At 41.0% G+C, this 72089-nt stretch overlaps 2 protein-coding genes across 4 annotated transcripts; both read right to left on the minus strand.

The window, feature by feature from the left end:
* Window positions 1-2703: 2703 nt before the first annotated feature.
* LOC146635069 (uncharacterized) lies at window positions 2704-41707 on the minus strand. Of its 3 annotated transcripts, none has more exons than XM_085344442.1 (4): window positions 41464-41707; window positions 23559-23664; window positions 20925-23117; window positions 2704-2746 (listed from the first exon to the last, which is right to left on the minus strand). In XM_085344442.1, exons 2-3 carry the CDS (start codon window positions 23574-23576, stop codon window positions 20949-20951), a joined length of 2187 nt encoding a protein of 728 aa, XP_085200568.1. In that variant the 5' UTR covers window positions 23577-23664; window positions 41464-41707; the 3' UTR covers window positions 2704-2746; window positions 20925-20948. The 3 variants fall into 3 exon arrangements, with proteins under 3 accessions (XP_085200568.1, XP_085200577.1, XP_085200560.1); XM_085344451.1 differs by lacking the exon at window positions 2704-2746 and adding an exon at window positions 18622-18657; XM_085344434.1 differs by lacking the exon at window positions 2704-2746 and adding an exon at window positions 18641-18660.
* Window positions 41708-62810: 21103 nt separating this feature from the next.
* Window positions 62811-65451, minus strand: LOC146635070 (uncharacterized). Its single transcript, XM_085344462.1, has 2 exons — window positions 65434-65451; window positions 62811-64979 (listed from the first exon to the last, which is right to left on the minus strand). The coding sequence occupies exons 1-2, from the start codon at window positions 65449-65451 to the stop codon at window positions 62811-62813; spliced, it is 2187 nt and encodes a 728-aa protein (XP_085200588.1).
* Window positions 65452-72089: the final 6638 nt, after the last annotated feature.

The following is a 72089-nucleotide window of genomic DNA, read 5'->3' on the forward strand; positions in this document are numbered from 1 at the left end:
CAGAAAAACAATAAGACACGATCAAAACAGAAATGAGCATGTCGAAGATAAAGAATAAAAATATAATAAAACATTACTAAAAAAAACAGCTATGAGTTCATTAGTGACTATAGATGATGACAGACCTGTGGAATAGCCAAAAAGTGGTTAAAATCATTTTAACAGTGGTTGACAACTAACTAAAAAGTCATGGTTTAGGATGTATCTTATCTGACTTTGGTATGGACTGCCTTAAAAGGTCGGTGGATCAGTGTAATGAAGTCTTGACCATCACATCTGTATGCGTCCAAAGCATGAAAGTCTACCTCATCCCCAGGCTTGAATATCAACAGATCATCAGTCTCTCTGATGTGGTATGATTGAAGGTGTCTTATAAACTCCAGTGTTGTGAAAAGTCTTCCAACAAGAAACCAGTTGGCCCTGATATACACAATCAGGACTATTTTCACAAACAGTGGAATTTGCTCTGCATGCACAAGTTCCAAAATGAAGAAATCTCCAACTGCATATTTTACAGAGTTTAAAATGATGCATTTACTTGTCCAGAGTTTCTCATCCACAGTAACGGCTGTCTCCAAGTTTTGCAAACAAATCTGCAAGTTCACTGGAAGTTCTTGAAGTGATAAGTTATTAACGGCTGCTTGTGTATGATCGCTCCTGATGATCCGTTCAGGCTGCTACTCCCAGCATTGACGAAGCTGATTCCTCTTTGCCAAAGTCTGACAAATATTAATATAGTTATTGGTGATTCTTGCTACTGTCTTGAAATATTGATGTCTGGCTTCAAACCTCATGCACCAATGAGAGCGGAGTGACCCATAATCAAGGATGAGCCGAGGATAATGTAGCAGAAAATGCAGCTTGGGTGTAAACACACCAGGAAACAGATTCTTGAAATCTGTCAAAAAGTAAGTGATCAGTTCATGTAGATTACTAATCCAGTCAGTGCTGATGGTTGGACCAAGAATAATCTCTCCTATTTCTCGAACCAAAAGATAAAGCTGCCAAAACTTGTTACCCTTTTCAATCCTGGAGCCTATGAGGAAAGGCAGAGTCCTAAATAATGTCCATTTCTCAACAGCAGTTCCAGAGATATTTCCATCCAGTGCTACCTTCTCAGATATTAGAGCAGGTTTGGAGGTGCAGTCATTCTGTCCAAAACTAAAAGTCCTTATGCTGTCATTCACCTCTTGGATAGTAACGGTTTTGTCCTTGTGCAAGGCTTTTAAAACAGACTTCAAAACAAGAGGAATGACCCCCTCAAGAAAATCATGCATTACATCAGGTGGGAATGCATTTGTGGTATCAAAATATGACAGCTTGTTGAAGGCACATGGGCCAGTTACACCATACACTGACCTACAGTGGGGGTCATCTTCAACACATTGCAGATGGTATGCATGAACAGTCTTTGTTCTAAGAACACAATCTCCCTCACTAATGATCCTAGACAGGTCCTTGTAATGACACATACAAAACCTGCATATTCTACCATTACTGAATGAGCAGCTAAAACCTGCAAGTGTGTGAGAGGTTAGGTTGTCTGCAGATATTGTGGCCAGACCACCTTTGATGCAGTACTGTCTGTCTTCAAATTTTAATCGTAATCCACGTTCTTGCAAAACCTGTAGGTCACAAATTAATGGTTCTAATATTTTCTCAAATCCATATGTTTTCACCAATCTATGTTTGACAAGTATCAACAGATGAATATGTCTTAAAACAGATCTGTCGTTTGGTGGAATATTTCCCAAAGTAAAATAAAATGCAGACACTTTATGTAGACGTTTCTTTGATCCTAATGGATTAGCAACTTCAAATTCATCACTGTACAACTGAATTCTCAAATGTGGGTTGTCTGTGTTAAAAAAAATCACTTTCTTTGTAAATTTTCCCATCACTAAAATCTGTTAAGGTTTCAGGAGCACGGGACTCTGGCCTAAAAAATTTTCTTAAAATGTTAGGATCATTACATATTAATTCTAAGACTTTTAGAAGTGGAATATACTGAAAAGTGTCCTGTTTCCCAGTAAAAGGATCTATCCCCAGGATACATTCAACAGGTTCAATCAAGTTTAATTTCTCAACACAGTATCTGTCTAGTTGATATGTGTTGCTGACTGCAGTGAAGCAATGTTCTACCAAACTATTGTCATCAATATAATGAAAACTTGATATATCAAAATTAAGAGTCTGCAAACATTTAGAAAATGTCTCCCTATAGTTTTCAATAAAATACTTGAAAATTGACTCTACTTCACTAATAACAAATGTTTGAACTTTTCTATTTACAATACTTTTCTCTTGGAGATTCAAGGAAAACAATGCCAGTTGTTTTCTCACAGTCTCCGTAAAGTTCTCTACAAGTTCACTCAGAGTTCGTTCAGATGATTGGGGAAATTCAACAGTTTCCTGGATGACAGGGTCACAGTCTGGGGCAGACTCTAATCCTTGTTTCTGATATTTATGTTTCTTCCTTATGTGATTTTTCAAAGATTTCACAGACAAAAACTTTCTGGGACAGTCTTCTAGTCCGCAGACAATGAAGAATCCACATTCACTTTCATGGTATATCTGTTGATGTTTCAGCAGTTTTTCATATGTTGGTTTTCTTGTGGAGCACCGTGGACACTGATATAGCACATCCATAGAAATGCTCACCTACAAAGACCTGTTGATAATCTGCCAATTCATTTTCCCCAAGCCAAAGAGATACTTCTCCAACAGTCCACTGCTGAGCCATGATCTATTAAAACAAAACAAAATGCCATTACATTGTTTTATTCTGTGACATCAAAAACTTATTTATTTATTTTTTGTTCATTCATTTTCCAAGCCGCTTTATCATCATAAGGATCGGAGGAGTGCTGGAGCCTATCCCAGCTGTTTTTTTTAGGCGGGGTAGACCCTGGACAGGTTGCCAGTCCATGGCAGGGTCGTCATTCAGATATGTATGTTTGGATTGTGGGTGGAAACCCACAAAGAAACAGGGAGAACATGCAAACTCCACACAAAAAGGCACCATGTTGACCCCGGGAATTGAACAGAGTCTTTCTAGCTGTGAGGCAGCAGCGCTAACCACTGTACCACCGTTTATTCTAACTTTTAAGCCTTCTTCAGATAAATATTGAATATTTTATGCTTTGGATTATCTGGTCTTGTTAGTATAATGACCTCTTTTTTTGCCTAATATATGATGTTCAATAAATGAAATGTACATAATTTTTTTTTAACTATAATAAAAACGGACATTATCTTGGTAACATCAAATGACTGGAGCATAATTTGTCATATATATATATGTATATATATATACATTTATATTAGGGGTGCAACGATATTCGTATCGATATTGAACCGTTCGATACAGTGCTTTCGGTTCGGTACGCATATGTATCGAACAATACAACATTTGTAATTTATTTGATCAACTTTCCTTCTGACGATGCTGTCTGTGTTGAGCGCTCAGTGAATCGGCGTTCGACTACTCCGCCTAGGCTGCACTGTCGAGCGCAGATCCACTGAGCGCTCAACACAGACAGCATCATCAGAAGGAAGAGCGCTGGGAAAGCTAGCGAGACAGAAGTTAAGCTCTCCTTGTAACATGGACCTCCCCCACCTTCATTCAGATGTGGTGTTTGGAATTATTTTGGTTTTCATGTGACGTATGACCCTGAAGGTAAGCGAGTCATGGACTAAAGTAAAACAGTATGTTGGATGTGCCATGCAATGCTCAATTACATGGGTGGGAACTAGTGTGTTAGCGCAGTTAGCTCGTTAACGTGTTGGCCGTCTAGCCCCATGCACGGGGCGATCGGCGGTAGCTCGTTAATGGAGATTTGCCGTGTTGTGGCATTAAGGTCATTTCAACGAGATTAACCTGAAAGCACTAGTGGGAACACAACGAATATGACTGCACATTTACGCCGACATCATCCTAGTGCAAAGACAAAAACAACAAGCATGCTACTAACTTTAGCCGAGTCATTTAGACAGCTGTTAGCACATGATTCTCCTTATGCTGCTGAGAATATAGCCCAGAAGAAGCGGATAGTATAGCTTTTATTTTGGAAAGAGACATTTCTCTGTAATAAACTCTCTTCCCCAAAGATGAGTGATTCCTCAATCAGATACAGGGCTCGCAATATCGCTAGCCCGACGTCCTGGGGCTAGCGATTTTTTTCAGACGGGCTACCCTGCCCGTCGGGCTATTGTAGGAAGGAAAAATATATGTCAATGCTTTTGCATTCTTTCAGAAATGTAGCTGGGTAATTATGTCATTGGCATCGGTGAGCCACTGTCAATATGTGACATATTGAAATCGCGTTTGAATTTGCGCTTGTTTTTTTGCTTTCACTTTATAATCGTGCAACTGTGTATAGAGAGCGACAGCACTGATCTGTGAGTGATGATAATTTGTGCACCAATTCCTCTGACATCGTCTTATTAATCGTTAGCTTACTATCCAAACATGACAAGTGAAATCTCCCGCAGCAAGCTTAAACATGTGAGAGGTTGATCGCGCAGAGAATCGCTGAGCTTATGTGAGTGCGTGTGTAAAAGCAGCATGATATATATTTTAGTTCTGCTGAGCCAATTAAGACAGGTCAGGGTGAAGAAGTGACAGCCAAAGAAAAGCTTACCACAAAACGGAAAAGTTATGACAAATCAGACTATAAGGCAAAAAGAAAGTGCAGCTTTATGGTTTCATGGACAAAATAATTTCTGTGGCTGCAATATGACGAGCTAAATAACCAGGGCTGCACATAAGTGGTCCGCAGGTGCGCATTCGCTGTCAAAATAAAAAACGCGCACAAGGGTTAGGGTTAAATTTAAAAACTGTACTTTTGAGTTAAAATATATATTTATACTTTTAATAAATGACAAATTAAAAAGGCATGAACATTTTTTTGTATCGAAAAAATATCGAACCGTGACACCAAAGTATTGATTGATTGATTGATTGAATCTTTATTTTGAACATGTTGAAAAAGTATAAAAAAAAAATAGAATTAAAAGAGACAAATGAACAAAGCAAACAAAAGGAAAACGAGCAACCACAACTCCAAATAACGTCCATGTTCAAAAAGGAGCAGGAAGAAGCATAAGCTTATTTAATCCCACCCCTTTTCCACTATCTAGTATCAATAGACTACAGAAATACCTCCTTGTAATTACATTATATGTTATGTGTAATTTTTTTTTTTTAATATATACACATATATGTTTCTATCTATCCATACCTACGTATATACACACATACGCACATATACACATTTTCAATAACCCCATTAACACCTGAAGGATACACAACCTACAATTTTATATATATTTAATATATATATATATATATATATATATATATATATATATATATATATATATACATATATACACATATATACATATATACACATATATACATATATACATATATATACATATACATATATATATACATATACATATACATATATATACATATATATATATATATACATATACATATATATATATATACACATATACACATACATATATACCCATACCAACAAACCCGTGCATGCGCACACCCATGAAAATATTAGACAAGAACACCCTATCAAATCTCTACCTTTTCCCTGTACCCTGTAAAAACCATATCCTTAAACCGCTTTTTAAACTGCGCCATGCTTGGACATTGCTTCATATCTTTACTTAGTCTGTTCCACAGCTTCACTCCACACACAGAGATGCAAAAACTTTTTAATGTTGTACGGATACGAGGATGTTTTAAATTTAATTCCCCCCTCAAATTGTATCCCCGTTCCCTTTTAGAAAACATTTTTAGAATATTGTCAGGAAGCAGGTTATTTATTGCTTTATATATAATTTGTGCTGTGAGAAAATGAACCAGATCTGTGAATTTTAGAATTTTTGATTTTAAGAATAGTGGATTTGTATGATCTCTGTAACCAGTTTTATGGATTATCCTTATGGCCCTTTTTTGTAATATAAAGATTGATGATAGCGAACATTTGTAAGTATTGCCCCAAACCTCTGCACAGTAATTCAAATACGGTGCAATCAGGGAACAATAGAGAATGTGGAGTGATTTGTGGTCCAGAATGTGTTTTACTTTACTCAAGATTGAGACACTTCTTGAAATTTTGTTATGTATATGATTTATATGAGACTTCCAGTTTAATTTATCATCTATAATCACACCAAGAAACTTATGTTCAAGTACTCTTTCAATTTCCACACCATCTACATGAATCTGCACTTGTGCATTTCTAAGGGAATTCCCAAATAAGATAATTTTAGTTTTACTTAGATTTAGCGATAGTTTGTTCCTGTTAAACCATTTTTTAATTTTGCACATTTCTGAAGTAATTGTATCCAGCAGCTCCTTTAGATTCCCCCCAGAACAGAAAATATTTGTGTCATCTGCAAATAATACTAATTTTAATATATCAGATGCCTTACAAATATCATTTATATAAATAATAAATAATTTTGGACCCAGTACAGAGCCTTGTGGAACACCACAAGCAATGTCCAAGCATGATGAGGAATGGACACCCAGCTTCACAAATTGTTTCCGGTCACTTAAATAATTTTTCACCCATTGCAGTACAACCCCCCTAATCCCATACCGTTCCAGTTTATTAATTAATATGTCATGATTGATTGTGTCGAATGCTTTCTTGAGATCCAGAAATACTCCAGCTGCATACTGTTTCTGATCTATAGCATTCGTAATCTCCTCAATTGATTCGATTAATGCCAGAGATGTTGATCTTTTTGATCTGAATCCATATTGACTGTCAGAGAGTAATTTATATTTATCTAAGAATTTGTCTAATCGTTTATTAAACAGGTTTTCTAGGATTTTGGAGAATTGTGGTAGTAAAGAAACAGGCCTGTAATTTGTGAAGTGGCGTCTATCCCCGGTTTTATACAGCGGCACAACTTTAGCTATTTTCATTTTGTTTGGCACTTTTCCCGTCTGAAATGATAAGTTGCAAATATATGTTAGAGGTCCTACAATTCCTTCAATCACCTTCTTGACGATTTTCATGTCAATATCATTACAATCAGTGGATGTTTTATATTTACACATGTGTACAATGTCAATTATTTCTTTTTCCTCCACTGATGTGAGGAACATTGAGTTAGGGTTCCTATCAATCAGGTTTTCACTACATTCTACTGATGGCAGTGACTCAGGAATTTGTTCTGCCAGTTTTGGTCCAATATTTACAAAATAATGATTAAAGCTGTTGACCTTATCAGCAGTGTTTTCCATAATATTGCCATTATCGATAAAGTATTGTGGATAACTTTGTTGTCCAGAATTATTTTTAATGATACCGTTTAAAACATCCCATATTCCTTTCATATTATGTTTATTGTTGTTCAATATTTTACGATAATACTCCTTTCTACATACACGTATAATATTGGTCAACTTATTTTTGTATTTTTTATATTTATTTTCAGCTTCTTTTGTTCTTTGTTTTAGGTATTCCCTATAGAGTGTATTTTTCTTTTTACATGCATTTTGTAAACCCTTAGTGAGCCATGGTCTATCTGAATATTTGTGCTTTCTGTTGTATTTTATTGTTGGACAGTTTTTATCGTACAACTCCATGAATATTCTTAAAAATATTCCATATGCAATATCAATATCAGCTTCTTTGTACACCTTGTCCCGTCTGTATCTCAGTTGTTCTTCATGCTGATTTTTCTTATAATTAGTGTCATAAACTGCAAAAACTGGTAGGTGATCACTGATGTCATTAATTAATATTCCGCTCACAATGTTGTTTTCCATATTGTTAGTGAAAATATTGTCAAGTAAGGTGGCACAATGTGGTGTAATTCTGCTAGGCCTGGTTATTTTAGGATGTAAACTCAAACTGTACATAGTGTTTAGGAATTCGTCGGTCATTTTATGCTTTTTTGGATTCAACAGGTCAATATTAAAATCACCACAGATAAACATAACTTTTTGATTTGTTTTAGAGAATATTTCCTCTATGAAGTCATTAAATACTTGAATACTAGAGCCAGGTGTTCTATATATACAGCTAATTATTACATTTTTTTCTTTTTCCTTATAAATTTCAATTGTTATACATTCTAGTAAATTATCAATTACAGTTGTCATACTTTCTACCACCTTGTAGTTTAGGTTTTTATCCACATACACAGCTACTCCCCCTCCACTCTTGTTCCTTCTATTTACAAAATTCACTTCATATCCCTCCAGTCCAAAGTCCATTCCTTTCTCCGCATTGATCCATGTTTCAGAAATGGCAATAATTCCAAATGGATTTGTCAACTCATTTAGATATTCCTTTATATTGTTGAAGTTGGCATACAGACTTCTGCTATTAAAATGGATTATTGATCATTTATTTTCCGTGTTGATGGTGTGCTTAAACTGTTCATCAGTGAAGTAGCAGCAGTTACAGCTGATGTTGTAGAAGAAATTATTTTCCGGGTCTATATCCTTTTCTAAGTCTAGAACATTATGGTCTGTGTATCGAAATGTTCTCAGTTCCAGATTATCATAAAGAGAATTCCAATGAGTCATGTTGATATTGTTGCCGGATGCAGATGAAGCTCTTTTGGACTGTGCCATGTGTTGTGTTGTGTGTCACGTCACATGTGTATTCATACCTCCAGAGTAAGTTGACCTCAGTATTTGTCCAGCTCTTCCATATTTCTGATGACCAACACTTTGGCTTGTTCCGGTGTTCCATTGAGTTTAATGAATACTTTGCAGTTGGTGGTCCATGTATTTTGAATTTTTCCCTGTTTCTTCAAGTAACGTGCTTTCCTGGCAATGTCCGCATTTCTTTTTATCAGATGTTCGTTCATGAAGACATCGGATCCTTTCAGTTTCCTTCCTTGTTTTAACAGTGCTGTTTTCTGTTTTCTGTTTGCAAATCTCACAATGATGGCTGGTTTGTTACTGTCATTTTTTCGGGGTAGAGGGTGGCAAGCCTCAATGTTGTTATAATCCACTTCCACACCTTTGGACCGTAGAAAGGTAACCACTTGATGCTCCGTGGAGTTGGCATCTTCCTCTCCTGGCCCTCCTACATTATCAGTGGCGACCGCCCGGGCGTATGACCGGGGTTTGATGCGAAGCCCCGTGATGATAACATCGTTCATCCGGGTGTACTGCTCCAAATCCGCCACTCTGTTCTCCAGGTACGCCAGCCGCCGATCCTTCTCGGCGTTCTGGATGCGGAGAGCCTTAACTTCCTCGACCAGGTCCAGGATGGCTTTCTGCTGCAGTTTGACAGTAGAAATCTCCTCTGTCATAAACTCCAGCGACTTCTTAATATCGTCTCCTTCCTCGGCTGACAGAACTTTTTTCGGGCCCATGCTGAGAGACGCTCTCGTAGCTTTGCCGTGACGACCGGCTAGCTACTTCCCAGAATCCTTTCTTCCCAGAATGTGTGTATATATATATATATATATATATATATATATATATATATATATATGTATATATGTATATATATATATGTATATATGTATATATATATGTATATATATATATATATATATATATATATATATATATGTATATATGTATGTATGTATATATATATATATATATATATATATATATATATATATATATATATATATATATATAGAGAGAGAGAGAGAGAGAGAGAGAGAGAGAGAGCGAGCGAGAGATCTGATATAGATCAGTATCTGAATCTGTCTAATATCCCCCGAATGAATTGCTAATTTATAAATTCACCATATTCATAAACGGCTTAATAATAAATTCTATATTCTGTTACCACATTATTTGTGATCAGTGGGTTTGCAGGGTGGGTGTTGGGGGTCTTTAGGCTTTGGCCCCCACCCCTGCCACCAGAATATTTTTAAGCAAGTGTTTCTAACTTTAATTTGAATATTCAGTATCCCACCATCTGCCCCTCCCCCCCCTGCACACAAACAAAACACACAGTTTAATTCACTCCCTCATTAAAGTGAATATTATTTATGCCATTTTACACCAACAAACTCAGATAGCTAAGGATGAAGAACCTTTTGTTCTTTAAAGAACCATTTGTAATAGCTAAAGAACCATCTTCAAAATAAAAAGGTTCTTTGACGTATGATGGTTCTTTAAAGAACCATAGAGACATCAGAAGAACCATTTAAGAACCCAAATTTTTCTGAGAGTGGCTGCCAGTAAAAGTAGTCACCTGTGATCTTTAAAATGGCCCTGATGTGTGCTGCTGTTTTTAACTTTCAACAATTCTTTGCTGCCACTGTGAATATGAATGTGGTCTTTGCCTAATTAAATAAATGTTACACTGACTCACTGCTTCATCTTTTGGTACAAACTGGCATTACATGGAAGTACAGCCCAAAACCAGGTTAGCTTGAGTTTCTTTTTTCTGGACATAAAGTCATAGTAGGTGTTGTTTCAAAGCTGGTGGACAGATTTAGTTCATTTTGGAAGTTTTAAGAGCAACTGCTGTGAAAATATTTGCAGCTTTGGGAGAAAATGATTTAAGAGAAGATTTTACCTCAGCAAAAGATTAAATATGAATGAAGGATTGAAATTTAACTTAGGTAACACATAAAATGAATACAACTACTAAACACTACTGTGTCCTAAGGAAACAAAGACTATAATGTAACAGGGATAACATTTTAGAGAATTAAAATCTCTAAAAGGAAAAATAATAAACTTGATATAAACTTGATACATGCAGCTTCCTAAATGTAACATTCAGGATTATTCACTGCAGGTCCAGAAATCAGAGTACCTCATCAGATCCAAGTGTGACATCAGCTGACACTCTTTACAGGAGATTCCATCTGAACTCTGTGGAGCCTGATCTCAAGGTTTTTAAGTCTGAGCCTGAAACCAGAAGAGGATCTTTCTCTCTCTTCAGATTCATTGTGATCCAGTGTTAAGAAATATACTCTAAAACACTTCTTCAGTAAAGACTCAGAGAAGAGAAACACACAGAACTTCTTGCTAGCAAGGGCAGCTTCCAGCACTGAGGCTCGCACTGAGAAACTGCCCTGGTCTTTATTTATACTTCAGGGAGCGTTTGTTCCTTACATTGGAATGTGGAGGTGTGTGTGTGTGTGTGTGTGTGTGTGTGTGTGTGTGTGTGTGTGTGTGTGTGTGTGTGTGTGGTCGTCAGAGTGTGGCCCCATAAACTACTTCCCTTAACCTGCTGGTCTGGAAAATCCAACAGTTCATCTATATGTAAAAAAGCACTTAAATTAAAACTGACATAGCAACGTTAATCCTACCGTAAAACAATAAGACAAGGTACGACCTCTCTCGTGCTCCTAGGAGGTGGGGGTGAACACCCTAGAATGTTACAGACCTCCTAGGATGAGACATTCTTTCAATATGCCACCAACTATATACTTCTACACAAAAATGATTACATGCAGCATTCTACCATATGCAAACTTATATCATTGAAAGATTATACTGACTAGTAAGCACAATTTTCCTATTAACATCCAGTGATTTCAGTCCTGCATGATCAGACTGATGTTTGCACAGAGCAGATAATGAAGTGAATGTCTTTGCACATTGGTAACAGTGAAACAGTTTATTTACAGCTTGGGATCGTTTGTGTTTGGAGTATGAACTGAGATTCCTGAAGCTCTTGTCACACTGGTCACAGCTGAAGTTCACTTCCATGTGTGTACGTTCAAGTTTGTTACTATCACCTAGAGCTGGGCGATATAAGATTTTTTCATATCACGATATGTTTTTTTCATTTCAGGCGATAACGATATCTATCACGATATAAGCCAAATAACTATATTTGTAAGATTTAAATGTGCCGTTGCTCACAAGTAAAATGTGAAATAATCAGCAGCTTGTTTTTATTTAAATATTTATTTCCCATAATAAGTTCAACAGGGTAGATGTACTTAAGGAACATGAGACTTTTTCAGATAAATAAAGGCAAATATTGCAAACTACACAAAAGGCAGCCGCTAAAGCGTTTAAGTTTCAAAATAGAACAAACAAAACAGACTACTAAACTGTCAATTCCACTTAGAAACAAAATATTAATTCTAAAAATAGTTTCTTTTACAGAAGAACAGACAAAACTGACTAACTTTTGTCAATATCAAATAAACTGAGAACTAAAAGGAAATTCTCAATCTCTCCTTGTTGTATAGCTTAGCTTTTCAAACAGTTTTAACAGTTACTTTAGTATGACAAAAGCCGAATGACGAATTAGTGCTTCAAGTCAGAGACTGAGGCTACGTCCACACGTACACGGGTATTTTTGAAAACTGAGATTTTCCGTTTTCGGTTTAAAAAATAATCCCATCCACTCATAAAGGCAGAAATGAAGGAAAACGCTGCTATGAACATGTCAAAGCAGCAGGTGGAGCTAGATTCCTAACCGTGCAGAAATGTTGGCCAATCAGAAGTCTAGAAGCCTCGGTGGGAAAAAGTAAACAAAGCTGGGGCATAGAAGCAGAACCGAGTCGTATGTGTTGACGGACAGTAACTGTGTGCAAGCAATTAAACACTGCAGAGAGTAGAATTAACAGTATTGTAGAAATTCATTTCTTTTTTTTCTTCTTTTTTTTTTTTTTGGCCTGTCCCGTTTGGCTCTTTTGCCATCAGAATTGTTGTCTAAAGGCAAAGAAAGATGCCCAACGGATTTACTTTACCAAACTGACCATCCCAGCCTTGCCGTAATGGTCCATTTGATTCACCTTTTATTGTTTATTTTATTTTCACTTACTGAATACGGGACAGACTTGACTGGGGGAAAGAAGGGGAGAAAGAAAGAGGGAAAGAGAAACAGCTGAGAAGAGGGACGGGGGAGAAGGGCAAAAGACAAAAACCAACAGAACGGGCAGAGAAAAAAAAATACATATATCAATCACCTGGATCACCTGCTGAGAAAGAAAAAAGAAAGCAAGCAGAAGAGAACAAGAGTAATAGAATAAACAACATCACAATGATATATGGGAATATGACAGTAAATACTAAATGTTAAACATTATTGTGCAGCACATAAGATCAACAGAACACAGTGTGCTTTGAGGTAGGAGCCAAAAAGGGTGTAGTTTGTGGGTGTGATCACCCGTGTGTATACCTGTGAGCATGGACGCACTTGTTTTTTGTTTTTTAAAAGGTTCCTTCATGTAATAATCTGCTAGAGGGTGTGGGGGGGCCACAGCCCCGTTCTCCAGGGCGTGAAGCAGGTGTGGAGGAGATCAAAACTCCAGACATCCAGAGGCCCCCAGAACACAAGAGACCAAGGAAGACCAACAGAGGGGCAGCTGCGCCACTGTCCCGGAAAGAGCTGAGGAGAGTCCCAGATGAGGGCTCACTCAGCAGCCGCGGAGCAGAAGCCAGGGGGAGTTGCAGTGACGCGCCCGTGAGCTCCGCCGGCAGCCAGCTGCGCCTGAGTGACCGAGCCCCAGGCCGAGAGGCCGGGGGCACCCCACCTCCGAAGTGGCCCGAGCGAGCCCCAGGCTCCAGGCCCCGATAAGCGGCCGCCAAGGAGTGAGCCGGTGTGTACCCGGACGCCCATCCCCGGACACAAAGAACCACCAACGCACCGATGTCTGAGGGGGTCCGCCACTGGCAGGGGAAGTGGTGGTAGGGGGAGATAGGCCTCCAAACCTTGGAGGGCCTGAGATGTCCCCAGAGAGGTGGCGCCTGACACCCAACCTGACATATAGACACAGACATACAGGCACACACAGATACAAACATCCATTCCCACCCTCATGCTCTCATATGCACTTACTCCACACTCAACCAACGTGGAGACAGACATAAAGAGACGTTGTACACATGATCACACTCCCCAAGCGTACTCTACAAACCGGGTCTAGGTGCCCCCGCCCCTGGAGGGGGGAACTGCACCCAGACCCAGGTGGTGTTTCCCTTTTCCCTGCGGTGGGGGGAGGCAGACCGCCCCGACTCCGCAGCAGCAGGAAGGCTCCACACTCCAGACCGCAGTCGGACGGCCAACTCCTCCTCCTAGTCCTAGCCCCCCTGCTCCAGCAGGTCGCAGAGAACGGGGGTGAGAGAAGACTCCGAACCTCCCTCCACCCGCTCATTGTAATGTTGATGCATGTGTGTTCTAAGGTGCATTTAAAACCCAGGAGGGCTTGGAGCTACCTGCCAGAGAGCAGCAGGTAAGCGCATGGTCCCTCCTGCTAGCCCTCAATGTCTACGTGTATTTAAAATTGAGAGGTGGGCAACGATGCCAGGGGTGGGGTGTACACCCTGATGGTACTTTGGACTCCGTGTATCGTGCCCACCCCCAAGATCCTATATGTATGTGTAATGAGAGTGTGAGTAATGTGAATGTCTAAGTTGTGGGATAAAATTGAGGCAGAGGCAGCCAGAAGGGAACAGAGGGGGGGTAGCCTCCTCTGCACCCTGGTGACATACCCCTACTCCAAGGCCCTGCATGTGTGGGTGGTTGTGGTGGAGCGGGAAGAGGGAGGCAGCTGGAGATGGGGAGGGAAGGAAGGGAGGGGCAAGTGACCCCTCCCTGGGGCCAGCTCCCCCGCTGACCCCAGTAGGCACCCCCATACTCCGCGACCCGCCAGGGAAAGGGGGCCCAGGCCCATCCAGACCGGGCCCAGTGCAGCAGCGCCGCCCGGCCCCACAGAGCCCGGGACAGTCCACCCAACCCCACCACAGAGAAAACTGCACCCACCCCACCATCCACTCATCTTCCAGACTACATAAGACAATAAACACCCAGGCTGAGATCTTCCTCCACCTCTCCTGTATCTCCCCCTCCTGCAGAGGCAGCTCCTGAGGAGAGGAAAGCTCCTGCAAGATGTGACAATCTCCCCCACCAGTTGAAGAGCCCCCCAGGTGGCTCGACGCACCGGCGGCACCCTGCTCCAGGGCTGGGCCCCCATTCACCCACCCGCCCACAACCCCGGCAACACACCAACCAGGACCCAAGCCCCCGAGGCCCAGTCCGGGTCCCAGCCCAGAGACGGAGCGCCCCCAGAACCTCACGCCCATCCCGGACCCACCCAGGGGCAGCCAGGCTACCAGGTCAGTAACCCACGTCCGTCAGCACAGACCCTCCCCTAGCCCCGCTGCACGCAGCCGCGAGGAAACAGTCACCGGAGAGCCAACAGAGCCCCTAACCGGACATGACTGCTACCCCGGGTTGAGCCCCCCAAGGAAGATGCCTCCGGGGAACCCCCCAACGCCCTAAGCCTGTCCCTACCCCCACACCAATCACAACAGTGAAGGCGGGACCAAACTATGACCCCCCACCCCCACTAGGTGATGGAGCTGATCAAAGGAGCCCAGAGCAATTGATCTGATGTGGTGGCAGAGGCTGTATCAAGACTAATGTAATCTAATAGATAATTTCTATATTGGTTAGAATTAAGATTATTTTTATTTTTCCAGTTCATGAGGACTGTTTTCTTGGCTATGCATAGGGCAGTGAAAACCATATGGGCGATATTCTTTTCTGAAGTGACATTATCTAAGCTGCCCAACAAACACACTAAGGGGGAAGTTGGAATGTTACATTTCAGACACTTCGATAAGTCTTCACATATCTCGCGCCAAAACTTCTGAACTGGTGGACAGAACCAAAGAGCGTGGATATAATTGTCCGGTGAATTGGTTTGGCAGTGTGAGCAGTTGTTGGTAGACGTAAAGCCCATCTTGAACATCCGATGACCTGTATAGTGCACTCTATGTAATATTTTGTATTGAATTAATTGAAGACTGGGATTTCTAATTAGATGAAAGGTTTTTAAGCAAATCTGAGACCAGAAGTTTAGGTCTAAGTTAACTGATAAATCCGCTTCCCATTTTGCAATAGGAAGTGATATTGATTCATCTGCTTTAGAAAGCATTCTGTATATTTTGGATAGTAATTTGGGGGGTTTAAGAGTAAGAAATTGAACCACACTTGGTGGTGTTTGTAGTTCAACTTGACCCGGTTTAAATTTCTTTTTTACTATGGATTTAATTTGTTGATATTCTAAAAATCTTTTCTTGTTGATCCCATATTGTGTAACTAGTCCGTCAAATGAAATAAATTCTGTTCCTTCTAGTATATGTTCTAAATATTTGATTCCTTTATCACTCCAATCTGAAAAGTTTATCATATTATTGTTTTGTAATATGTCAGGGTTGTTCCAGACAGGTGTACGTTTGCATGGGATTAATGAAGACGCCGTCAATTTTAGAAACTCCCACCATGCTGTCAGAGAAGAGCTGATGTTGATGCTTTTAAAGCATTCATGTCGTTGGATGTTTGAGCTGATAAATGGTAGGTCTGAGATCTCTAGATTATTGCAGAGTGCTTGTTCTACATCTAGCCAAGGTTCATCTAAGAGGGTGTGTTTTAGCCATCCTGAGATAAACTGAAGACTGTTGGCTAAGAAGTAGTGCTGAAAGTTAGGCAGTTCTAGTCCTCCTTTATCCTTGGTCTTTTGTAGTGTTTTTAAGCTTATACGTGGGGGTTTATTTTTCCAAAGGAATTTGGACATACATGAATCTAGAGATCTGAACCAATCTTGTGGCGGTTTAGTTGGGATCATTGAGAATAAATAATTTATTTTTGGTAAGACCATCATTTTTATAGCGGCAACCCTTCCCATGAGTGATATGGGTAGACATTTCCATCTAGCCAGATCATCTTCTACCTTCTTTAAAAGTGGGATATGGTTTAATTTAGTTAGATCTGCAAGCTTGGGAGAAACATTTATACCTAAATATTTTATATTTCCCGATTGCAGTGGTGTAGAAGAGGAATTATGGAAGGAGCAATTAATCGGTAGGACTGTAGATTTTGACCAGTTAATTGAGTAATCTGATATTCTTGCAAAAGAGTTTATCAATTCAATCACCCCAGAGATATTGGTTTGTGAATTTTGGAGAAAGAGTAACACATCATCCGCATAAAGGCTGATTTTATGTTCCACGTTCTTGCATTTTATGCCCTTAATTACTGAATTCTGTCTAATTGCTGCTGCTAGTGGTTCAATAAAAATTGCAAATAGTGAAGGGGAGAGTGGGCATCCCTGCCTGGTGCCCCTCAAGAGACAGAAGCTGGAGGATGTCTGGTCATTTGTTCTAACACAAGCTGTTGGGGAATTATATAATATTTTTAACCAGTTTATGAAAGAGGATCCAAAACAACATTTTCAGGGATTTCTATAAAACGTTGTATTCACCACAAATAAACCCATCTAAAAAAGAAATTGATCAGTTTTTGGACAACATAACTCTTCCAAAATTATTGGACACTCAAGCAATGGCACTGGATTCACCACTGACACCAGGTGAACTCCAGGAAGCCCTGATAAGTATGCACAATAATAAGGCTCCAGGTCCAGATGGCTTTCCTGCAGAATTCTACAAAGAATTCTGGTCGATTCTAGCACCAGTTTTCTACAGAACGTTGTTGGAAATTAAAGAAAAGGGCAGACTTCCATCAAATATGAATTCTGCAAACATTAATCTCCTGCTAAAACCAGGCAAAGACCCTGTATATCCCTCAAGCTATCGTCCAATATCCCTTAAAATAATCTGCAAAGCTCTCTCAAAGAGACTGGAGAAAATAACCCCCCTCTTAATTCATCCTGACCAAACTGGTTTCATAAAAGGTAGGCACTCATCAACAAATACACGTAGATTACTTAATTTGATAGACTACTCATACAGTAAAAACCTAGAAACTACAATATTCTCTTTAGACGCAGAAAAAGCATTTGACAGAGTTAACTGGAAATTTCTATTTGCAACTTTACACAAATTTGGTAGAAATTCATTTCACCGAAACAATAACGTGGCGCACAGTGTGACGCATGCACCAGTTTATTGTATTTCCAGACTTGCTTTCGGCACAATTTACAGTGCACGCTACTCTGTTTTTTGTCAGACTTGAAATAGCCGAAATACCTTCATACTACGGAACTTCTATGGCTCTTCCGTTCGACAATCTCTCCGGCATTGGAACCATCATCTGTTTTCTCTTCGGTAACCTTCGGTCACGCTCGGTTGATTTTTCTAGTTGGCACACTCATTTCCTCCATTACCCGCTTGGCTTGGCACTTGTGCTGTACGTAACAAGTCACGCGACGTGACGCTGCGGCTGTGATTGGTTCGGCTCTGCGCTACTTAATTTGGATTGGCTGACCTTTTTTTTTTTTTTTAAGAGGACAAGAGCGGCGAGGTCTATCGCGATAGTTTAATTTCTCTATCGAGTAAAAGTTATATCGCGATACATATTGTTATCGTTCTATCGCCCAGCTCTACTATGACCTGATTGTGACCAGCTTTTGTCACAGTGTCTGCACTTGTATGGTGTCTCTCCCGTGTGGATTCCCTTATGCTTTTTCATTGAACTTATTTCCAGTGGTGAAGGATGACCCACACTGGTCACAGATGTGCTTTTTGACCACACTGTGGAAGAGTTCATGTATTTTTAATGTACTTGGTGTGTGGAAGCCTCTCCCACATTCTTTGCAGTAGTTCACTTTGTCTCCAGTGTGGCTACGTTGATGTGGATTTAGGTCCCGTTGATGATTGGAAGTTTTTCCACAAAGATCACAGAGAAACTCTTTCCCACCACCACAGTGACGACAGGGTTGAGAAATGGATCCATGTGCGTCGCTCCACTTCTAAACAAAGACGTTGTAAGTCGGGGAATTCCTTCAACAATTTTATCCTGAACGTTGCCTGAAATAAAGAGCATCTCTGCCAACGTCCAATTATATTTTAATGTTTACTGTTGAATTCTCCCAATTCTTTGAATCTTTGGGCTGAAGGAGGGACAATACTCGGTGTATAAATGCTCAATCAACAATCATTTATTTCCATACAATTCAACAGTCAGAGCATTACAACGTCCGGACGGGAGAGATGCTACCAGAGGGTCAGGCACATGTCTCAAAATGGTGACGGGTTGCTCAGCTTTTTATAGTCTCTAGTGGCCCCCAGCTAGTCGTAAAAGCCAAAATATCACATTTTTTCTCTGTTACAGCGCCTAAGTTATGACCTCGGCAGTTGTTTCTCTGCTTTCTGTAAGGTGGGGGTGTGGAATGTGGTCTGTCTATCTCCCCTGTCTTTAGACACAGAGTCTCCTGCTTACAACCTTCTCTTCATGATTCAACAATTAAGCATGTCAAGAAAACAGTGTAAAACATTCCCAGCAGATCAAGGATACAGAGTGATGCACATTTATCTAATGAACTAATATGTGAATATGTTCTGTTAACTCAAAAGTATAATGAGAACTAAACTACATACAGCTCACACACTCTATATTAAAGGGTATAATGTGATCTACAGCAGTATTCTAATTCAACTACTTTGATTACATATATAAGGTAACATATAATAACAGAATAATCTAATATTACATTACAACTAGAGCTGGGCGATATGAGATTTTTTCATATCACGATATGTTTTTTTCATTTCAGGCGATAACGATATCTATCACGATATAAGCCAAATAACTATATTTGTAAGATTTAAATGTGCTGTTGCTCACAAGTAAAATGTGAAATAATCAGCAGCTTGTTTTTATTTAAATATTTATTTCCCATAATAAGTTCAACAGGGTAGATGTACTTAAGGAACATGAGACTTTTTCAGATAAATAAAGGCAAATATTGCAAACTACACAAAAGGCAGCCGCTAAAGCGTTTAAGTTTCAAAACAGAACAAACGAAACAGACTACTAAATTGTCAATTCCACTTAGAAACAAAATATTAATTCTAAAAATAAATCTTAGTTTGTTTTACAGAAGAACAGACAAAACTAATTAACTTTTGTCAATATCAAATAAACTGAGAACTAAAAGGAAATTCTCAATCTCTCCTTGTTGTATAGCTGAGCTTTTCAAACAGTTTTAACAGTTACTTTAGTCTGACAAAAGCCGAATGACGAATTAGCGCTTCCAGTCAGAGACTGAGGCTACGTCCACACGTACACGGGTATTTTTGAAAACGGAGATTTTCCGTTTCCGTTTTAAAAAATAATCCCGTCCACACATAAAGGCAGAAATGAAGGAAAACGCTGCTATGAACATGCCAAAGCAGCAGGTGGCGCTAGATTCCTAACCGTGCAGAAATGTTGGCCAATCAGAAGTCTAGAAGCCTCGGTGGGAAAAAGTAAACAAAGCTGGGGCATAGAAGCAGAACCGAGTCGTATGTGTGGACTGACAGTAACTGTGTGTATATATGTAAGCATTTAAACACTGCAGAGAGTACAATTAACAGAAACAGTCTTGTAGAAATTCATTTCACCGAAACAATAACGTGGCGCACAGTGTGACGCATGCACCAGTTTATTGTATTTCCAGACTTGCTTTCGGCACAATTTACAGTGCATGCTACTCTGTTTTTTGTCAGACTTGAAATAGCCGAAATACCTTCACACTACGGAACTTCTATGGCTCTTCCGTTCGACAATCTCTCCGGCATTGGAACCATCATCTGTTTTCTCTTCGGTCACGCTCGGTTGATTTTTCTAGTCGGCACACTCATTTCCTCCGCTGGCTGCTTCCCAAACAAACCCACGTGCGGCTTGGCACTTGTGCTGTACGTAACAAGTCACGCGAGGTGACGCTGCGGCTGTGATTGGTTCGGCTCTGCGCTACTTAATTTAGATTGGCTGACCTTTTTTTTTTTTTTTTAAGAGGACGAGAGCGGCGAGGTCTATCGCGATAGCTTAATTTCTCTATCGAGTAAAAGTTATATCGCGATACATATCGTTATCGTTCTATCGCCCAGCTCTAATTACAACACTCAGCTTACTGAGTGAAAATGAGTCTTCATTTTTCAAAACAGTTCATTCAGTATAACTCCATAAGTTTACTGATCAGACTTGTTCCAAACAATCAGGTTAAAATTACAAGATAAAAAACTAAATACATACCTCACAGTAACTGCACTTGTAGAGTTACTTTCTTGTGTGGATCTGTTGGTGTTTTTTCAGCTGATGTGGAGCTTTAAAAGTCTTCTCACACAGGTCACATTTATAAGGTCTCTCCTCAGTGTGGCTAAACATGTGTCGTCGTAATTGTGCATCGGTTGCAAACAGTTTCCCACACTGATCACAGCAGGAAACATCATTTCCAGTGTGAATCCGTAGGTGATTATTTCGGTACTGTTTGTCACTGAAACTTTTTCCACAAAAGTCGCAGCTGTACGCCTTAATTCCAGAGTGGGTAACTAGATGCCTCTGTAAGTCGCCATTTTGAGCAAAAGCCTTACCACACAACTCAAAACTGTGTGCTTTAAATCCACTGTGGATTAGTTGGTGTTTTTTTAGGCCTCCAGCCAGGGTAAAAGACTTTCCACAAAACTCACAGCTGTAAGGTTTAACTCCACTGTGGATGAGTTTGTGTGTTTTTAAGGTTTGAGCCTGGGTAAAAGACTTTCCACACAAGTCACAGCTGTAAGTTTTAACTCCACTGTGAATGGTGTGGTGTCTTTTTAAGTCTCCAGCCTTGGTAAAAGACTTTCCACACAACTCACAGCTGTAAGGTTTAACTCCACTGTGAATGATTTGGTGTCTTTTTAAGTCTCCTGCCTGGGTGAAAGACTTTCCACACAAGTCACAGCTGTAAGGTTTAACTCCACTGTGGATGATTTCGTGTCTTTTTAAGTCTCCAGCCTGGGTAAAAGACTTTCCACATAACTCGCAGCTGTAAGGTTTAACTCCACTGTGGATGAGTTGGTGTGTTTTTAGGCTTTGAGTCTGGGTAAAAGACTTTCCACACAACTCACAGCTGTAAGGTTTAACTCCACTGTGAATGATTTGGTGTCTTTTTAAGTTTCCAGCCTTGGTAAAAGACTTTCCACAAAACTCACAGCTGTAAGGTTTAACTCCACTGTGAATGATTTGGTGTCTTTTTAAGTCTCCAGCCTGGGTAAAAGACTTTCCACACAAGTCACAGCTATAAGGTTTAAATCCACTGTGGATGATTTGGTGTCTTTTTAAGTCTCCAGCCTGGGTAAAAGACTTTCCACACAACTCACAGCTGTAAGGTTTAACTCCACTGTGGATGACTTGGTGTGTTTTTAGGCTATGAGCCAGGGTAAAAGACTTTCCACACAAGTCACAACTGTACGCTTTAACTCCACTGTGGATGAGTTGGTGAGTTTTTAAGTGTCCAGCCAGGGTAAAAGACTTTCCACACAAGTAACAGCTGTAAGGTTTAACTCCACTGTGGATGAGTTGGTGTTTTTTTAAGTCTCCAGCCAGGGTAAAAGACTTTCCACACAAGTCACAATTGTACGCCTTAATTCCAGAGTGGGTAACTAGATGCCTCTGTAAACTGCTATTTTGAGCAAAAGCCTTACCACATGACTCACAGCTGTGTGCTTTAACTGCACTGTGGATGACTTGGTGTGTTTTTAGGCTATCAGCCCGGGTAAAAGACTTTCCACAAAACTCACAGCTGTAAGGTTTAACTCCACTGTGGATGAGTTGGTGTGTTTTTAAGGTTTTAGCCAGGGTAAAAGACTTTCCACAAAACTCACAGCTGTAAGGTTTAACTCCATTGTGGATGAGTTGGTGTGTTTTTAAGGTTTTAGCCAGGGTAAAAGACTTTCCACACAACCCACAGCTGTAAGGTTTAACTCCAGTGTGAATGGTTTGATGTCTTTTTAAGTCTCCAGCCTTGGTGAAAGACTTTCCACACAAGTCACAGTTGTACGCTTTAAATCCACTGTGGATGAGTTGGTGAGTTTTTAAGTTTCCAGCAAGGGTAAAAGACTTTCCACAAAACTCACAGCTGTAAGGTTTAACTCCACTGTGAGTGAGTTGGTGTGTTTTTAAGGTTTGAGCCAGGGTAAACGACTTTCCACAAAACTCACAGCTGTAAGGTTTAACTCCACTGTGCGTGAGTTGGTGTGTTTTTAAGGTTTGAGCCAGGGTAAAAGACTTTCCACACAAGTCACAACTGTACGCTTTAACTCCACTGTGGATGATTTGGTGTCGTTTTAAGTGTCCAGCCAGGGTAAACTCCTTCCCACACTCATCACAGCTGTAGGTTTTCTCCCCCTTTCTTCTGTGAGGTTTGTCGGCCTCCTGAGAGCGCTGACTTCTTGCTCCATGTTGGTCCTGCAGTGACAGAGATACAAACACAGGCAGTGAGTAAAATTCAATCATGGAACAAACTGAAATTGGTGGAATCAGACATGTCAAAAAAAAACACATTGTTGGTGTGTTACCACCACCTTCTGGTGATAGTATCACATTACAATGATGTGCTACAATGAGAGTTGTACAAACTGACACTATTGAAGAAATATTGATCATCAAAGAATCTCTTTTACTTCAGAAAAATTTTTTTAGTTCAACTGATGATATTGTTGTTTCAATGTGTGTAGAGAAAATAAGATCTTTGTATTTTCTTGCAACTTCTGTGGTTTTTGGTTGTGAATGTAGATTCTGTACATATGGAGGAGCCCAGGATGGAAAAGATAAAGATAACAGGCTTTTAAAAACCGACCAGCTGTACACACAGTTTCAATAACAGTGTAACTGTGATGTTCTTCTCACCATTTGTGTTGGAGTCATTGTTTCCTCTGTAGTGGCTGAGCTGAGTCCAAATGGCTGAAATTGTTCCTCTGCTGCACCACCAGACTCTTCTCTTCCTGTTACTCAGCTGGGACACAAAAAGTATATATATTAGGGGTGCAACGATATTCGTATCGATATTGAACCGTTCCATACAGTGCTTTCGGTTCGGTACGCATATGTATCGAACAATACAACATTTGTAATTTATTTTATCAACTTTCCTTCTGACGATGCTGTCTGTGTGGAGCGCTCAGTGAATCTGCGTTCGACTACTCCGCCTAGGCTGCACTGTCGAGCACAGATCCACTGAGCGCTCAAGACAGACAGCATAGACAGAAGGAAGAGCGCAGGGCACCTCCCCCAACCTCATTCAGATCTGGCGTTTGGAATTATTTTGGTTTTCATGTGACGTATGACCCTGAAGGTAAGCGAGTCATGGACTAAAGTAAAACAGTATGTTGGATGTGCCATGCAATGCTCAATTACATGGGTGGGAACTGGTGTGTTAGCGCAGTTAGCTCGTTAACGTGTTGGCCGTCTAGTAGGGCTGAACGATATATCGCATTTGCGATAATATCGCGACATGATCAAGTGCAATTTTCTAACCGCAAAGGCTGCGATTATACTCTGGACATGTCCAAATTCATGGGCTGCATCCTCCTGAGGCCGCATTTGTAGACCGATTACGTCACAGCGACGTGATCGGTGCCGAAGGCTGTCCAAATTACTACCATATCCCAGAATTCATAGCGCGGCCCAGCCAAACTCCAGTTTTAAAATTACTCATACTAATCTTTCTGGGTCACAAAATAAACTTTTAACATATTTTCAGTGCTTCTAGCACCACATTCGCCTCAGCCATGACAGCGCCAACTTCCACAACCGTGGCTTCCAGGAGGAGGCGGTGTCCACGTCATCACCGCGGCTTACAGCAGCATGAGGTGGGTGACTGTGTGCCGCGTGTTTTTTCTAAGGAGGAAGCTAAAATCAATACAGATTTGCCAGTTCATTGGCCCGGTTATGAAGAGACTGTTCATGTTCATGAAAGGACTAAGACTGACAAGTTACTGCCCAAGTCTTCCACAGAACATCTTATCCCTTTGCACAATTATCTAGCATCTCTGTGTATTGATCATGCCACGACCCATGCTTCTAAGAAGTCAGGCTTCAAGACTGTTTTCACTGGAGATGCTAGCCATGAGGCTCAGCAAAGCCCCTGTGGGACTGAGACCCAGGCCAGGTTATCCAGAGGCTGATTTGGAGGACTAACTTTGCTCTGGACCTCCCGAAGAGCCTGTTGCTGCTTCCATGGGGGTCATTGAGCAGTTTGTGTAGACTCTTCTAGTGTCTGCTGGGGGTTCAGGCGAACCACCCCAGCACTTCACAGCTCCCGCTCCGCCATCAGTTCCTGCTGAGTGCTCTGGAGAGCCCGCCCTGCCGTCTGTGGTTGCCATGCCGTCACCTGCCATGCCTCAGCCAGAGGTTTTCGCACCTGCTCGCCCTGCCACGCCAGCTGGATGTTCAGCCGAGCCCATCCAGCATCCTGCCATGACAGCTAGAGGTTCAGCTGAGCCCGTCCAGCATCCCGCAGCTTCCACGTCTGGTTCTGTCTTGTTACTGATCAAAAAATCGTAAAGTGAGCTTCTCCACATTACAGTGGGCACTGGAGAACATCATCTATGTGGGACACAATTAGATAGTAAGTCCTAAGTCCCTTGTCTAAAAGGATTCAGCAAGGTAATCCATTCTAAATTCTTCTCGATGCATGCTCAATCATTCAGGTAAGTAAATCTCAAAAAGTTGATTCTGTTCATCTGGATGTAGCGTTTTCAGTGGGAGAAACGTTTCGTCACTCATCCAAGTGACTTCTTCAGTCTCAGCTGACTGCAGGTTTCCCCAATCTTATAAACAGTAACTAGAACCACTGAAGGAACAATGGGCTGGTAGGTCAGTTCCTTCATCATAATTATGTAAATTCTCATGACCACGGATCAAAGACCACTGATCAATGGCCATGAGTACCATTCACAGAGAGTTGGGGAATGGCTGCAATCACAGCATTGTAAGATGGCAAAAGATGTCCCCTTAGTCCCCCTCCGCGATTCAGAGATGGTCTTTCCCTTCTCATGTAGATGGCCTCCTTGACGCCACGCTCAAACTTGCGTTCCTCCCTGTCCAGGATGTGTACATCCTCATCAGTGAAAGAGTGTCTACTGGCCTGTAGGTGTTGTGGAGGCAGATTTTTCTTCTCATGTATTAATCACATATTTAATCATATCACATTAGTTATAGAAATATCACTTTCTCACTTTACTATAGCACTGAGCTCAGCAGTACGGCCGGGATCCAGGTTTTGATTGCATGATTTTTTTTTTCCTCTTTCAGAAATATGGAACAGAAAACATGGAGTATGAAGTGTGTAGAAACTGAGGAATGCAGTAAAGAGAAGTGTGTTTGTGTGTGTCTGTAAGAAGTGATGGAAAGAGATGTGTTAAAATATGGATAGAAGAATAAGAGAGGGAAAGTGTTATTGAGCAGTGATGAAAATGATATTATAAGTGTCTCAGTCTGTTATTACAGGTTACTACGGAACTGGATCAATGTCCACCATGGCATAGCAGCCAGAGCAAAATGATAGATTAACATAATTGGAACCACACCGAGCCTGTGTTTTGGTTGAATATTATTCAGCTTCATCCCCATGTATATCTTACACTAAAGAACAAGCTTCGAGGACAATCAATGTCTCCCAAAAGACAAATGCAGTTCGAGAGCAAAGGCGTCGGTTTCAAGAGTCAACAAGGTGAACAGACAGCAGCACTGCCCTAAATCTTAAACCTTAAAGGGTTCAGCAGCACGTACAAATGTCATCGTAGACGGAAGCATACGCTCCCAATCACAAGCCGAGAGGTTCACCAAATTCAAATCAAATTCAAATTTTATTTGTCACATACACAGTCATACACAGTACGATATGCAGTGAAATGCTTAGACAACTGCTCGTGACCTAAAGAAAAAAGACTATGAAGACTTTTCCAGCTTTGTGTGTCTGTTAAAACGCTTTTTACAAATCCTGCTGGAATATGTCTGGTTACATCTGCAGTCAAAGTAAGATGGAAATAATTGAACAAGCGAGCAAACCATCAACTTCTCCCAGCATGCCGAGCTAATGATTAGTAGGTGTTTTTTTCCAAACACCCTCTCAACCTTCTCTCAACGTGATCACAATAAACTGTGAACAGACACCGAGGAGAGCAGCCGAAGACTTCATTCAGGAGGTGTTGAAGTACTCCGACTTCGGGGGCACTACTGAGCCGACAATGGAGTTAGGCATGTTGAACTGGGCTCACGCCTGTCTAGCTTATATTTTAACAATTCCAAGCCCCTTTTAAAGGATAATTTAAACGAACTATCACTCCCCCTAACACCTGTGACCGACGGGGAAAAACGGACCAGTGGTTACAACCGGAAGGGCATCTAAACCCGAGGGGCCAGCATACTTATACTTAAGCAAGTGGGAGCTCGTCGCCTAGCTTGTCGCCTAGCTCGCAGTCAGGAAACGCAATGGAGTATGAAGGTCTGAAATCGGACATCCTGTCCTCTCTTAAAGATGATATCTCCACGATTATCAGGTAAGTACTGACAAGTCCGCTTGCAGAGGATTTCGACTACCTCAAGTACAAATTAAGAGAAGTTAAGACGGAGATTGCTAACAACACAGCAGCAGTCCGCTCAGAAATTAACAACGTCAAGTCCGCTACTAGCGACCTGAAAGAGGGTTTATCATTATGGTCGGAGAAGGTTGTCAGCCTCCAAGAGACGGCTGCAGGATTACAGACTGAGCTGGCTTGCTTAAAAGAAAAGAATGGAGATATGGAGTCAAGAATGCGGAGGTGCAATATTCATATTGTGGGTGTTGCGGAGGATGCTGGTTCCAGCTCGACCAGCTCAGTTTCTAGTCTATTGAAAGATGTTCTGTAACTGGATGAAGAAATCCTGGTGGACCGCTCACATAGAGACCTTGCTCCCAGAAGATCTAACGGGAAACCTCGAGTTATCATCGCCAAACTCCATTACTACCAAGACTGCGTCAATGTGCTACGGCAGGCCCGGGAGCGGTGCAACACAAGGGGAACCCTGTGGCCATCTTTCCTGATTACACCGCGAGCATTGCCAAAGCTTGCTCTGCTTTTAAGGACGTGAGGAACCTGCTTCGAGGGCGTCAAGATGTCCGCTACGGAATAATGTTTCCAGAGAGACTGTGTATATCTTTTAGGGGCGAGAGTAAGGAGTTTCTGGATCCAGAGAAGGCAATGGTGTACGTGAAAAACGTCATCTTACCAAGTGAAACTGCCGGGTGAAGTTCCCCTCCTGACTGAATTGTTTCTAGCCAGTCGCAGATGATGAGGCTTCGCAAGACACAGGGTTTGGTGCACAGTAGAGCTGGGCGATATAAGATTTTTTCATATCACGATATTTTTTTTCATTCCAGGCGATAACGATATCTATCACGATATAAGCCAAATAACTATATTTGTAAGATTTAAATGTGCCGTTGCTCACAAGTAAAATGTGAAATAATCAGCAGCTTGTTTTTATTTAAATATTTATTTCCCATAATAAGTTCATCCATTAAGCGGACGTGAATGGATGGATGAAGTTCAACAGGGTAGATGTACTTAAGGAACATGAGAGCAGACCAACATAGACTGAAGAATGGTTGGGTTGGCCACACATTCCATTCCAACTTTAACTCTGAAGAGGATTGGATATCCTTATTGGTAAAAGCATCCCTTTTGCTGTATCAAGCATTTTATTTGATCCCGTGGGCCGTTATATTATTGTTGCTGGCCAACTTTATGGACTCAGACTAATTTTAGCCAGCATTTATGCTCCAAACTGGGATGATGAAAACTTCTTTGTCAATTTACTCTCAGAAATTGCAGATATGATAACATACAATCTCATCTTAGCTGTGCTTTCTAGCCTAGACCGATGGTCTAATAAGGATACTCCTAAATCAAAACCCACAGAAATTATTACATGCTTTTTCCAATCCCACGGCGTTGTTGCCTTTTGGCGTTTTCATAACCTTTCATCAAGGGCATACTGCTACTACTCTCCTGTCCACAAAACATTCTCTCGGATAGATTTTTTTCTTTTATTGATAAACGTGCTCTTCCACTGGTTGAAACTTGCAATTATCAATCTATTGTTATTTCAGACCATGCTCCCCTAGTGATGAGAATGCACATCCCTGGTGCCAATCGCATATACTGCCCCTGGAGTTTTAATCCTCTTTTACTCTCTAATGAAGCATTCATGAATTTTAGAAAATCTGAGATTAGAGACTTTCTTGAACAAAACCAGACCCCTGGGATGTCTATTTCAGTCATATGGGAGTCACTGAAAGCCTATCTTCGGGGTCAAATTATCTCATTTTCAGTAGCAAGAAAAAAAGCTGACACTGAGCACTTGAAACAGCTATTATATGATATTTTGTGGTTAGATATAAACTACAGTCACTCACCATCGGAAAGCACCCTTAAAGAACGTCAGACCCTCAAAATGAAATTTGATCTTATTTCAATACAGCAAGTGGAGCAACCTATCCTAAAGTCTAGACGTACTTTCTATGAGGAGGGAATTGGCAGTGTCTTAGCACATCAAATACGTCAAAAGTCATCCAAACAGTTCATCTCTGAAATAGCTGATGAACAGGGCCTAAAGCATACAGACCACGCAGAAATCAACTCCTGCTTCCATCAATTTTACTCTTATTTATATACCGCAGAATCACGCCAAGATGAGTCTGCTATGGACAGTTTCCTTAGTTACCTCAGTATAACCACAGTTGACCCGAAACTGGTTACTGAACTCGAAAGGGACCTCTCTATCCAGGAGGTCATGATGGCGATTGGTGGAATGCAAAGTGGCAAGTAGGGCTGCCACGATTTGTCGACTAGTCACGATTACGTCGACTATCAAAATCGTCGACGACTGACTTAATAGTCGACGTGTCGTTTGAAGCTTTGTAAGATCGCAAAAGACGCAGGAATAAGTAGCAGGATTTAAGAGTGTAATAACGGACTGAAACAGAAGATGGCAGCACTGCATGTACAAGGATGCCAGCTGCCGTTAAACCCCGAAGAAGAAGAAGCAGCTGTGTCCCAGAATTCATAGCGCGGCCCAGCTTAGTTTCCAACAATGGCGGTAGCTAGTTAGTTTTAATATTACTCTTATTATTCTTTCTGGGTCACAAAATAAACGTTTAACATATTTTCAGGCGAGAATGTAGCTGTGTAAACCTCAAATATCTGCTCAGTTTATCAGGACACCACATATTTTCAAAAGCGCTCCGACGTTTTCGGAGACGTCTGTTACCCACTAGCTCGATAGCTAGCCGGGGGCTAGGTCACTAGCGCCGTGAGAACACCGGACTCCCGGCAAATTGTTTTCAAACCCACCGCCGTCTTTCGCGACTCAGGTTAAATATATATGAGTCACTTAGATAAATTAAAAATGTTGTTGTTTGGCTTTTTTTTTTTTTTAGTATTTTATTTGTTCCTGAGTAAATCGGTTTGGCTGAGATTAAAGTTATAGTTTTTACACAGCTGAATAAACGTCAAGCAGACAGCTGATTATCAGAAGTGTGAGATGCTGGAGAATATACTCCGGTGTCCTGTTATATTTTAGATAGCAAGGATTTTATTAAACTTTACCAAAACAATCTGCAAATTTCATTAAAATTGAATAAACTATCATCTTGTCTTCATTTTTAGTTAGCACCTTAAAAGCTTAAAGCTGTAAGCTAATGATAGTTATATAAGAGCAGATGCTGCTGGTGCAATAAGCTGTAGTTTTACGTCCAGTGGATGATGATCTGATTAGTCGACTAATCGCATAAATAATCGGTGACTAGTCGACTATCAAAATAATCGTTTGTGGCAGCCCTAGTGGCAAGTCCCCTGGACCAGATGGATTTTTGATGACATTTTCTAACGAACTTGCACCACTTCTGCTGTCAGTCTTTTTGGAGTCCTATTCATCTGGCACTCTCCCTCCAACTATGAGAGAAGGGTTTTTTTCATCCATCCATTCGCTTCCGCTTATCCTTTTCAGGGTCGCGGGGGGCGCTGGAGCCTATCCCAGCTGTCATAGGGCGAAAGGCGGGGTACACCCTGGACAGGTCGCCAGTCTGTCGCAGGGCTAACACACAGGGACAGACAACCATTCACACTCACATTCACATTCACACCTAGTGGCAATTTGGATTATCCAATTAACCTATCCCCACAAGCTGCATGTCTTTGGACGGTGGGAGGAAGCCGGAGTACCCGGAGAGAACCCACGCAAACACGGGGAGAACATGCAAACTCCACACAGAAAGACCCCAGCCTGATGGTGGAATTGAACTCAGGACCTTCTTGCTGTGAGGCAACAGTGCTAACCACTGTGCCACCGTGCTGCCTGGGTTTTTTTCACTCATTCTTAAAAAGAACAAAGACCCTCTCCAATGTAGCTCATACTGGCCGATTTCACTGCTAAACACCAATGCAAAAATTCTTGCAAAGATTTTATCACAGCGCTTAGAGGTCGTGTTACTAACAATCATCTCCACAGACCAAACCGGCTTTATCAAGGGCAGACACTCTTTCTTCAACATTAGACGCATCTTAAGCATAATTCATGACCTTCCCTCAAAGGATTACACCTGAAGCCCTACTGTCACTTGATGCTGAGAAGGCCATTCGACCGGGTGGAGTGGGACTACCTTTTATATAGTTTGAGCAAATTTGCCGTCCCGGGCTGCTCTGTCACTAATTATCGTTACTGTACTTTCATTACAAGTGTTATACTGTAAAAGCAACAGGCTGCACTCTGATTCAGCTCCTGCGCAGAGCTGATTATTAAATATGTGCAAACAACAGTATGTTTTCAGTCTCCACATGTGTAAAGACAGTAACACCAATTTTATTTATTTATTTTTTTAAGCTTGTACCTCAGTAACTCCTCATTAATCTGTAACTATGGATTAAATTGTAGAACTGAAAAAATGTAAGAGAAGAACTTCAGATCCTGAGCGTGTGAGGAGAGAAGGATCAGCTTTATTTCAGATTTAAGAGATAAACTTTATAATTCAGTTTGTGATGGTTCTGTTCTCTTTGTGATTACAGGAGCTGCCCTCAGGTTCAGACCTCAGCACCAGTCAATGACAGCAGACAGATCATCCAACATGTTCACATGTTAACTGCAAAATTAACTGATGAAAACAGTACAAAGGTTAAAGTACCACATGTGCTGTCAGTGAAAGCTGCAGCTGTTTTATTGATAAAGTCAAAGACAAAAAGTCAAAAGGATTAATCACCCATGTATAGGGATGGGTACCGGTGTCCGGTGCCATGATGGCACCGGTTCTGACATAAACGGTAGTAACCAGACCGAAAAGCAGCGCACATTTCGGTGCTTTATTTCGGTGCTTTTTTTTCCTGAGCTGTGATACACTTCTAGCCAATCATTTTACGTTTCCCAGGATTGTAGGCGGGGCCAGGTACGTACGTTCAGTTAGAGCAGAGCTACAGATTAAAAATGTCCAAGGCGAAGCGGTCAAAAGTCTGGCTGTACTTCACAGCAAAATATGCAAACTCAGCAGCAACAAGTGCTTTAAGCTGATACTGTGATACTGTCAAAGGAGGTAACACCTCGAATCCGATGAAGCACCTGGCGACGCATAGCGTTTTTTTTAAAAGCCGAGAAATGCGCCGTATTTGATAGCTTGCTGCGAGACCTCACACCGTGCACGTTGGGTGGGTTGCCAGTTATCGGACCCGGAGCAACATCCCCCAAAAACCCGAAGAATAGAGTCCTGGCCCCTAGCCCTGCCAGTGTAGCAGAAATGATGAGGATGATGATGGCAGCAGAAGCCGTTCTTCTCTGCGTGAGTCGCTTAATGTTGTTCGAGTGTAATTTACGTTGAGTAGGCTAACCACGTTATTACATTAATGCATGTAAGGTGAACTAGCAAACATCATCATAGCTACATGCGGCTGTCTTCTTGTTTGATGGCAGATACTCCCTTCACCCTGGACAAAAAGGCTAAAATGACCAAAGAAAAAGAGGGAAACTGTTAAACATGAGAGGTTTTTGGACAAGGTTTGTGTGTTTTTTTTCCATTGTTTAAGCACTGCTTCCAGCCAAGAGTGATACCATATATGCCCCATAGCTGCAGAAAAGGCTAACATTGTTATCTTTTTACAAAAAACAGCTGAACATGAGAGGTTTTTGGACAAAGTTTGTGTTCTCCATTCTTTAAGCACCGGTTCGATCACCGGCACCGTTTCAAAAGTACCGATTTGGCACCGGTATCGGATAAAACCTAAACGATACCCATCCCTACCCATGTAACTGTGTCACTATATATCCGCATTAACATAGCCGTGTTTGGTGTTTCAGAGAGCTGCTGATCTCAGACCTGCACAGCTTCCATTTTAAACACTTGATGTACTCAGCTGCATGAAGAGCACATTTGAGTTTCTCTGACACAATTAAATAAAACCTGATGGAGGTCAAAGGTCGTCACTATAAACTTGTCATCTGGAATTCTTTCCGTTTTTTTTGCCGATAATGTGTTATTTACCATAAAGTGATTCAGAGTTATTTATACCAGAGTAACCAGAGAGGATAACATATTTTTAAATATACAACTTTCTACAGGACTGAATATAATATCTTTATGTAAATGTCCGGAGACTCTGGAGAGTATCCGAGTATTTATGACGTTACACAAACCAAAAGTCTCCATCACAGTGTTCATGAAGATGAGGAGTGCTGAAGATTTCCCAGTGAGGGAGCTGCTGGTGAAGATGATGAGTTCCGCTTGATCAATGCCATGAGCTTCGGTCTTCCTGGTGTTTCTTGAATGAAGCCTCTATGGGCAGAAATCTGTGCCATCAGAAACTGAATATGAATAAGTTAAATTTGAATTTGAATTGCTCAGATTGAATCTGAATTGTAACTTGAATAAATGCTTTTAAAAACTGAATATGAATTATCCTAATTTGAAATTCAATTTATTGGATTGAAAATGATCATCACTAAATTGAAATTTAATTTTATATTTTGAAAACGAATTAATTGGCTTTGAAACCGCATTTTATCCTTTAAAAATTCAGCTCTCGAATAATTTCAGATTCACTTCTCACCATTCAGTTTCAGTTCTACAATTCAATTTCAGTTCCAAAATTCAGTTTTTTGGGATTTACATCCGGTTCCGGTTCAAGAGTAGTCAAGTGCAGATTAATAGAACTACGTTTTACTAGCGGACCGAAAGTGTTACCGATGGGAATCTACAGCGTCTTGAGCTGAATTAAGACTTCAGAAGTCATTCGTCATGTCGAATGACCAGCGGATAAACTCTCAGGTTAGTAATAAATGAATTACATGTATAGGAACAAGCGTCATGTTAACAAATGATAGCCATACAGTAACTTTTATGCTTATTGTAGCTGTTAGCTAAAAATGCTAATTTAGCGTAGTTTGCCCTGAATTCAGCTTTAACAAACAAATATGATCAACTGTTTCTAGTAGAATTCCAAAGTTGTCATCTTGTACCCTCTCAGAGCCCTGTATGCTTGCAGAGACCCCTACAGTAGGGAAACATGCAAAACGGTGTCCAAACCTTTGTATTTTAGCTTTATTTATGTCTTTAGCTTTATTATTTATTTATGTCACACAATATTCGAAGCACATAGCCCACACTGTGGGAATTTACGACTGTGCATAAATCCTCCTAATATTGGTATGATCTGAGCTCAGACACTGACTCGCATGGGGGGAGCTGCAGCCTGTGATGCGAGTGAGCTGATGGAGAAACGCAGCCAACCAGACAGAGGAGAACTAAAGTTCAACCAGGTACCAAAGCAAATCATTCGTACTGTACAAATAATGTAAATATGACGGTGTATCACAAAAGATTGATATCAAACTGATCGCTTGACCCATATTACGTTACTTGCTCTTCAAGTGAATCAACAAATGGCGAAATGAAAAGCCGATCAACAACAATGCTGTTTCTTTAGAGAGTCTTAGCTTACATGTGTGTTTATTTCATTTTTTCAGTTGTTACCCTCCACGGCTAAATAAATCGGTTTCAGTTATGTACTGAAATATAAGAATGGATATAAGGGGCTTCTTTCAAAGAAAAAACTCTGGTAGATGTTATTTTATATATTATGCTTTGTATGTTGTTCAGTATATCTATGCAAAACAAGAGGAACTTCAATACACAGCAGTATATTCACAGTTTAAACCAGATATTTACATACACTTTGTGGAAAACAGAAGAACATTTTTTTTACTGTACAACATCAATTTAGAGTAAACTTGTTTTGTTTTGGATAAATAAGTATTGAAATATATTTTGAATTAATTAAATGTCAGAATAAAGAGAGACAGAGCTGTCTATTTTTTATCACTTTCATCATATTTAGGAGTACATATACACTAAGTTTATTGTTAATTAATAAGAAAACTGCAGACGATTCCATTCTGAGCTGAAGAAGCTTCTGATAGGTTAGTAGAGTCCATGTGAGTAAATTGGTGGCACAGCTGTGGATGCATATCACTTGCACCTCCGAGACCTGTCATTTGACATTTTCTACCTATAAGACCCAGAGAGTTGTCAAATGACTGGTAGGCTTTTGGCTTCAGCGAAGTGGAAGCTAAATTGGCTAGTCATTCATATGTTAATTAGGCTGTTACCTAGGAATTCTGGAGGGAGGGGAGTGGGGGTGAGTGATTGAGGGGGTGGGGGAGCTGCTAAAAGCTGTGAACTTCCCTTTTGTGTTTCATCTTGATGCATTCTCAATCATCCAGGGAAATAAATCTCCAAAAGTCACAAACTTGGAGTGTTTCAGTTTGCCGTCTTAGGGAGAAATCAACACACGTGGGTGTATGTCCTTTGTTGCTGAGATTTATTGATAAAAACAGAACAAAAAACCAACCATTTGTACACATTTTTACAAATAATAATAAAAAGTGAGTGAGTGAGTACATTTCAACATTCAAAGGAGGAGATACTGGAATTATAATTAGTATCTATGCATGCATTTGTGATTTTGTTTGACCTTCCCATTGCTCACAATTTGAATTTGTTCACACTGCAGATGAGGAGACTGCTTCTCTGCAATCACTTCAATCAGCAATCCTGGCACTGCCAAGGTGTCTGTAGTCTGCATTTACCACATGTATATCTGTTGCAGTGAACACATCGCACAGTGGCATGATTGTATCATATATATACCCACTTGTGACACACCCCAGTGCCACAGTGGCACGGACACAACCCTCCACACTGAGCCCTGGAAAAAGAGCCACATGTCAGGTCAAACACAACTGCAAGAGCAATCGTGCCACAAGTTGTTGAACAGGATTACAGTCTGTTTATAGCAAAGTATGCCTGTAGCACTGCATCTGTGTACACCCAGTGTAACGAGAGCCCTGTCTCCGCAGTCTGATGCGTGATGTGTGAAGGGTCCGGGCTGTGAGGATTATGGCAGTGATGACTTTTCCCAGGAGAAGCTGGGACCCTGTTTACTAGAAGGTTTTAAAATTTCTGTACTTTTAGGTGACAGGAGACATGTGGCCTGGTCAAAACACAGAGAGCTGCACTCTAAAAGATCTTTAAACATAGTAAACATACCTTGTGTGCCACAGATTGCTCCCAAACACGAGGGGACAAGTAATACCTCTAAAACACTTAAGTTGGCTTTATTAAACATTAGATCTCTAGCTGGGAAAACATTTTTAATTAATGATTTAATCACTGAGCACAGCCTTGATTTTATGTTTTTAACTGAAACTTGGTTGGACCAAAGTAACAGTGGAGCTGTTCTCATCGAGACGACCCCTCCTAACTACAGTTTTATCAGTGAGGTCAGGGCGAGCAGGAGAGGAGGAGGGGTTGCTGTCTTATTTAATGAATCATTTCAATGTAAGCAGCTATCTCCTGGAAGTTTTCAGTCTTTTGAATATGTGGCTTTACAGCTGAAGGCCCCATCCAAAGTTGTGTTTCTTAATGTTTACAGGCCTCCCAAATACTGCACAGACTTTTTTAATGACCTCAGTGAACTGCTGTCTGTGATCTGTGTTGATTTTGACTGTGTAATTATTGCTGGGGATTTTAACATTCATGTGGACAACCCTCAGGACAAAGGGACTAAAGACCTGAGTAACACTCTGGGCAACTTTGGGCTGACTCAGCATGTAACAGAGGCCACACATAATAGAGGACACACTCTTGACCTACTGATCTCCAAAGGCCTGAGCATTTCAAAGGTTACTGTGTCTGATGTGGGCCTGTCTGATCATTACTGTGTTTTCTTTGAAAGTAAAATCTCAGCCCACACAAATATATCAACAACAGTGATCACAAAACGGTGTATAACTGAACACAGTAGTGCAATTTTTAACCAGGTCTTCCCATTAACACCTGACCTGCCCAGAGGGTCAGTCAATGAGCTCGTCAATAGCTTCAATGCTAACATGTTAAATGTAATGGACACTATTGCTCCCATTAAGGTGAAGGTTATCTCTGGAAGGAAAAAGTCTCCATGGAGAAACTCCACACTGGTGAAAAAAGAAAAAAGAGAGTGTAGGAAAGCTGAGCGCAGATGGAGAAAAACAAACCTCCAGGTTCATTATGACATTTATAAAGAGAAACTTCACAATTATAATTTACAACTGAGGAATGCAAGGAGGTCCTACTTCTCTGACATCATCACTAAAAACAGCCATAATGCTCGGGTCTTATTTTCTACAGTTGACAGGCTAACAAACCCCCCTGTGTCAGTGGCAGCTGAACTTCATTCGACCATGGCCTGCAATGACTTTGCCAAATTCTTCACTGAAAAAATCCAAAAAATTAGACAAGCAATTGGTACATCAACAGCAGATCCAGGATATGTACTGTGTCCACCAAAAAACTGTTTAAACACCATGAAACAGTTTCAACCTATTAACAGCAAAGACCTGGAGGACATCTTAGGTAAACTGAACTCCTCCTCCTGCTGTTTAGATGTCCTGCCAACAAGTTTTTTCAAAAAGGTCTCAAAGACTTTAGAGTCAGACCTGTTACAGATCGTCAACTTTTCTTTATTATCAGGTGTGTTTCCAGAATCACTAAAAACTGCTGTAATCAAACCTATACTGAAAAAGGACAATCTTGACAAGACACAAATGAACAACTACAGGCCGATCTCAAATCTCCCATTTTTAAGTAAGATCATTGAAAAAGCAGTTTCTCAACAGCTCAGTTACTTCTTAAAACAGAATAATTGCTACGATGCCTTCCAGTCAGGTTTTAGACAGAACCACAGCACTGAAACCGCTCTGACCAAAGTGTTTAATGACATACAGTGGGGCAAAAAAGTATTTAGTCAGCCACCGATTGTGCAAGTTCCCCCACTTAAAATGATGACAGAGGTCAGTAATTTGCACCAGAGGTACACTTCAACTGTGAGAGACAGAATGTGAAAAAAAAATCCATGAATCCACATGGTAGGATTTGTAAAAAATTTATTCGTAAATCAGGGTGGAAAATAAGTATTTGGTCACCTCAAACAAGGAAAATCTCTGGCTCTCACAGACCTGTAACGTCTTCTGTAAGAAGCTTTTCTGTCCCCCACTCGTTACCTGTATGAATGGCACCTGTTTGAACTCATCATCTGTATAAAAGACACCTGTCCACAGCCTCAAACAGTCAGACTCCAAACTCCGCCATGGCCAAGACCAAAGAGCTTTCGAAGGACACCAGGAAAAGTATTGTAGACCTGCACCAGACTGGGAAGAGTGAATCTACAATAGGCAAGCAGCTTGGTGTGAAAAAATCAACTGTGGGAGCAATCATCAGAAAATGGAAGACATACAAGACCACTGATAATCTCCCTCGATCTGGGGCTCCACGCAAGATCTCATCCCGTGGGGTCAAAATGATCATGAGAACGGTGAGCAAAGATCCCAGAACCACACGGGGGGACCTGGTGAATGACCTGCAGAGAGCTGGGACCAAAGTAACAAAGGTCACCATCAGTAACACACTACAACGGCAGGGAATCAAATCCCGCAGTGCCAGACGTGTTCCGCTGCTGAAGCCAGTGCATGTCCAGGCCCGTCTGAAGTTTGCCAGAGAGCACATGGATGATACAGCAGAGGATTGGGAGAATGTCATGTGGTCAGATGAAACCAAAGTAGAACTTTTTGGTATAAACTCAGCTCGTCGTGTTTGGAGGAAGAAGAATACTGAGTTGCATCCCAAGAACACCATACCTACTGTGAAGCATGGGGGTGGAAACATCATGCTATGGGGCTGTTTTTCTGCCAAGGGGACAGGACGACTGATCCGTGTTAAGGACAGAATAAATGGGGCCATGTATCGTGAGATTTTGAGCCAAAACCTCCTTCCATCAGTGAGAACTTTGAAGATGAAACGAGGCTGGGTCTTCCAACATGACAATGATCCAAAACACACCGCCCGGGCAACAAAGGAGTGGCTCCGTAAGAAGCATTTGAAAGTCCTGGAGTGGCCTAGCCGGTCTCCAGACCTCAACCCCATAGAAAATCTGTGGCGGGAGTTGAAAGTCCGTGTTGCTCGGCGACAGCCCCAAAACATCACTGCTCTCGAGAAGATCTGCATGGAGGAATGGGCCAAAATACCAGCTACTGTGTGTGCAAACCTGGTAAAGACCTATAGTAAACGTTTGACCTCTGTTATTGCCAACAAAGGTTATGTTACAAAGTATTGAGTTGTATTTTTGTTATTGACCAAATACTTATTTTCCACCCTGATTTACGAATAAATTCTTTACAAATCCTACCATGTGGATTCATGGATTTTTTTTTCACATTCTGTCTCTCACAGTTGAAGTGTACCTCTGGTGCAAATTACTGACCTCTGTCATCATTTTAGGTGGGGGAACTTGCACAATCGGTGGCTGACTAAATACTTTTTTGCCCCACTGTATGTCTGAATACAGACAGTGGAAAAATGTCAGTCCTAGTTTTACTGGATCTCAGTGCAGCATTTGATACAGTTGACCACAACATATTACTCAAACGACTGGAGAACTGGACAGGTCTTTCAGGAACTGTACTAAACTGGATCAAAACATACGTAGAAAACAGGAAATACTTTGTATCAATAGGTAACTTCACATCTGAGCAGACAAGTATCACATGTGGAGTTCCCCAAGGTTCCATCTTGGGACCCCTTCTGTTTAACATCTACATGCTCCCACTGGCACAGATTATAAACAACAACAAAATAAACTATCACAGCTATGCAGATGACACACAAATATATATCACAATGTCACCAGGAGACCGAGGCCCTGTACAGGCTCTTGGTAAATGCATTGAGGAAATCAATGACTGGTTGTGCCACAATTTTCTCCAGCTAAACAAAAACAAAACTGAGGTAATAGTCTTTGGCGCCAAAGAAAAACGATTACAGGTCACCAGAGAACTTCAATCTATACATCTAAAAACCACAAACCAGGCGAGAAATTTGGGTGTAGTGATGGATGCAGACCTAAACTTAGAAAAACACATTAAGACAATAACAAAGTCAGCTTACTATCACCTCAAGAATATATCAAGGATAAAAGATCTGATGTCTCAACAGGACCTGGAAAAACTAGTCCATGCATTCATCTTTAGTAGGCTTGATTACTGTAACAGCATCTTTACAGGTCTACCTAAAAAATCAGTCAGACAACTACAGCTCATTCAGAACTCTGCTGCTCGAGTCCTCACTAAGACCAAAAAAGTGGACCACATCAGTCCAGCTCTGAGGTCCTTACACTGGCTGCCTGTCCGTCAGAGGATAGACTTTAAAGTTCTGATGCTGGCCTATAAAGCTCTGAATGGTTTAGGACCAAAATACATCAATGACCTCCTGACCCAGTATGAACCATCCAGATCCCTCAGGTCATCTGGATCCGGTCTTTTATCAGTTCCCAGAGTCAGAACCAGACACGGAGAAGCTGCATTCAGCTTTTATGCTCCTTATATCTGGAACAAACTCCCAGAAAGCCTCAGATCAGCTGAAACACTCAGTTTATTTAAATCCAGGTTGAAGACTCACCTGTTCTCAGCTGCATTTGAATAAAGCACCAAATCCACACTTTAAGCTTAAATTTCAAAACTTACATTTAACTACTGATTTTATCTACTGTTCTGATTTTATCTGTTTTGATTTTATATACTGTTTTGTTTGTTTGTTTGTTAATTAGTTAGTTAGTTTATTTGCTTGTTTTAATCAATTTTAAATCATGCTTTTTATTTGTTCTTGTTTCTAATGTCTCTGTAAAGCACTTTGAATCACCTTGTTGTTGAATTGTGCTATACAAATAAACTTGCCTTGCCTATGTTGTTAACACTCCTAGACTGTAGGGGGAGCTAGAGAGCAGAGGGAGCTACCTCGGGGTAGACTGTGATGGCGAAGCTTTGTTTACATGTGAACCACAGTTCGATAAAATACCTTATCTTCAAGTAATGGTGTCATTCTTAAGAACCCACAACAACATAAAGAAACAAGACAGAGACGGTCCTATGAAGTCCTATTCTAAAGGCTGGTTTCCCTCCCCCACGCTTGTACCCGTGGATTCATGTCCTGGGGTTTGGTTGTTCTCCTGCCCTGCACCCCATCCTTTTGTTCACATTTAAAGAATATTTTTCTATATGTATTCTTATCCCCTAAAAACCGCCATATTATAATGTTGCAAGCAATCACAAACTCTACAGTCTGCCTAACTCCAATGTATACCAAGCAATCTATTATTATCAACAGCATAAACTGAACCCACATTAAAGTTAGCTCGGTGTTTACCTTTTATGAGCCCACAAACCGAGAGAAACTCCGTGATGAAGCTGGAAGTCTTTCTAAACAAATCAGGGAGCAGAGACCCACGTGGTTCACGCTGATCTGAGCTACGATCCAGGAGACAAGGGTGTGCAGATCGATGCAGAAATTAATCCCAACGTTGGCAGTGGTATATGTTCCTGTAAGTTTACTACTTTACTCCCGTTTCATGAAAAAGCAGCTCTCTCTGCTCGACTCCTCTCCTGCACACACACTTTGCTCCGCCTCCTTTTCCGGCTCTGCTGTGATTTGTTGCTGTGCGGTCACGTGACTCAGCTGAACAACGTAACCACGTGAGGTGTTATTTCAAAATTAGGGCATATCTAAACTCTTTTCCTTGGCCTCGAAGAAAACGTCATCTTGGGAAGGAGAATTGCTAAGTACTCAGGGAAAGAGAGGAGCGGTTCTGAGAATTGGAACAGCCTTACACTCGTCTCTCTGTAACAATGTGACACCGGATGTCCGCCTGTTGAAACTACATTGTGCAGAAGATGGACTACAAAACAAACTCTTACTTCGTCACAATGTGTTCTAACCCTGTTGTTTTATGGAGGTCATATAAACGAGAACAGCCTGTTAAAAATATCCTTTCATTACAAAGTTTGAATTTTAAAGAAGAATGAACCTTTAGGGTCAGATTTACTAACATCTGCAGCAGGGGCGGAGCGTGGGGGTGGCTTACTGGGCTTAAGCCCGGGTTGTTTTGTCAGAAGCCCGGGGTATTTTGGAGTGCAATTTTTTCATAGTTAGATGCCTGGCTGACAACTGTATAAAACAAAAAGTACACACAATATTCGAAGCACATAGTGCACACTGTGGGAATTTACGACTGTGCGTGAATCCCCCCCTGATATTGGTATGATCCAAGCTCAGGCACTAAGCGACTGAGCGAGGGGGCGGGGCAGCTGCTGCCCGTCAGTGCGCTGTTGGAGAGACGGAGCCAGCCATACTAAGGAGAGCTTAAGTTTGACCAGGTACCAAAGCAAATCATTCGTACCGTACAAATAATGTAAATATGACGGTGCATCACGAAAGATTGATATCAAACTGATCACTTGACCAATATTACGTTACTTGCTCTTCAAGTGAATCAACAAATGGCGAAATGAAAAGCCGAACAAATGCTATTTTTTTTAGAGATTCTTAGCTTACGTGTGTTTATTTCATATTTTCAGTTCTTACCCTCCCCGACTAAATCGGTTTCAGTTATGTACTGAAATATAAGAATGGACATTAGAGGGTTCTTTCAAAGAAAAACTCAGGTAAATGTTATTTTATATATTATGCTTTGTATGTTGTTCAGTATATTTGTATGCAAAACAAGAGGGATTTCAGTACACAGCAGGATATTCACATTTGTAACCAGATATTTACACTTTAGGGAGAAAACATAAAACATTTTTACTGCACAACATCAATTTAGAGTAAACTTTTGTTTTAGATAAATATTGAAATATCTTTTGAATTAGTTAAATGTCACAATAAAGAGAGACAGAGCTTTCTGTTTTTTATCACTTTCATCAAATTTAGGAGTACATGTACACTAAGTTTATTGTTAATTAATAAGAAAACTCCAGACGATTCCATTCTGAGCTGAAGAAGCTTCTGATAGGTTAGTAGAGTCCATGTGAGTAAACAGGTGGCACAGCTGTGGATGCATATAAGGCAAAACACAGAGCCTGTTTCTGTGACATGGGAAAATCAAGAGATGTCAACCAAAACACCAGGAAAAGAACTATGGAGCTCCATAAGTGTGGCTCAATTTTGAATACAATTTGGTGCCATTTGCAATTAAGAAATACAGACGATTTCTCTCTTTACTCTTAAAGTTAACAAATATGTTTTTTATATTTATCAATCTAAAAAAAATAAACATTTGGTCTGATTTGATGTTACAATTAAAAAGTGTTTGTGTTTTTATCTGAAGAGTTTGTAAATATCTGTATATTTGATGATTGTCAGCACAAAGAGGGAGAGAGGAACAGAGAGGGAGATGGAGAATGAGGACAGAACAGAGATGAACAAGAGCAGGTGAGACACACATGTTAGTCAAATGGTTGTTTACCAAAAGTATCACCGTATCATAGGTACTCATGTATCTCATACCTAGTGTTTCTTTTTAGGTTTGTTATTTTTCAAATTCTATATTTATTAAGTTATGCAGGCTTGTTTGCACAACAAGGCTAAATAATTATATAAACTTTTCTCAATCTAAATATTGTACTTTGGTAAAATTAAAAAATAAATGTAGTGCAGGTCTATGATGATTTTTAGTGCTACTATCATCTAGTTCTGATTCTGGTTCTGTCTTGGTTAAGTCCCAAGTAGTCCTGATTTTGAACTGTTGTAGTCCTGTTTTAATTCTGGATCAGTTCTTGGTCTGGTTGAATTGGGGTTTAGTCCTCGTGTCTTGATACAGCCCTGATTTTGTTCTGCCTTGCTGCTCAATTAAAAAACTAGTTTAAGGTGTTCTGCACATGTGATATATATTTTTCCCCATATGAAGTCATTCTTTTTTGAACAAAACTCAAAACAGAGCCAATTAATCTTTCAGTCATTTCTACCCCCCCCCCCAGGGAAAAAAAATCCCACATGCATACTATCCTTTTGGGCTAAGCCCCGGGTGTTTCAAATGTCTGGCTCCGCCTCTTATCTGCAGCAGCTCAAAGACATCTTTTGATGTTAAAAAGCTGCTGGATTTACTGAAGAGACTCAGTGTCAGTTTGTGACTGAAGTTATGACATATGTGTTTGTAAGAGTTTCATTTTCAGGAGAAGAAGATTTAAATGAGTGACACAAATGTAAATTACAAAGTCTGTGGTGCACAATTTACTACAAATTGCAAAAAATCTACCACAGAATCCTGTCTTGTTCCTGCTGTGGTTGTGATAGTGAGGACAGTTTATTGTTTTAGGGGGAGATGTTATCAAAACAAGTCTCTGATCCGCTCAAAGTTGTTATTTCAGTTCCAAAAGTTTGGCTCTGGCCTAAAACTCTCCAGTCAGATCTTATACTGATTATTTTGAGGTGAGCCCCACTTATTTTTCCTTAATAATACAGTTTATGTGAAACCAAGCAGAAATTAATTACACTTCTTAATTTTTTATAGTGCACACAGCTAACTCTTTCTGCTGAATATGTAAAAACTAAAAGTGTTACTGTGTTACATGCCTGAATGTTGCTCATGGTCTGATGGGAAATAATGTTTTCTGTTCTTTAGCACATCGAACAGTCAACTGTTCACAGAGTTTAGGTTTAAAGGATGAAACAGTTTGCACTGATGCATCTCTCCTCTCCTATCTGAAGAGTATGTAAATATCTGGTTTCAACTGTATATTTGATGATGTTGGTGTTTGGCTTGATTGTCAGAACAAAGAGGGAGAAAGAGGAGCAGAGAGAGAGAAACAGAGAGGGAGAGAGATGAACAAGAGCAGGTGAGACACACATGGTAGTCACATGGTTGTTTACCAAAAGTATCACCGTATCATAGGTACTCATGTATCTCATACCTAGTGTTTCTTTTTAGGTTTGTTATTTTTCAAATTCTATATTTATTACGTTCTGCACAACAAGGCTAAATAATTATATAAACTTTTCTCAATCTAAATAGTGGACTTTGGTAGAATTAAAAAAAAGGTGCAGTGCAGGTCTATGATGATTTTTAGTGCTACTATCATCTAGTTCTGATTCTGGTTCTGTCTTGGTTAAATCCTAAGTAGTCCTGATTTTAAACTGTTGCAGTCCAGTTTTAATTCCAGATCAGGGCCCTGTGCTTCGTACGTCGCTCACTACATCCAAGATCAAATGAAACATCCAAGGCCAAACCATCGCGCTAACCGTGAGCGCGCTAATCCGGTTCCCCGAACACACCTGCTGTTGACGATTAGTACAGCTGGATGAAGTAATGTGCGATCACTGGGTGCCGTAAAAGGGGATACGCATCGATAGCAGAAACAGTGATCGGCAACCCGCTGATTGGTCGGCGAAAATGTCGAAGGGGCGCGCTCGGTATTTTCCGGCAGCAGAGCAAGAACTCTTGAGTGAGGGATTTCAGGAGTTTCAGAGTTTAATTAAAACGCAAGAGAACACTGCAAAGGCTGCAAAAGCAAGGAGAGAGGGCTGGCAGAAAGTTGCTGACTAATCAAACTCGTAGGTAATGTAATAATAATAATAATAATAATGGATTGGGTTTATATAGCGCTTTCCAAGGCACCCAAAGCGTATGACAATGCCACTATTCATTCACTCTCACATTCACACACTGGTGGAAGCAGCTACAGGTGTAGCCACAGCTGCCCTGGGACAGACTGACAGAAGCCAGGCTGCCATATCGCGCCATCGGCCCCTCTGGCCAACACCAGTAGGCGGTAGGGTAGATTTATCATATCACACTATATTATCCAATATTATATTACATTATATTATATTATAATATGTTATATTATATCCCCTTTCACATTAGAGCCACGACAGGACCCACTAGAACATGGGAACAAGTAAAAGTGAAATATAAGAATATCCTACGGAATGGTAATATTTATCACTTATATTGCTTTTCGTCTCTTGGAAAGAGACCCTGAAATAATCTGTTTGTTTGTTCATAACAGCAACCAAGAAAAGGGCAGAGCAAATAAAGACAGGTGGTGGTCCTGCACCCCCTCGTCAACAAGTTGGTTAAGTAAATAATACCCTCACGGGAAAATCGATATCTCTCAATGAGCACACTGTCGCGCTGAGCTAAAGGATCCTGTCTATCCCGCAATATACGCTGAATTCTGAGGACTCTCCTTATCAATCTTGCACCTTCCGCAATGGGTGGCTCGCGTATACGGACAGGACATGGCTGCGACAGGCTTCCCAAATCCACCTTCGCTTTTATAGCCGTGGTCTCTCATCTTGATTACACGAAGTAATTTGCAATTACTACTCTGAAATATGAATTACATCTGTAATAATCACATACATGTAATAGAATGTTAATAGTACATTTCCCTTTTTTAGGAAATGACCTGTATGTATCTGTGTGACATCAATAAATGGATCAGGTGCTGCATTATCTTTAGTTACAGTGATGTTATTTATTTATGGTGAAACAGTGGTGGAATATCGCTGTTGCTTTCGTATAAATGACGCGGGCATACCTGCGTGGCCGCGATCTAATCCTGTTTACATAAAGTAAACCTGCTCCCCAGCAGGTTTACGCTTACGGCTCTGTTGCTATGACAGCAAGTCCCGGATGGGCTTCAGGGAACCGAACGATCCAGGATCACGCGAAATCGTCAACAATCTAATCCAGCTAACTCGCTTAGCGCGGTACGAAGAACAGGCCCCCAGTTCTGGGTCTGGTTGAATTGGGGTTTAGTCCTCGTGTCTTGATACAGCCCCAACTTTGACCCGAGCAGCACCAATTAGTGGCTGAACGACAGAGTTGTCTATGAAGACTATGAGTGTCTTCATAGTTTTATTTTTGATTTGGCTCTTAACAAGACTCCTGCCTCTCTTTACTTCTATTGGTCCAAAATAATCAACACCAACATAAGTAAATGGTGGAAGATCAGCTGAGATTCTGTTAATAGGAAGATCAGACATTTTCTGCTCACCTGGCTTTTGCCGTCGTCTTTGACACACTATACAATCTTTGATTATTTTTCTAGCTGCTGAATTAGCATGAGGGATCCAGTATTGACGGCGAAGGGTTGAAAGCATGTGATTTCTTCCTCTGTGACCAATCTTTTCGTGGATATACTGAAGAATAAGCTTTGAAACATTGCTTTCTTTTGGCAAAATTGCAGGATGTTTTGTTTCCTCAGGTAAATCCGCTTTGCTCAGTCTTCCACCCACTCTCAAGACACCATTAGCAACTACAGGATCAAGCTTATACAGATGACTTGACTTACTTACAGTGCCAGAGTTTAGGGCAGTCATTTCATCAGCAAAATGTTTTCTCTGCACAAAGCTCACTATAGCTTCCTCAGCCTTGGACAAATCCTCAGTTTTGAGCAGAGTGTTCCATTTATCCTCTTGCTTAACACATATTTGACTTCCACAGTGCGTGCCCAGCAACTTCTGTCTTTTCCTTGTTTGCAGTTTAAGTTTTTCTTTTACTTTCAGGATCCATGCCACACACCTTTTTAATTTTGTCCAGCTGGAGAAGTACAACAGCAGCTTAGTAGTGGGACACACATCTTCTTTCAGCACAGCTGCACACATCAGGCCCTCCCCTTTTATTTCTGGGTCAGCTTCCAAATGGACAGATACACAATTCATGCCTACAGGCCAGTGACCAACAGGTTTACTGAGAAATTCTGGACCACTGATCCAGGTGGACGATTTCAGGAAACAGCCAACTGTCATTCCTCTTGTGGCTGCATCGGCTGGATTCAGCTTTGAACTGATGTACCTCCACTGCTCAACTTTTGTCAAAGCATGAATGGTGGAAACTCTATTAGCTACATACGTTTTGAACCGTATGGTTGTGTTTGCAATGTACTGTAGCACAGTTGTGCTGTCAGACCAAAAGACTGACTCACTCAGATTAAGATTAAGTTCAACTGATAGCATTTTGTCTAAGCGCACAGCTAAAACTGCAGCAGCCAGCTCAAGACGTGGGATGGTGACTTGTTTTAACGGCGCCACCCTTGCTTTACCAATAATAAAGGAAACACACACTTCCTGCTTGCCATTAGATAGCCTAAGATATGATACGGCACCATATCCAGTTTCACTGGCATCGCAAAAGTGATGCAGCTGTGCACTTTCTATCTCCCCAAATCCTTTGGGTGTGACACATCTACCAATACTAAACTTGTTAAGAACAACTAAATCCTCAACCCATTTTTGCCAGGTTTGTGCCATTTCTGCTGGTATTGTCTCATCCCAGCCAAACCTCAGTTTACATAGATGTTGCAGAATTTGTTTTGCAGGCAGAATGACTGGAGCTAAGAAACCCAAAGGGTCATAAATGGAGCTGACATTGGACAGAATACCACGTCTTGTAAGTGGTTTGTTCTTGTTCACAATACTGAATGTGAAAACATCACGTTCAATATCCCATTGCACACCGAGAGCTCTTTCTGTGGGTAGCTGATCCCGACTAAGGTCCAGCATCTTTACACCTGTGGCTCTATTTTCCTCCGGGATCTGACAGAGGACAGAGCGATCACTACATACCCACTTATTGAGCTTAAATCCCCCCTTGGCACACACCTCAGTAAGCTGCTGATAAAGTGAGATGGCCTGCTCAACAGACTGAGCAGATTTAAGACAGTCATCTACATAAAAACTATGCCTGATTGTATGTATAACCTCCTCTGGGTACAGATGTTGGTTGTCATCAGCAGTCTTTAGTAGTGCATAGGTGGCACAGCTGGGGGAGGATACTGCACCAAAAATGTGGACCAGCATTCTATGTTCCACCAGCTGTTTTGTGATGTCACCATCGGGCCACCAGAGAAAACGTAAAAAGTTTACGTGTTCCTCAGCTACTCTGACCTGATGAAACATCCCTTTAATGTCTGTCATAAGTGCTATTGGACCCTGCCGAAAGCGAATCAGCACACCTAATAAAGTGCTAGTCAGATCTGGGCCTTGTAATAGCTCTTTGTTCAGTGATGTTCCAGAAAATGTTGAAGCACAATCATACACAACACGCAGTGTTTTCTTGCGGGGGTGGTAGACCCCATGATGAGGTATATACCACACCTTTCCTTCCTCATTCTTCAACTGTTCTTGTGGTATGATTTCTGAATGTCCCTCCATACTAACATTGTGCATGAATTCTTTGTATTCTTCAAAGAATAACTGATCCTTCTGAAACCGTTTTAGCAGATATTGCGCCCTCTGCTGAGCCACCTGCTTGTTGTTTGGCATTCTTACTTCAGGTTTACGAAAGGGTAATTTCAAGTAATAATGGCCATCCTTAAGTACAGCTGACTCTGACATTATGTTCATGAACTGTTTATCTTCTACAGACATTTCTGCACGCTCATTACACTGGTTCTCCACAAAATCTTGATTATACTGCTTAACCAGCATTTCCTCTAAACTACTTATAGAAATGCGGTTTACCTGGACAAAACTAGCATCATGCTCATCCCTTTCACTACCCTGACTGAGTGGCCCATTGACAACCCAACCGAGACGAGTTAGCACAGCATAGGGTCCATTACCCTCACTGTTAATGATTCTCCAAGGTTCCAGCGCTTTGGGAGAATTCACACCAATAAGCAGCCCAATGCCAGCATTTATCGGTGTCAACTCAACCTCCTTTAAGTAAGGCCATTTTCTTAAGTTTTCTTCTTTAGGGATATTTTCTTTAGTGACAGGAATAAACTTTTGAGTGTACACATCAGGCAACCTCAAATACTCATTCTGTTTCAAAGCAGCTACTTCCATACCAAAAAGTTTATAGCTACTCACTGGCCTTTCCTGACCCATAGTCTTTAACATGATTTCCACTTTTTTTCCAGATGCATTTAACTGCATCATCAACGCCTCAGTGCAAAACGTTGCAGAGCTGCCGGGATCAAGAAAGGCGTACGTCTCCACAACCTTCGTCCCATTTTCCAACTTCACTTTTACTGGAACAACTGACAAGGCACATTCATTAGCCCCGGCCCCAGTATAGCTACCAAAGTTCAAAGAAACAAGAGCATTTGAGACTGATGATTCCTTACATTCAGCTTTAGCTGCTTGCCACTGCCGTTCATTTGAGTCTATGTGGAGAACAGTAGGGTGATTTTTGTTACAGGTGTGGCACGTCAAACGATGTGGACAAGCTTTACTCATGTGGCCTCTCTGTAAGCAACCAAAGCATAAACCTTTACTCTTAAGGAATGTCACCTTTTCTTTGTTGGCCTTTAGTTTGAATAAGTCACATACGTCCAAAAAATGAGTTTGGTCACAAAACAAGCACCGAGTTTGATCTAACCCTTTATCTTCATGGCTTATCTGAATCCGTTCCGGTTTGAGTTTGTCATTGATCTGTTCTGAAACTACAGCTACAGAAGTAGCAAAGCTACTGCTTTTAGTTTTAAGCGGTGTCTTTGATGGTTTTGAAGCTATCTTTTCTTTTGTGTTTTGACTCTCTCCAAAAACAGGATCTAATGCAGCTCTTGTTTGCTTTTCAAGAAAATCAAGAAGATCTTTAAACCCTGCTCTGCGATCGCACTTTTCTGTTATATCAACGATTATTAGTCGCCATTTATCACGAAGTCTAAAAGGCAACTTTGAAACAAGAATCCTCATATTGGTTGAATTTTCCAGCTCATCAAGAAACCCAGCTTCATCCATTGTGTTGAAGCAGCTTCTTAGAAAGAATGTGTAAGCACGTAATGCTGAAGCATCGTCAGACTTTAAAACTGACCAGTTAAGAGCCTTGTCTATAAATGCAGACGTTATCTTTGCTCTGTTACCAAAGTTCCACTCAAGCTGCCTTTTTGCCTCAACATAAGCTGTCTGTGGACTCATGTGCATACAACTTCTCACTAAAATTCTGGGCTGTCCTGTAGTAAACTGTTCTAAATAATAAAGCCTATCCTGCATATTATCAGTTTTAGTCTCTATTCCTTGTTCAAAAGCCTTAAGAAAGGATCTAAAACGCAAAGGATCACCACCAAAAACAGGAATGTCTATAGCTGGAAGCAGTGACAACCTCTGTTGGTTTACAAGCATCTGAGTAATTTCATTTTGCTTTGTCATAATCTCTATTAGGGCACTGCTGTGAACATCAACCTGTGAAGAGATTGGCTTTGGGCTCTCCCCTTCTGGTTTGACCCCAGCAGGCGCATGTGTCTCTAGGGGCATTGGCAAAGGAGAATGAACTAAAGGGGTTTTCTTTGGTCTTGGAGCCTTTCGAGCTGTAGCAGCAGGTATGAACTCTGTAGATGTTCCAGAAGGCGCTGTAATCCCGCCTTCTGATTCAACCTCAGCCCTGGATGCAAGGCTCTGCCGATCCTGAGCAGAGGTGAGAATTTGCCTTTTTGCATCAGCCTTAATCAACTTAGTTCTTAGAGCCAATGCTTCTTTTCTTGCTTTTAATTGAACTTCTTCCAGTTCGAGTGCATGTTTTTCTTGCAGTGCGTCCACCTCCGCTTTTAAAGCGGCTCTTTCCACTTCAGCTTCCATCAGCGCAATTGAAGCCGCACGTGAGCTTTTACTCCTTAAACTTAAGGCTGCAGTAACATTACTGGGCGCTTTACTAGAGCCCTTGCTGCCAGGTTTAGCAACTCGTTCAGAAATCATGTCGCTCGCTTCTTGCGCTACTTGTGAGACACTATCATGCGGCGCAATGTCACTGTCATGAGATGCTACCTTTGATTCAACATTAGAGGCTGCAACTTCATCCTTTTGTGGATCAGGGTCTGCAGTTAACCAAGTGTCGATTTCATGCAGAAAGTCTTTAAAACTGATCAGCTTAGGTTCATACCAATCGCTGTGATCTGTTTCTTTTTCGTCATCGTTCAGCAATTTTTGAACTGAAGTCGGTGAGTCCATAAACTCTCCCAAATAATCATTAAATGTTCTCATGTGTTCATCTATGGAGGCTTTTGATTCTCCAGCATCAATGAGAGCATTAATGTCATTTCGTTTTCTTGTCAGAACGCCAAGCTTCGCTCTGCGTTTTTTAATTAAATTAAAAAGCTCTCTTTCTTGTTCCTCCATTTTAACCAGAAAATTCGTTTCACAAGGTCCAAAAGATAATTGTTTAATACAAATGTTTCATGTTGCAGCTCAGCATCTCGGTTGATCCAAACAAAGTTTCGCATTTACTCACGAACTTTGCGTCATTTTTTCAGTCCATTCTGCGAAGATCCAATCTTCCAAGTCCAATTCATGCAAGTTTTCCCATCTTCCAAGTTGACATCCAAGCGAGTCAAAATGATTTTTTGACTTAAATGTCGCGGCCTTTTACTTTCCAAACAAAAAAAATCCAAGGAAAGGCCGTGGGTGGCAACGGGAGGTTTGTTTTGGAACGCACTTCTGACTCATTGTTTAAAAATCATATGCCGTTTATTTCAGGAAAAAAAAAATACAAACAGAAATCAGCCAAATAACTTCTTAAAACTTAAACGAAAGTTAACTTAACTTTCTTTAACAATTCAAAAGTGGTCAAAAAATCATTTTTTAACCCTCCCGTCCTCCCATCTGACATTTGGCAAACAAAACAAAAACCTCTTTACCACACCCATCCCGGGTGCTCTTAATCTCTTAATTAATGGGATGGTCCATAAACTAATAAACCAATCACTTTCCAAAAGCATTCAACAAAAATGGCCACAACACAGATTCTTACGCTGGATGGCATTACCTTGGCCTCCAGTAACATTGTGATGAACCTTGGAGTAACTTTTGACCAGGACATGTCCTTCAACGCACATATTAAACAAATATGTAAGACTGCTTTCTTCCATTTGCGCAACATCTCTAAAATTAGAAATATCCTGTCTCAGAGTGATGCTGAAAAACTAGTTCATGCATTTATTACTTCCAGGCTGGACTACTAGAATTCATTATTATAAGGATGTCCAAAAAACTCACTGAAAAGTCTTCAACTAATCCAAAATGCTGCAGCAAGAGTCCTGACAGGGACTAGAAAGAGAGAGATTTCTTCTGTTTTGGCTTCCCTTCATTGCCTTCCTGTTAAATCCAGAATTGAATTCAAAATCCTGCTCCTCACATACAAGGTCTTAAATAATCAGGCCCCATCTTATCTTAATGACCTTGTAGTACCATATCACCCTATTAGAGCACTTCGCTCTCGCTCTGCAGAACTACTTGTTTTTCCTAGAGTATTTAAAAGTAGAATGGTAAATGGCAAATGGCCTGTATTTATATAGCGCTTTACTAGTCCCTAAGGACCCCAAAGCACTTTACATATCCAGTCATCCACCCATTCACACACACATTCACACACTGGTGGGAGGCAGAGCCTTCAGTGTTCAGGCCTCTCTTCTGTGGAACCAGCTTCCAGTTTGGATTTGGGAGACAGACACTATCTCTACTTTTAAGATTAGGCTTAAAACTTTCCTTTTTGCTAAAGCATATAGTTAGGGCTGGACCAGGTGACCCTGAATCCTCCCTTAGTTATGCTTCAATAGATGTAGGCTGCCGGGGATTCCCATGATGATGAGTTTTTCCTTTCCAGTCACCTTTCTCACTCACTATGTGTTAATAGACCTCTCTGCATTGAATCATATCTGTTAACCTCTGTCTCTCTTCCACAGCATGTCTTTTATCCTGCCTTCCTTCTCTCACCCCAACCGGTCGCAGCAGATGGCCCCGCCCCTCCCTGAGCCTGGTTCTGCCGGAGGTTTCTTCCTGTCAAAAAGGAGTTTTTCCTTCCCACTGTCGCCAAAGTGCTTGCTCATAGGGGGTCATATGATTGTTGGGTTTTTCTCTGTATCTATGAAGCGCCCACGTCTCTCAGATCAGCTGATCAGCTGTTCCTGAATGTACCCAGGACTGAGCATAAACTTAGAGGAGATCGTGCTTTTTCTGCAGCAGCTCCATTTATTCATTCAGTCATTTATTCTATGTATTTTGCCAGAAACGCCAGGCGCTCACAAAACTATTACAATGACCACCAAACAAACAATAAATGAGAGCAGGGGCCCGTTCTTCGTACGTCGCTTACTACATCCAAGATCAAATGACACATCCAAGATCAAATCATCGCGCTAACTCTGAGCTCGCTATTCCGGTTCCCCGAACACACCTGTTGTTGACGATTAGTACAGCTGGATGAAGTAATGTGAGATCACTGGGTGGCCCAACAGGGGCTACGCATCGATAGTAGAAACATTGATCGGCAACCCTTTGATTGGTCGGCGAAAATGTCGAAGGAGCGCGCTCGGTATTCTTCGGCAGCAGAGCAAGAACTCTTGAGTGAGGGATTTTAGGAGTTTCAGAGTCTAATTAAAACGCAAGGGAACACTGCAAAGGCTGCAAAAGCAAGGAGAGAGGGCTGGCAGAAAGTTGCTGACAAATTAAACTCGTAAGTAATTTAATAATAACAATAATAATGGAGTGGATCTATATAGCGCTCTTCAAGGCACCCAAAGCGTTTTACAATGCCACTATTCAGTCACTCTCACATTCACACACTGGTAGCTGTCACAGCTGCCCTGGGACAGACTGACAGAAGCCAGGCTGCCATATTGCGCCATCGGCCCCTCTGGCCAACACCAGTAGGTGGTAGGGTAGATTTATCATATCACACCATATTATCCAATATTATATTACATTATATTATGTTATGTTATATTATATCCCCTTTCACATTAGAGCCACAACAGGACCCACTAGAACATGGGAACAAGTAAAAGTGAAATATAAGAATATTCTACAGAATGGTAATATTGATCACTTATATTGCTTTTCGTCTCTTGGACAGAGACCCTGAAATAATCTGTTTGTTTGTTCATAACAGCAACCAAGAAAAGGACAGAGCAAAAAAAGACAGGTGGTGGTCCTGCACCCCCTCGTCAACAAGTTGGTTAAGTGAATAATACCCTCACGGGAAAATCGATATCTCTCTATGAGCACACTGTCGCGCTGAGCTAAAGGATCCTGTCTATCCCGCAATATACGCTGGATTCTGAGGACTCTCCTTATCAATCTTGCACCTTCCGCAATGGGTGGCTCGCGTATACGGACCGGACATGGCTGCAACAGGCTTCCCAAATCCACCTTCGCTTTTATAGCCGTGGTCTCCCATCTTGATTACACGAAGTAAATTGCAATTACTACTCTGAAATATGAATTACATCTGTAATAATCACATACATGTAATAGAATGTTAATAGTACATTTCCCTTTTTTAGGAAATGACCTGTATGTATCTGTGTGACATCAATAAAAGGATCAAGTGCTGCATTATCTTTAGTTACATTGATGTTATTTATTTATGGTACAACAATGGTAAAATATCGCTGTTGCTTTCGTATACATGAAGCGGAAATACCTGAGTGGCCGCGATCTAATCCTGTTTACATAAAGTAAACCTGCTCCCGAGCAGGTTTACGCTTACGGCTCTGTTGCTATGACAGCAAGTCCCGGATGGGCTTCGAAGAACCGAACGATCCAGGATCACGCGAAATCGTCAACAGTCAAATCCGGCTAACTTACTTAGCGAGGTACGAAGAACAGGCCCCAGGTGAACAGATTCCACACAAAGACATGAACACAAAGCACGGACCCGATGCATCAGTGACATGTCGTGTTTCTCACCCGACGACATGAACGCGGACACGCCGTCGGAGCAGAAAGTCAACATCTCACCGATTCTGAGCTGCAGCTTTTGTTCCTCTCCGGCCTAAAGAAAGCTATATTTTTTCTGCTTAATACTTTTTTTTTAAATTATGCCAAATTGAAAAATGATTAGCTTGCTGTTGTTTTGTGTTTTATCCTCAGTTACTTTGAAACACTTACTGAGTCAAAATTGAATTTAATCAAATCAATTATAGAAATCAGTGATGATACCCAGCCCTAGTGAGTAGCCTAAGCCCAACAGAAGTGGAGGTAGCTGTGGGTAATGAGAAAAGATGAAAAGGTTGATAACACATTATATGCAGTAAATACACTGCCCAGGTGTCCCCTCTCCCCACTGCCTGTCAATAAAGAACTTTGTGTTGACAAGATTGTTAGCTAATCATTTACAAATCTATAATATCTGCATGGACAGCGTTAACTGATGAGGTTGAAAAATTCAATACTCAAAAGTTTACTCTTCAGCCACCACGCTTCTGCCATCTGCCTTTTTTTTATTAGCCACAGTAAAGGCTGCGCTATGAATTCTGGGATATGTTGCGCCACGAATGAATAGAATAGAATTCAACTTTATAGATATGTGAGTATATTACAGAAATGGGTCTATTATGGTATGTTATAATGTACACGGTATGAAGTATGTTGTAAATATTCTATAACTATAAGTATGTACAGGCTGTAGTGAGTACAAGCTATGTACAGGCTATGAACAGGATATAAATATGAAAAACTATACAGAATATGAAATAAACAACTTTACAGAAATCTGAGATATACAGCTATACAGAAATGGGAACTATGCAAGCTGCAAACAGTTGTAGGGTTAAAAATTATCGAATGTACACAATGATTATTTACACAGAGCTATACAGTAGTGCAGTTAAGATAAGTGAGATATAATTCCTACAGAGGCTATATAAAGTGCTAGTGGTTGTGAGTAGTGGTTCACTCCATGTTATTATTGTGTGTTTGAGGGTACAGTTGTCCATTGTGTGTGTGTATGTTCAGTCCATGTGTTAACGTGGGTCAGATGTCAGGAGGCAGAGTTCAGGAGTCTGACAGCTGTGGGGAAGAAGCTGTTCCGGTACCTGGTGGTCTTAGTCCGGAGGCTCCTGTAGCGCCTCCCAGAGGGCAGGAGGGTGAAGAGTCCATGTGATGGGTGACTGGGGTCTTTGATGATTTTCCCAGCCCTTTTCAGACACCGCTTCCTGTAGATGTCTTTTATGGCAGGAAGTGGTGCTCCGGCGATGCGCTGGGCAGTTTTCACGACCCTCTGCAACGCCTTCCGGTCTGAGGCAGAGCAGTTCCCATACCAGACTGTTATACAGTTGGTCAGGATGCTCTCGATGGTGCAGCGATAGAAGTTCACCAGGATGTCTGAGGACAGGTGGTTCTTCCTCAGAGTCCTCAAGAAGACGAGGCGCCTGTGAGCCTTCTTGACCAGCTTGGAGCAGTTGGTCGTCCAGGTGAGATCCTCGGAGATGTGGACTCCCAGGAACTTGAAGCTGCTCACACGCTCCACAGCCGTCCCCTTAATGTGGATGGGTGGATGTGGGTCAGCATTCCTCCTGTAGTCCACGAATGATACACCTGACTCCTTCAAGTCCGGGGAAATGAAGTGCGCATTTCCGGCCGCATTTGGAATTGGGACAGCCTTCATCACGTCGCTGTGGTGTAATCAGCCTCCAAATGGGGTCTCAAAATTGTACCAAAAAATTCTGTACCTCCCTCCAACCACACACTTGTTCGGGTTTGCCATCAGCACTGCCTGCCTCAGGGAATCCAGGACCGTGACCAACCACTGCACATGCTCCACTGAGGTATCACTATGAATGATGACATCATCCAGGTAAGAAACAGCATATGCAGTGTGAAGACGCAGCTATCGCTACAGGAAGTGCTGAAAACTGGCCGGGGCTTCCAACAAGCCAAACGGAAGTGTGACGAATTGGTACGAACCACACAGAGTGGAGGAGGCCGTTTTTGTCTTTGGACTCTGCAGACAAGGGAATCTGCCAATCAGCTGTGTTTCAAAGTGGTGCTCCATGAGAGTCGTGCACACGGGCAGGGGGGGAACACATCTGCAAAGCGCTGTTGCAATGCAGGAACATCTGCTTTATTGGAATGTGTGAGATGTTAATCACAATGCATCTTAAACACACGCTCTAAAAGCGTCATGCCCACAGCACGTTTTTGAGAAAAATCAAATATTTTAGTCCTTGAAGATCATTTTAGAGTTTTTAATAGAGATGGACCGATCCGATATTACGTATCGGTATCGGTCCGATACTGACCTAAATTACTGGATCGGATATCGGAGAAAATTTAAAAAAATGTAATCCGATCCATTAAATATCACGAAAGCACCTCACAAAACTTGCAACACGCCGTAACTCACATCAGAACGTTAGCACGTCGGAGCAGTATGCATCACGTGATAGAGCGGCTGTGGCATGCGGGACCTGTCGGTGGTCTGGATAGCATGTGGAGCTTCGCTAGCAACCTGGCATTTCATCTCCGACAAAGTTATCCCGAGAGAAGTAAAGCAAGTGTGTAAGTCCATCTCTGAATGTTTGTAAAGCATTCCCACGTTAAGCTTAACAAGCGACTGCCTCTTGCTCTCCGGCTGCTACTTCAATCGTGAAACTGATCAGCTGATCGGCTTTTCTGTCGCGAGTCTGTCTCTCTTGTTTGTTTTTGGCCCACTTTGCACCAGAAAGAGGAAACCAGCGGCTGAACAACAGCAGCACGTTTAAGCTTGATAAGCTGTTGTTAGAATTTATTTAATATTACTTTCTACACCAGGATCTTTTTCTACGTAGCTGACGGCTGTAACTGTGCAGGGGCGGATCTAGCAAAGTTTAGCTAGGGGGGCCGATAGGGCATGAACAGGGAAAAGGGGGCACAAAGACAGACTTTTCTTTCTTATTCTCATTTAAAATGTCGAGCTTTTAATAAATAATTATCCAAATCTTACACCCAAAGTTTTAATTTGATGTAAAATGAATAGAAGTCAATTACTGTATATAGTAACTATTAAGTCTAATATATATACCCTAGTAAGCTATAGTACTTTTTACTTTGGGAAGGTACCATCTGTGCAGTCTGCAATTTTGTTGAAGAAAGATGTTGAATCTATTTAATATTTCTTGAAAAATAATTGATTTCTGTGCATTTTTTTTCACACTGCATCAAATTAAGGTTGATTACGTCGATTAAGCATCATGAGGTGGCGCGTGAGGGGTGGTTCCCTATTTTTTATTTATTTATTTTTGTTGTTGCTGGGAGTTGGAACCCTATTACTTATAGTGGGGCAAAAAAGTATTTAGTCAGCCACCGATTGTGCAAGTTCCCCCACCTAAAATGATGACAGAGGTCAGTAATTTGCACCAGAGGTACACTTCAACTGTGAGAGACAGAATGTGAAAAAAAAATCCATGAATCCACATGGTAGGATTTGTAAAGAATTTATTCGTAAATCAGGGTGGAAAATAAGTATTTGGTCAATAACAAAAATACAACTCAATACTTTGTAACATAACCTTTGTTGGCAATAACAGAGGTCAAACGTTTACTATAGGTCTTTACCAGGTTTGCACACACAGTAGCTGGTATTTTGGCCCATTCCTCCATGCAGATCTTCTCGAGAGCAGTGATGTTTTGGGGCTGTCGCCGAGCAACACGGACTTTCAACTCCCGCCACAGATTTTCTATGGGGTTGAGGTCTGGAGACTGGCTAGGCCACTCCAGGACTTTCAAATGCTTCTTACGGAGCCACTCCTTTGTTGCCCGGGCGGTGTGTTTTGGATCATTGTCATGTTGGAAGACCCAGCCTCGTTTCATCTTCAAAGTTCTCACTGATGGAAGGAGGTTTTGGCTCAAAATCTCACCATACATGGCCCCATTCATTCTGTCCTTAACACGGATCAGTCGTCCTGTCCCCTTGGCAGAAAAACAGCCCCATAGCATGATGTTTCCACCCCCATGCTTCACAGTAGGTATGATGTTCTTGGGATGCAACTCAGTATTCTTCTTCCTCCAAACACGACGAGTTGAGTTTATACCAAAAAGTTCTACTTTGGTTTCATCTGACCACATGACATTCTCCCAATCCTCTGCTGTATCATCCATGTGCTCTCTGGCAAACTTCAGACGGGCCTGGACATGCACTGGCTTCAGCAGCGGAACACGTCTGGCACTGCGGGATTTGATTCCCTGCCGTTGTAGTGTGTTACTGATGGTGACCTTTGTTACTTTGGTCCCAGCTCTCTGCAGGTCATTCACCAGGTCCCCCCGTGTGGTTCTGGGATCTTTGCTCACCGTTCTCATGATCATTTTGACCCCACGGGATGAGATCTTGCGTGGAGCCCCAGATCCAGGGAGATTATCAGTGGTCTTGTATGTCTTCCATTTTCTGATGATTGCTCCCACAGTTGATTTTTTCACACCAAGCTGCTTGCCTATTGTAGATTCACTCTTCCCAGTCTGGTGCAGGTCTACAATACTTTTCCTGGTGTCCTTCGAAAGCTCTTTGGTCTTGGCCATGGCGGAGTTTGGAGTCTGACTGTTTGAGGCTGTGGACAGGTGTCTTTTATACAGATGATGAGTTCAAACAGGTGCCATTCATACAGGTAACGAGTGGGGGACAGAAAAGCTTCTTACAGAAGACGTTACAGGTCTGTGAGAGCCAGAGATTTTCCTTGTTTGAGGTGACCAAATACTTATTTTCCACCCTAATTTACGAATAAATTCTTTACAAATCCTACCATGTGGATTCATGGATTTTTTTTTTCACATTCTGTCTCTCACAGTTGAAGTGTACCTCTGGTGCAAATTACTGACCTCTGTCATCATTTTAAGTGGGGGAACTTGCACAATCGGTGGCTGACTAAATACTTTTTTGCCCCACTGTAGGTTGCTTAATATTTACGCTAAGTACTCTTTAAAATACCAGAGTAGGGAGGATGGTGTAGGTTTAAGTTTATTAGATTGATCAGTATTGCTGAACTAAGAAATATTTTTTTTGTATACAGGTATAACAGAATAGCTTTAGTGTAGTTGTTGTTTTAAACTTGAGTATGAACTTGCAGACTTGCAAAATGCAGCAAGATATTTTAAAAAACAGTTTTGTTGATTAAAAAACACTATATCGGATTCATATCGGTATCGGCAGATATCCAAATTTATGATATCGGTATCGGACATAAAAAAGTGGTATCGTGCCATCTCTAGTTTTTAATGAGCTGCAGGAACCCTGTTCTGTGTGAGTGGAGAACAGCCAAGTCGCCTCCTCTGATAAACCTCCACATGTACCACTGAAAACAGTTAAATTAGTTTGAATCTGAAATCATGGCTCAAACTACTTGTTCTGAGACCATTTCTTCATTTTCACAACAAACTGTTTAATAAGACAAACTTTACACAGAGTTCATCAAATATAACTAATGCTTTAACATTATCAAGATTTCATAATACAAACGTCAAATCAACAGGAAAACAGCTGCAGAACATGTGGATCAAAATGAAGTCATTAAAAAACAACATGTGGACTTCAAGGATACAGTAAATACACTAAAGTGAAAGGAGGAGCCAAAATTTGAAGGAATTTGAATTAAGTAAAAGTAGTCACCTGTGATCTTTACAATGGTCCTGATGTGTGCTGCTGTTTTTAACTTTCAACATTTCTTTGCTGCCACTGTGAATATGAATGTGGTCTTTGCCTAATTGAATAAAGGTTACACTGACTCACTGCTTCATCTTCTGGTACAAACTGGCATTACATGGAAGTACAGCCCAAAACTAGTTCAGCTTGAGTTTCTTTTTTTCTGGACATAAAGTCACAGCAGGGGTTGTTTCAAAGCTGGTGGACAGATTTAGTTCATTTTGGAGGTTTTAAGAGCAACTGCTGTGAAAACATTTGTAGTTTTGGGAGAAAATGATTTAAGAGAAGATTTTACCTCAGCAAAAGATTAAATATGAAGGAAGGATTGAAATTTAACTTAGGTAACACATAAAATGAATACAACTACTAAACACTACTGTGTCCTAATAAACAAAGAATAAAATGTAACAGGGATAACATTTTAGAGAATTAAAATCCCTCAAAGGAAAAATAATAAACTTGATATGCATATCTATACATGCAGCTTCCTAAATGTAGCATTCAGGATTATTCACTGCAGCTCCAGAAATCAGAGCTACCTCATCAGATCCAAGTGTGACATCAGCTGACACTCTTTACAGGAGATTCCATCTGAACTCTGTGGAGCCTGATCTCAAGGTTTTTAAGTCTGAGCCTGAAACCAGAAGAGGATCTTTCTCTCTCTTCAGATTCATTGTGATCCAGTGATTTCAGTCCTGCATGATCAGGCTGATGTTTGCACAGAGCAGATAATGAAGTGAAGGTTTTTGCACATTGGTAACAGTGAAACAGTTTATTTACAGCGTGGGATCGTTTGTGTTCGGAGTATGAACTGAGATTCCTGAAGCTCTTGTCACACTGGTCACAGCTGAATTTCACTTCCATGTGTGTACGTTCATGTTTGTTACGATGACCTGATTGTGAGAAGCTTTTGTCACAGTGTCTGCACTTGTGTGGTGTCTCTCCTGTGTGGATTCCCTTATGCTTTTTCATTGAGCTCATGTTCAGTGGTGAAGGATGACCCACACTGGTCACAGATGTGCTTTTTGACCCCACTGTGGAAGAGTTCATGTATTTTTAATGTGCTTGGTGTGTGGAAGCCTCTCCCGCATTCTTTGCAGTAGTTCATTTTGTCTCCAGTGTGGCTATGTTGATGTGGTTTTATGTGGTTGTGGTTGATGATTGGAAGTCTTTCTAAAAAGATCACAGAAAAATGCTTTCCCACCACCACAGTGACGACAGGGTTGAGAAATGGATCCATGTGCTTCGCTCCACTTCTAAACAAAGACATTGTAAGTCGAGGAATTCCTCCATAAGTTTACTGATCATATTTGTTCCAAACAATCAGGTTAAAATTACAAGATAAAAAATTAAAGACATCCTCACAGTAACTGCACTTGTAGAGTTACTTTCTGGTGTGGATCTGTTGGTGTTTTTTCAGCTGATGTGGAGATTTAAAAGACTTTCCACACAAGTCACAGCTGTAAGGTTTAACTCCACTGTGGATGAGTTGGTGTGTTTTTAAGTTTATAGCGTGGGTAAAAGACTTTCCACACAAGTCACAGCTGTAAGGTTTAACTCCACTGTGGATGACGTGGTGTCGTTTTAAGCCCCCAGCCTGGGTAAAAGACTTTCCACACAACTCACAGCTGTAAGGTTTAACTCCACTGTGGATGAGTTGGTGTGTTTTTAAGTTTATAGCGTGGGTAAAAGACTTTCCACACAAGTCACAGCTGTAAGGTTTAACTCCACTGTGGATGACGTGGTGTCGTTTTAAGCCCCCAGCCTGGGTAAAACGCTTTCCACACAACTCACAGCTGTAAGGTTTAACTCCACTGTGGATGAGTTGGTGTGTTTTTAAGTTTACAGCGTGGGTAAAAGACTTTCCACACAAGTCACAGCTGTAAGGTTTAACTCCACTGTGGATGACTTGGTGTTTTTTTAGGCTATCAGCCAGGGTAAAAGACTTTCCACACAAGTCACAGCTGTACGCTTTAACTCCACTGTGGATGATTTGGTGTGTTTTTAGGTTTTGAGCCAGGGTAAAAGACTTTCCACACAAGTCACAGATGTATGCTTTAACTCCACTGTGGATGAGTTGGTGAGTTTTTAAGCCCCCAGCCTGGGTAAAAGACTTTCCACACAACTCACAGCTGTAAGGTTTAAATCCACTGTGGATGACTTTGTGTGTTTTTAAGCTTCCAGCGTGGGTAAAAGACTTTCCACACAGGTCACAGTTGTACGCTTTAACTCCACTGTGGATGATTTGGTGTCTTTTTAGGTTTTGAGCCAGGGTAAAAGACTTTCCACACAGGTCACAGTTGTACGCTTTAACTCCACTGTGGATGACTTTGTGTGTTTTTAAGCTTCCAGCGTGGGTAAAAGACTTTCCACACAAGTCACAGCTGTACGCTTTAACTCCACTGTGGATGATTTGGTGTATTTTTAGGTTTTGAGCCAGGGTAAAAGACTTTCCACACAAGTCACAGATGTACGCTTTAACTCCACTGTGGATGAGTTGATGAGTTTTTAAGCCCCCAGCCTTGGTAAAAGACTTTCCACACAACTCACAGCTGTAAGATTTAACTCCACTGTGGATGATTTGGTGGATTTTTAAGCTTCCAGCGTGGGTAAAAGACTTTCCACACAACTCACAGCTGTAAGGTTTAAATCCACTGTGGATGACTTTGTGTGTTTTTAAGCTTCCAGCGTGGGTAAAAGACTCTCCACACAAGTCACAGCTGTAAGGTTTAACTCCACTGTGGATGAGTTGGTGTTTTTTTAGGCTTTGAGCCCAGGTAAAATCCTTCCCACACAAGTCACAGCTGTAAGGTTTAACTCCAGTGTGGATGAGTTGGTGTGTTTTTAAATATCCAGCCAGGGTAAAAGACTTTCCACACAAGTCACAGCTGTGAGGTTTAACTCCACTGTGGTTGAGTTGGTGTTTTTTTAGGCTTTGAGCCCAGGTAAAATCCTTCCCACACAACTCACAGCTGTAAGGTTTAACTCCAGTGTGGATGAGTTGGTGTGTTTTTAAATATCCAGCCTGGGTAAAAGACTTTCCACACAAGTCACAGCTGTAAGGTTTAACTCCACTGTGGATGAGTTGGTGTTTTTTTAGGCTTAGAGCCCAGGTAAAATCCTTCCCACACAAGTCACAGCTGTAAGGTTTAACTCCAGTGTGGATGAGTTGGTGTTTTTTTAAGTGTCCAGCCAAGGTAAAAGACTTTCCACACAAGTCACAGCTGTAAGGTTTAACTCCAGTGTGGATGAGTTGGTGTTTTTTTAAGTGTCCAGCCAAGGTAAAAGACTTTCCACACAAGTCACAGCTGTAAGGTTTAACTCCAGTGTGGATGAGTTGGTGTGTTTTTAAATATCCAGCCAGGGTAAAAGACTTTCCACACAAGTCACAGCTGTGAGGTTTAACTCCACTGTGGATGAGTTGGTGTCTTTTTAAGTGTCCAGCCCGGGTAAAATCCTTCCCACACTCATCACAGCTGTAGGTTTTCTTTCCTTTTCTTCTGTGAGGTTTGTCGGCCTCCTGAGAGCGCTGACTTCTTGCTCCATGTTGGTCCTGCAGTGACAGAGATACAAACAGAGGCAGTGAGTGAAATGCAGTCGTGGAACAAACTGAAACTCCCTCCATTGGTGGAATCAGACATGTCAAAAAACACATTGTAGGTGTGTTACCACCACCTTCTGGTGATAGTATCACATTACAATGATGTGCTACAATGAGAGTTGTAATGAAAATGACATTATTGAAGAAATATTGATCATCAAAGAAACTCTTTTACTTCAGAAAAAAATTTGAGTTCAACTGATGATATTGTTGTTTCAATGTGTGTAGAGAAAATATGATCTTTGTATTTTCTTGTAACTTCTGTGGTTTTTGGTTGTGAATGTAGATTCTGTATATATGGAGGAGCCCAGGATGGAAAAGATAAAGCTGCTGTTAACAGGTTTTTAAAAACCAACCAGCTGTGCACGCAGTTTCAATAACAGTGTAACTGTGATGTTTTTCTTACCTTTTGTGTTGAAGTCATTGTTTCCTCTGTAGTGGCTGAGCTGAGTCCAAATGGCTGAAATTATTCCTCTGCTGCACCACCAGACTCTTCTCCTCCTGTTACTCAGCTGGGACACAAAAAGTATATATTTGTATTTTATCCCTGACAAAAAGAAGCAGAGCAAATAAACATGACTAAACTCCTCAGTGACAACAATACCTATGAAGCTTCAAGGTGAAACCCCAGAAGCAACTACAAAAAGAAAGTCATCAGTTGCCTACAAGAACTTGAAAGGGAAAAACCACTGACCCCCCCTGCACATCACCACCTTTACCCAGGGGATGCTACACCCTGTATATATGGACTTCCATAGATCCACAAGACGGAGTCCTGATCAGTCTTAATGGTAGCAGTATAAACTCAGCCACCTACAACATTTCAAGCATCTCATTACCATCCTAGGGGAGCTAGGATGGTAATGAGGACTTTAAAAAACATTTCGAAACTCACTATGTTAATGTGGAATTATTTTACAAATGGAGAATTTATTCTACAATTCATTATTTAAGCACAGAATTCTTTATTTTGATGTGCGTGGCTCTTGTTGTCCTCCATATGTCACAGGCTGGGTCTCTGACCCAGCGCTCTGAGTTTATGTTTGTATTTGTCTCATTTGGTTATGTGATTAGTTTTGTGTCTTTTCCTATCTGTCTTTAGTTTGGGCTGTTATTGTTTATTGTTCCTCTGATTTTCTATGTTTTGGGTTCTTGTATTATTCATCACGCATTAGGTTTGTTAAGTTTGTATTGTCATGTCTAGTTTTAGTGTTTCCTGTTTTATTCTGACAGTGTCATGTGTTCTTTGTTCATTGTATTTAGCTTTCCTCTCCTGGTCCTGTCATTAGGTTTATGTCAGTCAGCTGTTCCCCCATGTGTCCCCACTTCCCCTGATCACCTCATGTCTGTATTTAAGCCTTTTGTTTTCTTCATGCCATTGTCGGTTCGTCTGTTTACCTCACCTCAGTCATAGGTCTAGTTTTCGTCTGTTATTTCCACGTTAGTCATAGTCTTAGCCTGTTTATTTCCTCCTCAGTTATAGTTATAGTTTTTGGTCTTAGTACCTTATAGTGTTTTGTTTCTTAGTGTTTTGCCTGTTTGTTTTGGTCTCTTGGTTCATTCCCTGCCGTCATCGCAATAAAGGTTCACTTTTCTGTTAATCATTACAATTCCTCGTCATCATCTGCTTTTGGGTCCTGTTTCCACACACATCGGCGCACCCCGCCGTGACACCATATAGGGGTGTCAAAAATCATAGAGGAAGTGGCATGAGGAGGTACATGTTTAAGGTGTTAACAACACACGGTGTGGTTTGCTAGGTTAACTCACAAGCAGAATTTAGCTGTGCCTGACTACAATAGAGACTTTCCTCTTTAGGTGTTTCTGAAACAAGAAGGTGTAGTAAACAGATTTGTTTCAGAAAAAGGCGACAGTAATTAAAACGACATACATAAGCACTAGGGCTGCCACAAATGATTATTTTGATAGTCGACTAGTCACCGATTATTTTTGCGATTAGTCGACTAATCAGATCATGCATCCATTGGACGTAAAACATACAGCTTATTGCACCAGCATGCATCTGCTCTTATATAACTATCATTAGCTTACAGCTTTAAGTGTTTAAAGTATGTGCTAACTAAAAATAAAGACAAGATGATAGTTTATTACATTTTAATGAAATTTGCAGATTGTTTCGGTGAAGTTTAATAAACTCCTTGCTATCTAAAATATAACGGGACACCAGAGTATATTCTCGAGCATCTCATGCTTCTGATAATCAGTTGTCTGCTTGACGTTTATTCAGCTGTGTAAAAACTATAACTTTAATCTCAGCCAAACCGATTTACTCAGGAACAAATAAAATACTAAAAAAAAAGCCAAACAATAACATTTGTAAGTTATCTAAGTGACTGATATATGTTTAACCTGGGGCCCGTTCTTCGTACGTCGCTCACTACATCCAAGATCAAATGACACATCCAAGACCAAACCATCGCGCTAACCGTGAGCTCGCTAATCCGGTTCCCCGAACACACCTGCTGTTGACGATTAGTACAGCTGGACGCAGTAATGTGACATCACTGGGTGTCGTAAAAGGGGCTACGCATCGATAGTGGAAACATTGATCGGCAACCCTCTGATTGGTCGGGGAAAATGTCGACGGAGCGCGCTCGGCTCGGTATTTTTCAGCAGCAGAGCAAGAACTCTTGAGTGAGGGATTTCAGGAGTTTCAGAGTTTAATCAGAACGCAAGGGAACACTGCAAAGGCTGCAAAAGCAAGGAGAGAGGGCTGGCAGAAAGTTGCTGACAAATTAAACTCGTAAGTAATTTAATAATAACAATAATAATGGAGTGGATTGATATAGCGCTTTTCAAGGCACCCAAAGCGCTTTACAATGCCACTATTCAGTCACTCTCACATTCACACACTGGTGGAGGCAGCTACAGTTGTAGCCACAGCTGCCCTGGGGCAGACTGACAGAAGCCAGGCTGCCATATCGCGCCATCGGCCCCTCTGGCCAACATCAGTAGGCGGTAGGGTAGATTTATTATATTACACTATATTATCCAATATTATATTACATTATATTATAATATGTTATATTATATCCCCTTTCACATTAGAGCCACAACAGGACCCACTAGAACATGGGAACAAGTAAAAGTGAAATATAAGAATATTCTACAGAATGGTAATATTTATCACTTATATTGCTTTTCGTCTCTTGGAAAGAGACCCTGGAATAATCTGTTTGTTTATAACAGCAACCAAGAAAAGGGCAGAGCAAAAAAAAGACAGGTGGTGGTCCTGCACCCCCTCGTCAACAAGTTGGTTAAGTAAATAATATCCTCACGGGAAAATTGATATCTCTCTATGAGCACACTGTCGCGCTGAGCTAAAGGATCCTGTCTGTCCCGCAATATACACTGAATTCTGAAAACTCTCCTTATCAATCTTGCACCTTCCGCAATGGGTGGCTCGCGTATACGGACAGGACTGCGACAGGCTTCCCAAATCCACCTTCGCTTTTATAGCCGTGGTCTCTCATCTTGATTACACAAAGTAATTTGCAATTGCTACTCTGAAATATGAATTACATCTGTAATAATCACATACATGTAATAGAATGTTAATAGTACATTTCCCTTTTTTAGGAAATGTCCTGTATGTATCTGTGTGAAATCAATAAATGGATCAGGTGCTGCATTGTCTTTAGTTACATTGATGTTATTTATTTATGGTGAAACTGTGGTGGAATATCGCTGTTGCTTTCGTATAAATGAAGCGGACATACCTGCGTGGCCGCGATCTAATCCTGTTTACATAAAGTAAACCTGCTCCCGAGCAGGTTTACGCTTACGGCTCTGTTGCTATGACAGCAAGTCCCGGATGAGCTTCGGGGAACCGAACGATCCAAGATCACGCGAAATCGTCAACAATCAAATCCAGCTAACCTACTTAGCGAGGTACGAAGAACGGGCCCCTGAGTAGTGAAAGACAGCGGTGGGTTTGACAACGATTTGCCGGGAGTCCGGTGCTCTCATGGGCTCTAGTGAGCCTTGAACCCCGGCTAGCTATCGAGCTAGTGGGCAACAGACGTCTCCGAAAACGTCGGAGCACTTTTGAAAATATGTGGTGTCTTGATAAACTGAGCAGATATTTGAGGTTTATACAGTTACATTCTGAAAATATGTTAAACGTTTATTTTGTGACACAGAAAGAATAATAAGAGTAATATTACAACTAGCTGCCACCATTGTTGAAAACTGACCTGGGCTGCGCTATGAATTCTGGGACAGAGCTACTTCTTCTTCGGGGTTTAACGGCAGCTAGCATCCTTGTGCATGCAGTGCTGCCATCTTCTGTTTCAGTCCGTTATTACACTCTTAAATCCTACTACTTATTCCTGCGTCTTTTGTGATCTTACAAAGCTTCAAACGATGCGTCGACTATTAAATCAGTCGTCGACGCTTTTGATAGTCGACGTAATCGTGACTAGTCAACGTAATCGTGGCAGCCCTAATAAGCACAGAGTGTTTTAATCCTACTAACACATACACACACATGCAATGCAATGAATACCAGATGGTATTTTAAGCCTGTGTTTCTGATTTTATCATCTTGTTCAACTCACTTAGTAAGATGAGAAGTTTTTAGGAATAATTTTTGATTTACGTCTTAAATTGGACAAGCATCTAAAGAAGATTGCTAAGACGGTCAAGGCTAATCTGAATTGTTTTGAGTTAATTCAGCACTATATACCTGCTTCAGCAGCTCAGTTATTTATGCATTTGTCACGTTCCTGAGTCTTTTGAACCAGTGTTTTGAGTTCTATGTTTAAGTTCTTTAGGTCAGCGAAGTTCATTTGGTTATTAGATTTACCTTTTATTTTCTTCCCCTGTATTTAAGTTTCCTCACCCTTTGTGTTTCATGCCGAGTGTCTTATGTTATCAAGTTTGTATTGTCATGTCTGTGTCTCATGTTTCCTGTTTTATTTTGAAGGTCTGTGTCCTATGTCAAATCTGTCCGATGGCATCATTTAGGGCTGCACAATTAAATGTTAGAAAATCGCGATCTCAATTCATACTTATGTGCCATCTCATTTCCAAATGACAATGATGTAAGAAAAGAAAAAAAAAAGATGACGATTGTACCGCGTTTTGCTCCGGGACATAATCTGCATGAAAACAAGCGCTCACTCTTCATGACAAGGGCAGAGCCTTATACCACGTGATACAGAAGCCAGCTGGAAAGGGAAAAAACAACGAAGAGCACGTGAGAGAAACTGCCGGAGGGGAGAAACCACAATGAGTGCAGAGGAAAAGCTCTGATGGTGGTGAGAATGACAACCCCACTGTAACATTAATTCCAAGAAAAGGTTCTCGTTCCTCCATGTGGAAGGTTTTTGGTTTCAAAGAAGATGAGAGTCAAAAAGATATCATTTGCAAGCTGTGTTTTGCCATAGTAGCAGCACCGCAAGCTAACACTACGAATTTGTATAACCACCTTAAACGTCACCATAAAGTGCAATATGACGAAGCTGTAAAGGCCAAGAAAGTGACAGGAGAAAATCAGTCCCCGTCAACCACCCAAACATCAATAACGGGAACCTTATACAGCACTTCCCCATACCCGTCAAACTCCCCCAGGCACAAAGAAATTACGGAGTAAGTGCAATAAATATTTATATTGGAAAAGAAAATCGTGAGAGAATCGTGATCTCAATTCTAAGCAAAAAAATTGTGATTCTCATTTTATGCAAAATGGTGCAGCCCTGGCATCATTGTCACATTTTAGAGAAACATAATCTACTTAGTTTTAGGAGTTTTAATCATTCGTGTTTGTAGCAAGGGGAATTGCATTTACCTGTGTGTTCCGCCCGGAGTCTTGACAGTGTAACACCCGAAGGTGAGAAGCAGAGACTCATGACTGTTTATTAAGAGTTTAATAAAAGTTTACCTCGGAGGAGGGAAAGTTCAACCGAGCAAGTTTAGAGAGAACAAGATGAAACATGGTGGCAGCTGAGGCAAGGGTAACAGTAAGTGAGCTGATGAGAAAAATTGATGAACACTATAATCCCAAAGTTAATGAGACTGTCGAGAGATACAGATTTTTTGCATGCAATCAGGCTCCAGGAGAAAATATTGATTGCACCTGCAACTTTGGACAATTAAAAGACTCACTGATCAGAGACAGGATCGTCTGTGGCACGAACAGCTCCAGTTGGAGGGAAAGGTTGCTCAGAGAAGAGAACCTCACATTAGACAGATGTCTAGATATTTGTAGAGCAATGGAGATTTCAAGAGAATACAACAAAACAATAGCGGGACAGGCTGTAGAGGAACTGCATGCAGTAAAACAAAAAGAGAGACTTATGAATAGTTCATTGTCTTTGTAAAAGAAAAGGGATGTAGCAAGCGGAATTGCATTTACCTGTGTGTTCCGCCCGGAGTCTTGAGAGTGTAACACCGGAAGGTGAGAAGCAGAGACTCATGACTGTTTATTAAGAGTTTAATAAAAGTTTACCTCAGAGGAGGGAAAGTTCAACCAAGCATCTTGTGAAGTTTATAGAGAGAACAAGATGAAACAGTGTTTTCTTAAATTGAACGGAAACTGTAAGATATCATATCGCAGATCTAAATTTGGTCAGACGGCATTTTCCATAGAGGCTTGCAATCTGTGGAGCCCACTTCCAACCAAAATCAAATTGATTACAGACATCAGATCCTTTCTATTGAAGGTTAAAGTTTGGTTAGAGGGAAATCAGAGATGTAGTCATTTTACTAATGATTTTATTTTTATTTATTGTCTATTAATTGTAGTTGTATTTACGATGTATTTTGGCTTTATGAAAATGTATGTTTTATGGTAAAATGTATTTATTTTGATTGTAAGCCCAACAAGGGACAATTGTTGAAAATTTGCAATAGCTATAAACTTATGTCCGTTACATCAGTTTCATGTTTTGTACTTGGACTATGTCAAACTGCACTGTCCCTTTTAAATAAATACATTCAAATTCAAATGTGTGAGGGATGCTTTACCATGACATACACCTGGTTGCATGGGAATAAACTTATTATCTAATAGGACATTAGGGTTGTGTGAAATGTGTG

Source organism: Diplotaxodon limnothrissa, linkage group LG3 (genome assembly GCF_057381915.1).
Source record: "Diplotaxodon limnothrissa isolate DT_005_m linkage group LG3, D_limnothrissa_male_GT1.1, whole genome shotgun sequence".
Lineage (NCBI taxonomy): Eukaryota > Metazoa > Chordata > Actinopteri > Cichliformes > Cichlidae > Diplotaxodon > Diplotaxodon limnothrissa.